Source organism: Thalia democratica, chromosome 4 (assembly GCF_965202585.1).
Source record: "Thalia democratica chromosome 4, ktThaDemo2.hap1.1, whole genome shotgun sequence".
In the NCBI taxonomy this organism is placed as follows: Eukaryota; Metazoa; Chordata; class Thaliacea; order Salpida; family Salpidae; genus Thalia; species Thalia democratica.
Window position 1 is genome coordinate 27,711,712 of NC_139168.1, and position 72,089 is coordinate 27,783,800.

Below are 72,089 nucleotides of genomic sequence, written 5' to 3' on the forward strand. Positions count from 1 at the left end.
TAAAAGTTTGTTGTTGTCTGAAAATTGAGCAAAATTTATTAAGTAAATCTTTAGAAATACTAGGGTAAAATTCTACCACTCAAATTTCATAAAAATAAATCAGTACTTTTTTTTGATATTCTTAAACCATCCAAGGACTTCAAAAGAATTTTTCCACTGTAGTACTTCTGTTTTAGATCTTGTTACAGGCAGAATATTATCCAGTATTTTCTTAAAGATTGTTCTTAAACTAGACTTGCATGTATTTATTAATCTACATGATTTTTTGTATGTTTTTTATGATTCTTAAATGTAATAAGAGCATTGGTTTTACCTTTTTCTTAATCAGAAAGATTATAAGTTCTGCCTCAGCATTGACATTATTGAATTTTGGTTGTAGCCTTTTATATTTTGAAGTAGCTACTTCAAATAATAATTTTTGTAGTTATCCACATCTATTGTATACAAATTGTCCGTTTTATCTGCTTTTACTTTAACTTTTCCTTTTTGTTTAAAACGTTATATAGAATGTTTTGGCTTATTTTGAAAAGCTGTATTTCTCTTTTTAAATTTTATGTCTTTACTTAACTGAAACAAACCATTTTCAAAGTGGGAAAAGTTATTACATAGTGGTCCAGATCTTTTTGTGGGAAAAATGTTTTTATATTGATCTGTATCTATAATACTGTTTTCATTATCTCCATTAATCTTCATTTAAAATTATGACCTATCTAAAGTTAGTTTTTAAATCGGTTAAAAGTTTGCACCTCTGTAACTTTCTAACTCTTGACATTTTTTCATTTATATTGTTACATCTCAATTCAATTTATTATACTGTTATTGAATTTAATAAAAACAAAATGGTTTGCTCATTTTTAATTCCATGATTTCTTTAAAAAAATATTAAAACTCCTTGAACAGTGAAATTTAATTTGAAAATGAGCAATGAAGAAAGCAGTAGCACAGCCAAAGGCACACAAGCTTCTAAGCCTTCAAATGACAACAAAAATTTTCTTGTCAAAGGTTATAATAAGGCCAAAAAATTTATTATGAAAACGCCATTAAAGGGGTTTCAATTGACCAAAAATGAAAAAGGGCAATCTGGAGTGATCTCGCCAGAAGTGCTAGATGAGTTTACTGGTAATGAAACCACAAAGGATTTTGGTCCAAATCAAGTAAGTAAAAAAACAAAAACTTAAAATGTTATATTGTATTTTACCTTCAAAAAGAAGTATAAAATCTAGACAAACATCTCAAGAAATAGATGTTAATAATAATTTCAATATTAAGTTAATTGTTGTTAGAATTTTCTGTTACCTGCCATAAAATAGTTTATTTAGCTTAGTTTAAGTGGTTTAAAAGTGCTATGTTGTTCTATTTTATTTTTGTGTCTTTGTAAATTTATTTAATATTAGTCTCATAATATATACATAGTTTAAAATACTAAAAATTAAGATGAAATTTATTAACTGGAGTTATGTTTTGTTGGACTTAAGTTAATCAATGTTTATAAAATAAAACTTGAGAAATAATGTTTCAAATTTGTGTTTTACTTACCAATAAACATAAAACTCTGTACTAAAATTAAACAATATGCTTTGATATTTCTCATTATTGCCTACTTCTTGCTTAATTACAGTTAGTCTGGGCAGGACATGATGAGAATAAAATGTGGCCAGCCCAAGTACTGAGTTCTGACGAAGTGAAAAGCAAAAATATTTGTGAACCTGAAACAAAAGGAGAGTGTGTGAGATATTATGGTTGCAAATTTATAGCTGTTGATTTTGTTAGTTTTTAATATTTTATTGTATTATTTGATATTATCACATAAACAAGGACATCTTTTCTTTTTGACTCTCAAATTATCTTGAATATTATAATTAAATTACTTATAAACATAAATCTGACTTAAGTTAACTTGAATCTTCATTGTTATATATTTGTATATGTATAAGCCAGGGTTTCCCAAAGTGGGCCAAGTGGCCCCCTAGGAGGCCATGATAGATACTCAGGGGGCCATGAGCAGTAAAGGAACCACAGGGGGGACCATGAGGCCATAACTTGAAACTTACACTAGATATGCTTGAGTTGCAGATGAAGAGCAAAAAAAAAGAAAAAAGTCTTATGTGTTTTTTATCGTAGTTTATGAGTAACCTATATGTTGAAGGGGGCCATTGCTTTTTCAAACTCTTTAAAGGGGGCCATTTGCAAAAAAGTTTGGGAAACCCTGGTATAAGCCAATAAAGGTATATTACAAAAAAGTATTACAATACAAGTTGTTAAGGTCAAAAGAAGTCAAATGTCCGATATTCATTTCTGGAGTAAATTTTTTAGACCAGAAATGTACAACTATCAAGGTGAAGTAAACTCATTGTACAAGAAATCTATTGATAAACTTCTTAAAGAACATGCAGGTTTGCAGAACTGAAAGTAATAAATGTATTTTTTAAGTAAATTATTTAGCAATCAACACTTGAATTAATAGCTTCTCTAGTTTTGTTGGCTTGTGGTCTGATGATCTAAGTGGCATGATAAAACTTTAATGTTAACTTAAGCTTGTCTCAGGGACTAGTCATAGCTGAGGCTGTGTAGACTTTCGCCAATGTTTTCTTTGAATTTTATTTTCATTAGTATAGGCAGTAGTAAATATAGCATAAACTAAAAATAAATAAAATTTTTAATATTCAATTTTCAAAACTTAATAACTTCATACTTTAATAAAAGTTAACATTTTTATGATGCTGTGATTTACTAAAAATATTAGTTTGTCTACCATAATACATAATTACACAATAAGATATACAAGACACACAATTTCAATAAAACTAAATATATTTCCAGCAATTCTCATCAGTAGAGTACAAAGCTATAAGTAGTAAGATTTTACAAACTTAAACAGTAACCAAGTAATCACAAAGTAATCAAAAGATTGATAAAAGACAAAAGCAATAAGTAACAGTTAAAACTATTTAAGTTTGCTTATGTTATACTTGATCTACACTACAGTAAAAATAAATATAAATAAAATAAAAACACTACTATAAAGTGTTACGACAATAAAGAAACAGTATAGTCAAAATATTTTTGCTTACATAAAACAGGTTTCCTTGATAAAATACAAATAGTTTCTAATTTAATCCAATCGAAAACATAACTAAAAGTTTTAATAATTTTAAAATCTATTTAGATTATAACTGTTTCCACTTGTTTAAATACTAATCAAATTTTTGCAATGGATGAGCGTTTAGATGCATTTGAAACTTTGACCGGTATATCATGTTCTGAAAAGAAAAAGTTCTCTATACTCTTTGGTACATGCTCTTTTATCCTTTTCCTTAGATGTCTTGTTTTTAATCTAATATAGCTTGCTTTACAACAGCAGCTGTATTGGTAAATTACCATACTTTTATTTAAGTTTGATATTGGATCCTTGCCATCTGGTGTTAATAGTGGCTTAGACGTGAAGACAATTCTAGGGTTTGCTGCATAATAAGTAATTATTATTAATTGTCTTAATTTCTATTCTAACATTTCTGAGCTTTTATTAGTATATGAAATTTTTTTTAAATAACTAGACATTTTTCATGTCCTATTGTCTTTATACTATCCAAATTTTTAAAATTTAAATGAATTGTGTTGTTAATTAAATCTTGTGGGTTATCATTTTTGTTAAATAGTAACTTGATCTGTTTGATTCCACTTAGTAGCAACTCTGGGGTACAAATTTTGTGTGCACGATGACACAAAGTTCTGATTAGATTTACTTTTCTCTTTAGAGTTTGATTGATAATTCAAATAACAGCCTGTAAAAGTTTTCTTTTTGCAAACCTAAGTTAAGAATCTATTTTTTTCTCGTTTAACTTGTACATCTAAAAATAGAAGTGTATTAATGTTTTCTTTTTCCATTGTGAAACTGATGGAGTTATGAGCATTATCCGTAATATTCTCGCTTCTAACTAATAAATACAATCATCAACATAACTTAAGTACCATAAACTATTTTTAAAAGCAGGAACAACTTTTAATTCAATATAACCCATAAATATATTAGCTAATGTTCGTCCCAAGGGGGATCCCATGGCTATCCTGTCTTGTTGCAAGTTTTAAAAGTTTCTTAAAATTAGTTCTGTTGATTGTAGGTTTATTTATCTTATACAATGTATCAACACAAACTTCAATGACCTTTTCCAAAGGTAAGTAACTAAAAAGACTTATAACATCAAACGACCAATAAACGTATTATTTGCTTCTATTTCTTTAAATTTGTCAACGAACGTAAAGGAATCCTTTAAACAATATGTCGAAAAGTGTTTCAAAACTGGTTCAAGACTCAAGTTTAAAAACTTGGCCAATTTATGCTGTGCTGAATTTACCATAGATAAAATGGGCCTCAAAGGAGTGTTTCCTTTATGAATTTTTGTTAACTCATACAAACGTAGGGTAACTGACCCAACTAGTTTAACTAAATTAAATATAAATTCACTAATTTCATTCTTGAATAATAACTGTTTCAGAAAGTTTACGATTTAACTTTCAGCTTTATTAATATTGTTTAGTTTTTTGCTGAGCCTAAAAGTTTAAATTTTATTGATTCAGCAATAATACTATTCATTTTTTCCAAATAGTCAGATTTATTCATTAATACACACCTATTTCTCTTGTCGGGTTTAGAAATTATCGAATTGTTGTCATTTTTCAACTCTTTTTAACTTTTCAGAGAAATCCAACAAACTACTTATTTCAGGTTTTGATTTACTATAATTTTATGCCAAGGATGATAAATTAATTTTCGTAGCAGCTTTCTCATCAATAGATCTAGGTTTCAACATACTAAGTTGTTTTTAAAAACACTCAAACCCTAACAAACCCAATTCCTTATCTACATGTTTTGAAGAGAGCGAAAAACTATTTCCAAGACATAATGCGAAGCTTTCTTGTTCCGCCAACTAACGTTCAGAATATTTAAAGACGTTATATCAAGCTAAAATTCAAAATTTAAACAGCATCAATTTGTTCAATTTCTTACTATTGTATTTCACAATTTTACTCTTTTTTAGTTAAAACTTCTTCCACATAATTATTAAATTTAACTAAGTCTTCTGAAAACAGAACTGCCTTTAAATTACTTGAGTAATTTAAGCTTGCACATTCAAGATATTTATAGTTAAGTTCAACTTTCAGAATTTCAGAATTCAAAAATATTTTTTCTACTTTACTAGATAACTTATTTTGAATTATTTATTCTAAACAAAATCCATTTTGGTATAACCATTTTAATCATACGCTGTTTTAAGAATTATAAGAGCAATTATTTCTTAATACCTTTTACAATGTGTGAAGATCAGCTTATTATAAAGCTTAATAACATTTTTGTTATACTTCTTTTTCAAGTATTGGAACATAAGTGACCAGTATTTGTACAATAAGCTATACAAGACTCACAATTTCAATAAAAATAAATATATTTCGAGAAATTCTCATCAGTAGAGTACAAAGCTAACAAGTAATAAGATTTAAAAACTTATATAGTAACCAAGTAATATAAATAATAAGTAAACCTAAAACTAAATAATTAATTGAATAAAGTAGAATTAGTCTCAAAAAATATATGTTATTGTAAAAATTTGTTGAGTTTATATTTTGCTCTACCAGACTATTTATAAAAACAACTAAGTGATGTTAACAAACTAGATGGTTTACAGTGAAGTATTAAATTAGTTAGATTTGTCTTATTGAGATTGGTAATTAATAACTCTTCAAACTGGTTTTGAAAAATAAATTTTAAAGGAAGAGAAGATTTGGAATCGTTTTATTGGACAAAAAAAGATTACAAGCCACAATCTAATGCTGATGCTGCACTGAGAGATACTTATCTAGAATGTTTGTTTTGTTATTTTAGAATATCATGGTTGTGAATTATTTAAGAAAATCTGGAACATTAACTTGACTACAAATGGTTTAGAAACAATTTATCTAACGTAAAAAAAATAATTTTTTTTTTTAATTTTACACATAGATTTAAAAAAACTTAATACTCAATATAAAATTTGTGAGTGCTTTTAAATAATTGATTAAATGAGATTATTTAGTATAATTTGATAATATTAATAAAAATGCAGTCCATGGCTGCTTTGAGCATAAGGCTGTTTTCTTGTAAAACTATATTTAGAAAATCAAATTATATTCCATTTATAAAAGTAAATAATTAAGTTGTGTTACTTTTAAAAACTTTTCTTAAAAGTTAAAAATATTTCAACAATAATATACTAGCTAAACTTTCTTAAATATCCATTACAGTTGACTTTTAAGTTTTTAATAAACTTATAATGTTTTATACTAGATGTCCTATTATACGTTTGAAAGATTTTTATTCAATATATTAAAACTGTTTGTTGACACCAGTCTCTGTAATTTTTTTTATCTCTTTCATTTTTAGTTGTAAAAGCAAAATGTATTAAAAATATTATTTTTTTTTTCTCTGCAAATCATCTACACTTAAAAAAGTTCAAAATATTTGAGTTAATATATTAAAATAAACTTTTTTTGAATATTAAATGTTTTTTTTTCTTGTTTCAATCTGTTATTAATTTAAAAAGCATCGATCTTGGATTAATTTATGTAAACTTAATTCTAAACAATGTTTTTTCTTGTTTCCATTATTATGCTTACTTAAAGCTTTTTACAATGGAAAAAAATTGCTTTCAATATATATTAAGCTAATTTTAAATCCCGATTCACAAATACAGATATTAATGAAAAAAATCCAAATGTAAATACTGAACATTTTTGGAGTGAAAAAAGTGAAAGTGTTTCGAGTGAAAATTCAAATGAAAATGCTGAAAAAGTCGATCTGAATAAAACAGTTGAATCAATTCCTTCAGTGAATTTTTCAGAAGAGGATAATGAAATTGATGATAAAGAATTAGTTGTTAAACTGTTCGGAAAAAGATTCAACTCTGACGTTGTGAACCAATCCAATGAGTATGTGGCTTCATATAGAAATCCCGGTGACCCATTACCTGATTATATTAAGGCTGATTCACAAATCATTACTGATAATAAGTTACCTGATTGTACGGAAGATGATTCAAAAAATAAGATGGATGTCATTGTGGATGACTTCAGTACTATGTAAGCATACCAGTGGTTGTACTTGAAAGTTGAAATGTTTAAACTTAATTAACTTGAGCTGAAAATTTCAACTACTAAAACTTTATTTTGTATTACAACTATGAAATAACTTATACTAAGCTTAACGATATTTATTAATTAATAAATGAATTGTCTATTACTTAAAGCCTGAATTGGATGTTAGGGTATGTTTTACAAAAATATAAAAATAAACATTACAATTAATATACAAAATATATGAAACACATAATTTTTTGCAGGTCTCTAAACAACGGTGACGCCAACTCGTTTCATACTCCTAAAAATGAAGTTCCCGAAGAGAAAAATGAACTCAAAGTTTGGGAGCCGGTGGAAGAGCAAGTGAAGTATTTCAACCGCGATGAAAGTTTGAATTTCGACGAACAAATGTTCAACTTTCTCTCGGTGGCACCTGATGGGGAGCCCCACGATGAATTGACTTCAGATGAAGAATCATCTGAATATGACTTTGAAGATATTGCACATGACGATAACGTGGCACAGATGTTTTTCTGAACAACTGTATAAAATTCTTAGTTAATAAACTTAGTTAGTTTTTAAATTGCCAATATGACCTCAACATGACCTGGTGCATTTTTTTTGCCTACGCAAATTTGCCAACGCAAATACTATTCCTTAATAATTTATAAAATATTTTTATCATATAAAGGAAATTCATTAAACTCCTTTATATTTATTGAAGTGCACATATTTTTAGTACAAAGTCATTAAGTAATAAATGTAAAGTTTTTTCTTTCCTTAGTAATTATTAATAAATTTTGTATGTTGCAAATTTGTTATGTTAATATAGAAAATTGTTCTAGAAAAAATAAGTTTGTGTATTATGAAATTACTACATTATTTTTCATGTGCTTATTTGACATTTAAGTAGATATGTACTTGATTTTTCTACAAGCATTTTTATAACTATTTCACTTAATTTTTTGTTGTTTCATCTTAAAATTTTTATTTAAGATAATATGAAGAATTTTTAAAGTTAAAAGTTAATAAAAGGTTATGACACGTAATCAATGATTTTTTTATAAGCAAGTTAACATATCAAATTTTAAAGTATCTACTATGTAATTTGAATAGGGAACGGCTCAGAATGGCACGGCATCACTTTAGCACAGAGTGACACTTAAGCACAGAATTTATTTTGCAATGTTTTTTAGTGCTTTAATAATATCTTTACTTGAATGTTATGTTTAAAAATATAAAAACAAACTATTCAACATTTAAACTAAAAGTTATAAAGCTTTGAATGTGTTACCAGTGTTATTTACTTATTTTAGTTTATAACTTTAACATTTTGGTACTTTTACTTTCATATGTTCAACAAAAGAATACAATTTAAATTGTTCAATATTTTTCAAAACTTAGAAAAATTAAACTTTAAGCGTAAATTTTAAATAAAACAGGATATATTTTAAAATTGATTGTTTTTTATAAACAATTAACCTAAGTTTTGACAAGCTCTGATAACTGTATAGCCTACTAGAAATTTACTTGGTTTGTTTAAAAGAATGCTTATAGCTTTAAATATTATAACTCCTAAAGATGTTAAATTCCTCTTATATCTTAATGCACCCGTCTCGCTACTTTTATTTATAGTTATCCATTTATTTATTTTTATTTTTTTGATACTTTAAGAAGCAGCTTAGTTTTAAGATCTATTAATATAAGACTATAATTTTTAAGTGTTAAAAAGAATAATTTAATTGATTTGTTTGTTAATTTAAACTATTTTCAATTACTTAAAGATTATTAAAGCATTTTTTTAAATATCCAAAATTTTGCCGTGCTTAAGTGACGCCGTTCCTAAATGTCCTTCCGTGCTAAAGTGTCACTCTGTGCTTAAGTGACGCCGTGCTAAAGAATCACTTCGTGTCAAAGTGACGCTGTGCTTTTCTGACACCTACCCTTGTAATTAAAAAACTAATGATAATGTATTTAAAAAAAATTGTTTAACTATTTAAAAGATATTCTAAAATTTTCTTAGCGTCAGAAATTTAACGCCGATTATCGTTTTGCATCGATTGAGCCATCTGCTAGCTTGATTTGTATTTTTTACAGAAGCTGTATAAGGAACTAATTTAAAACGTTAATGCCTCAAAGCCCTGTTAAAACATACAAATTTATTACCTTAGCGAAAACACTATTGCGTCAACATTTCAACCTGAATATGAATTTTGATAAAAGTACTTTTCATGATCAGATAGATCCAAATGTATAGAGAAGTATAAAATAGTTAAGTTTTATGTGTGTCGCTCAAAAGATAACTGAGTTGATCATTACAGTTGGTTGAATTATTGAAGTTAATTTCAACAGTTAAAGTTAACTATTCAGTTAATGTCTTACTCCAGAAAAATAGTTAAAATATAAAAAATAAGTAAATATTATTAAGTTTGTAAAGAAACAACAAATTTGCATAGTACATTAGACAACTAGTATAAATTCTTAAAGTTGAAGCTTAATACCTCTACTTTTACTCATTGTCCAACACAAAAAGTCAGAAATTGACTTTTTAAGTTGTAACAGAACATTATTTTCAACAGAACTAGCAAGAGTTTTTGTATGGTCTTAAAGAAAAATAAACTAAAAATGTTTTTACTTAAAACTACAACATAAAGCCAAATAATTCTCATTTTTTGCAAATAGTTTTCTTAAAGTAATTAGTTATGTAATTACTGTTACTAAACATATGGTCGAAACAAAAATCTGTATTCGTAACTAATGTAGTAATAAATTTTATTAAATTTTTTTAATTTAAAGCAATGTATTTTTTTATCATTTTAATGTTAAAAAGAAATATTTTATATAAAACAGTACTTAATACATGAGTTGGTGGCCTTCCTCTTTTTAGATAAGATACTCAAAATATTTATAGTAACTAGTTTGGTTGTACGACTAAAGGCTACAATTGTAGACAATAAAAAAAATGTTTATGTTAGTTAAAGAATTTAAAAATAGCATTTTTCTTTTCTGTTAAAAGTAATTAAACTACATACAACAAGGAGTTATAAAAACTAATCAAAGTTTTTGGATTAAAAGAAAGTTTTGATAAAAGAATAAATTCATTATGAAGGTTTCCTGAAAATTTCTATGATTTTGTCTCAAAATGTTTAGTATTTTATACCAGTGTGACCGCTTTCTACTAGCCATAACTGTTTTTTGCTATCAAGTAGTTCTTAAAAACTAATTTACTTATTTTAATATAATCAATCATAGTTAGTTTGGATAACTTGTCATAGGTAAATTGACTACTGGCAGTTGTAATTGAATTTCTTTTAGGTTTTTTATATAAAATTTATTTAACATTAACGCAGATGAAAAATAAAAACTGGTTTAGAATTATTAATTTTCATTTTCACTAGGTAAACTAATTTAAATTCATTAACTGAAAATAAACTATTGATTTGGTAAACTATTGATTTGGTAAAAGGTTTATTTTTAAAAATCCAATTTTATATGATAACAGTTTTGCTTGTAAAAAACGATACATGAAAAGCTTTTTTTGTTTTAAAAACTTTTTGAATGACACTAGATTGTGCGTATTTTTAACAACTACTTGATCGTTTACCTGATTATATAGTGTTAATTAAATTAATAACTTAATTTTGAAAAATTAAATTACTAAAGCTTTACTTGGTATTTCAAATTTTAAATGCTAGCAATAAATAAACTTCATAAATTTTCTTGTTTATGATTTTTTTAAGTATAAAATAACCTAACTTATATTGAATAAAAATCCACTGTTGTAAAAAAAAATATGTTTTGCTTAAACACGATAGCTAAATTTTTTTACCTTCATGTAAGTATTTTTTAGTTTAAAATTTAATTTTAACTCATTTTGCTATCTATTTTACTTCATGAAAGTATTATACGTTGTTGTATAACTTGATGTCTTTTGTTCCTTTTACCGCTTATAATATTTTTTTATTTGTTTTTATGAATTGAAATAGGAATTGATTACACTTTACCAAATGTTTATGAATATAACTGAGAGGTTGTTTTAACTATACCAATTAGCACATACTATAAGCTTAAATACAGTTAATTAAATGTTTATGTATTTTACACGGGTAAAGCATAAATGTTTGTTTGAAAAGTATTAGTTGTTTTTTTAATCTCAAAATATTTAAGAACAAACCTTGTTTTAAGTTCTGTACTTGGTTTTTTATTAACCTTTTTTTTTGTTAAATTTACTTGGTATAGTAAAACTCAAACAGTAAAAGACTCAATATACGATACTTTTTAGTTCATACTTAGTTTTAAAATTGAAAACAGTAAATTTACAAAGTTAAAATAAAACTTCACTAAAATTATTTGTATATGTAAAAACTTTCTAATTTAGACTTAATTAATGAATATTACTTTATTTAAATATCTTAGTACTTTTATACACATAACTTAAAAGTTTATTCAAATACTATACAACTTAGTTATATTAAAAGCTACCAAAGAAAAATCATAGCTTAATCAAACAGTTTAAAAACTCAAAAAAAGTATTTGTTTTACATTGCTTTTTAAATACTTTTCTTAGTCGATTTACAAAGCCTAGAAATAATTCATTAATCTTCAAGCTCAACAAATTAAGTTTTTACTGCTTAAATTATTTAAACAAAACGTATCGATAAAATGTTTACAAAGTAATTTTTCATAGTATTTGAATATTAAAAAAGAAGACAAATTTTACAGTAACAAAATACCGTTTTAAAAACTTTAAGAATATGACAAATTGTAATATACAAGTTGTTTATATCTTTCCTAAAAGCAGTGGTCAACAAACTGAGACTCACGGGCCAAATTTGGTCAGATAGGTACAAAGTTTTGGTTCGCGTCGTACTTTTTAGCTAATAATATTTAGTGAAGTAAAAAAAATTTTTTTTTCAATGAAAATTTATAAAAATACTCTCTTTTGTTGCTCTTTAACGAACTGTGATAACTTTATTTTTTCGTTGCACATTTGCTCTTTATCGCTATTTTGAGTTGTTTCTGCAGTTTATTTCGTTGAAAAGGGAACAAGACAAAAGCCAGTCTTGTTCATGTATAAATATCTTTGTTTAAAAACTTTTATTATCTAACAACTAAGCTTAGTACATACTTAAATACTGTATAACTGGACACAGTTTGAATACTTTGATAATTAAGTTTTTCTGAACAGAAAGTAAAATATTTTTTCAATTAGTTAATATTCATTGGTTGAATGGTTACAAAATACTATGATCGTATTAACAAAAATATTGTTAAAACAAAGTTTATCAAGTACTGCAATGCAATCAAAATAAAGAAAGCATTTGTGGTAAATAGGTTGAAGTTATTTGAAATACAAAAGAATAAGTATCATAAAACTAAAAAAAAAACGAGTGCATAGTTGGTATTTAAAGTTTACAACTAGAAAATAAATTACTGTTTTTTATTTTATAAGTTAATAATCAAGAAAATATTATTTTAGTAGGTTCATTCAAAACTTAAATATAAATTGAACCTTATGCTTGTAAATAGTTACCTTATTTTCAACAGTAAATAAAAGTCCTTTGTATATACTATATTTTTTCATCACATTAATTTCTTTGATAAACTAATAAAAAAAAACATTTAACTTAATAACTTGACTCATAAAAACCACTTTAGACATTAAAAAAAATTATAAATGTATTCAACCGCACATATAAAAAAAATTTTGACTTCAAACTGTACTTAGTTAAGGTGGTGAAATATAAAGTTGGTCGTCAATCTAACAAGTTGGAGCCAACCAAGTGCATTTATAAACATTCAAAACTATTAATGTAAATGAAATATAGATCACCCAAAGCTGGCGATTTTAGTAAGTCGGGGGCAATAACTAGTCAAGGGCATAAAATTTTGAAACTTACACTATATATTTTTGAGTTGCAGATGAAGAGCAAAAAAAAAAGTCTTAGGTGTTTTTAAATGGTAGTTTTTTGAGTAGTCTTATCGGAGGTGGCCATAGCCTTTTCAACTTCTTTAAAGGGGGCTATTTGAAATAAAGTACGGGAAACCCTTATTAAGATAAAAAACATTTTTATGTTATATAACTTGTTGTTCTTAATAGGTGTAAAAATTTGTTTTTGAAAATTCCTAATACTTTACCAAAATTAACGAGTTTGCCAAAATTAATTGCGACTGTTTAAGTTTTTTACGTTAAACAAATAAAATAGTTAAATTTTTATCTGATACACAAATTTTTAGTTTTACTCTTTTAACAATTTTAAAATTTAACATTTGCAGTTTCTATAAACAAAAGTTTTTATGATGATCAATTTTAATAAAAAAAATTAAATTGTGAAATATATGCAGAAAATGTGCTTTTTGTATAACTAGATATATAAAGCCATTTATTTAATACAATCATTGTTTCTACTATTTCTACTATTGTTTTTTCGTTGAACATCATAAATTTTCTATGAATATAATTTTAGAACTATTAGTTTGGACTTTTAGTTTGTTTTAATTTAAAACCTTTATCTAATTAAACATAAAATCAAGGTATAATAACTATTTAGAAATTTTACCTTAAACCTCTTAAAAACTTTAAGGTTTAGATCTTAAACTTTTAAAGCAAATGCTTCTAATTATAGAATTTAAATGTTTGTATGAACTTCTACTTTTTCAAAAATTAGTTATATAATACACTGTTTTTTAAATGTGCAATCTAAAAAAGAATCTAAAAAATTTATGTCATTAAAAATCAAGTTTTTACAAAATACACACAAGTTCAATGTTTAAAGTCAGAGAAGTAATCAAAAAAGTATAAATACTAAAAAGTATTAAAAACAGAGTTGAACCTTTTCATTAGTTACTGTTTGAACTTGTTACAAATTAAGAGGTTTGAAAACTAACTTTAAATTTAAACAAGAAAAACTAAACGATTTTAATAGATTTTGAAAGTTTTTTGATGTTATAAAACATATTTAACTGAAAACAATACACATAAATTGTTTTATTTAAAACGTGTAACTGTACAATACATGATTTATAACAAATAAAACACATGTGTAATTAAGGCAATAAAATGATTGAAAAAAGTCTAGAAAATTCGAGAAATAAGTACTACAAACTCTTAAAAAAAACAAACACCTTACACATTTATAATAACCGTAACTCAAAAGTTTAAATTTGAATTGTTGTTAAACTGGTTCTAACTGCCAAGAACAACTCTAACAAGTATTAGGTGTCATTAAAAGGCCTCAACGAAATAAAATATCAAATCCAAAACATGCTGTTACTGCAGTAATTGTTCACAATGCTGTTACTGCAGTAATTGTTCACAATGTAGTTAATTCAGGGTTGCCAAAGGTTTTTGAGATATTTCTACCAGGTTTTTAAAAGTATACGTTTTAGGTCTACTTTTAGTTTAAAATTAACTTTAAGGTTGAAATCTGTGTTAAAAAGTATAAAAGCATTGCAAAGATAATTTAATGCGTGACTTTAAATGTTTTTTGATAAAACAAAATTTTGATAATGAAAACAAATTTTTATCTATATGATATATTTTTCGTATCAAATCAAAATTTTACTACTTCAACATGTAAAAATTGTTTAAAGTTCCAGGTTTTTTAGTGATTTTTGTTCAAAATTCTAGGTTTTTTTTTTTCAAAGTTTATCAAACTCCAGTATTCCAGGTTTGGTGGCAACCCTGTTAATTTGTGAAAAATATTGTCACAGCCAAACAAGTTCATGCGACTCGAAACGATAGAGGACGATTTCTTGAAGTCTGCAAAAAATTAACATATATAAGAAAATTGAAAGTTAAACAAAACTTATATTGCTTTAAACCAGGGTTTCCCGAATTGTAATATATTGAAAAACAATCACCGCCCTTTTTACCAAACTTCGCTCCTTTACTAGTAATTTACCTCTTACTAGTTATTGCGCCCAAGGGAACGACATTGCTCACCTTGTGAAACCCTGCTTTGAACAGGAAATATAGAAGAAACTTGCAAGCAAAGACAACTCACTTGTGATGAAACTTGAAGTTGTGTATCTTCCTGCCCAGCTTCTGGTAGTAGTTCTTCATGTTTTTCGAGGCGACGGCGCCGTGAAACTGCTGCAGACTGCACTTGAGCTGCGCTTCGTCGTCGCTCGCTATGATGCTGCACGCAAACTGCTTCATCAACTCGTAACTCAAGTCTACCTGCGTATTGATAATAATAACTGTAAATAACTTGTAAATCAACTTTAAAATATTTTTTTTTAGTTAAGCAAGAAATAAGTTTGTTACTTAAAATTAGCCGTAAATGTAATCTCATTGCTATCCAATAAAAAGTTTTACAAGATTTTATGGTTTTGGATTCTTATAGATGGTAAAAGTTATTAGTTAAACAAGAAATATCGTAATACAAAGTCAGTTAGTAAAAGTAATAATAAAACAGTTTAGACATTGATATAATCAAATACAAAACTATATATACATTAAGAAATTACAATAAATCATTTTCTAAAACTAATGCTTAAACAACTTTAGTATTATATACTTTTTTTTGGTTTATCAAGTACTTTATAATATCAGTCAAAAAGTTTAAAGACTTGTAAAAATGTTTTTAAAAAGTTAAGTTTCAATTACTTCAATATTTGTTATGAAGTTAGCAAAAATCACTGTAGCTACTTAAAATTTTTGGAAATTTGTTAAAACGATCTGCAAATTAATTTTTTTTTTAATATGTTAAAACTCTTATTTACCTACTTTTTACGTCTATGTAGTTAGCAATTTTACAATTTTTACTAAAGACAAGTAGCGATTACAAAATTTTACCCATTGCATGCTTATATTTTATATTATTTTATTAATATTCAAGTAGTTAAACATAACGTTTTTTTATAAATGAAAAACAAGTGATTTCTTAACATTTTGGCTTATATGGAAGTAAATCATTAAAAATTTAACTAAGGAAATTTTAGTTTACGTTTAAATAAATATATGATTGTTTAAAAAAAAATACAACATGAACTTATTTTACTCTAAAGCGAATTTCAGAAAAAAAAACAAAGCAATTTCAAAATGTAAAAGCCGCGTGTTTAACTATCAAAACTCGAAAACACTTACCACAATAGCAGTAACCAAATAATCAACTTTGTATGAAGTTCTATATTTAAGTAAAATTCAACTGTTTCAGCTCACCACAATGACGGCGAAGGTGGCCTTCCCGTCGAACTTGTTTATTTTCAACCTGCCCATCAGCTTCGAAGTGATGGCGTTCTTGATCATTCTTCTCTTGGTGGAGGACACTGTGCCTTGCTTGTACAAAACTTCTATTGAAATGTCCGCGCTTCGCTGCTTGCTGAACTCCGACTGCTTCGCTGCGCTTTTTTCCTTGCTGAAAACATTGTTGTTCGTTATGAAGTTATTAACAAACTGAAGGATATTAGCGATGCGTTAACAATTGTGCATAAATTATTGTAAAGCAGTATATGTTTCAACACATGTAAAAAGTTTCAGATTTATGACCACACCTATTTAAGTTTAATAGTAGTAAGCAACTTTGAAAGTAGTTATCTGTATAAACAAATAAATTATTTTTAAAACCAACTACTGAAACTTGCATTTTAAGTTTTTAAAGCACAAAATATTAGGCTTTTTCTGAAGTTTGAAAAAAAATCACTAAAATTTTTAAACAAAGTTATCCAACTTGCACAAAGTTCTGTGAACTTTCGGAAAGTGAGTTTTCATATCCTGGCAAACTGTTTGTACGGTGCTCCTATGACAAGTTTCGAAGTTCGGAAAAATCCTAATGCAAAACTCGCTGGGATCAGAACTGGCTCCTTTGCTTATAACGATTGCTATCTGCTCCTTTTCTGCCTTTTTCTATTTAATTTTGTTTTAAATTCTATTCCTTAACGATATAAAATATCATTTGAAATAAAAAATACAAGTAAAACAAACTTTCGACCACAGTTTTTATTAAATTAGAAAAAAAATATCCAATTGATTTTATTTAGAAATGTTAATTTTTTAACTTTCCATTAACACTAAATTCTCACCATCGCATCGTCTAAACTGCTCGAGCTCGAACACGGGCTCCTGTGGACGGCGACGCTGTAACCGTTGTGACGCAACAACGACATCATCTTCAAGAAGTGCGGGGAAAGTTGCTTTGATCTTTCCGGCATGAGCACGAGAACGTCGACGTTGGATTTCCTCGCCGACTCGCCGCCACTCGCTTCTCTTCTCTTCTCGCTTTTCGCCTGCTTCGGTTTCAAATAGCACAGCTCGTAGATCTTAAAACAAATTGAGCGTTAATAACAAGCGTCATTTTTTTTTTCAACTTACAGTCTTATAAAAAATTGGTCTCAAAATTAAAACTTTACCTACTGCTCTTCTAATTCTACTATTTCTAGTATTAAAACAAAATTTTTAAGATTTTTTAAAAATTGAATTAATTTTATTTTATTGCAATAATTTTATTAACTAAACTTTCCTTTATAGCTCCGATAAATTTTTATCTACTTTCCAAATTACTTATCAAAATTTAAGTTAAAGTAAAAACAAAAAATACCACTACGCTGTATAGAACTAAAGAAAATATTTTTTAAGTAAATAACAGAAAACTCTTGAAATGTAAAAAAATACTTATTGTTATTCAACAAACCTTGTCAACGTTTAGAGAGAATCCAGTTGCGTGGTGCGTTTTAACCTCATTAACATCAATTTTATTATTATAGTTATCATCTTTACTATTGAAATTCTCGTTGAGCGGCAAGTGGTCCAAATCTTTCAGGAGCTGGTCGTACCTGCCCCCGCTGGCCACATCCGTCATTTGCAACGAGGACGAGCTCTTGCTTTTCAACACCTGTACCTGTGCATGATGTTTAGCATCTGGATTTTTTGTTGCTCATGATCACTTTGTTTACTGGATGTTTCAGTGAAAAGTTACAAAATATACAATTCATCGTTCAATTCGTGATTTTGCTGACAAATTCAAAATTTACAATTTGTATGAAAATCAACTCACTTCGAAAATAATCCCGCTAAAATGCCGGTATTTCTTTCCCACGTACGAGAGCTTGTACGCGATTGGCGGAGAGCAGGTCACGTGACAAATGCACGCTTCCAATTGGCTCATCCGATCCAAGCACGCTTTGACTTCAGAGCTCGCCAGTTCTTCCGACTCGATGACGTCACGAACCTGTTTCAACGAACTCGCTGAAACGGAAATGACGTCATAAAGTTTCGTTATTTTTCGTTGGCTCTCGTCGTTTTCGCTCAAGTCGAGGTTCGCAATCATGTCATCAACAAACTGGAAAATAAAAATTGTGTTCAAAAGAACATGATTTGGTTGTTTGAAGTCGTCATTTATTTAAGTTGAACTAACTGTTTGTGTATAATCACATATCTTAATTACTTTTTTTTTTCCTTAATGTAAAAATTAAACTAAACAATGAAAAAGAACCTATATTTATAACAGCTTATGCTAAATAAATCAAAAGTTTATTTGTTAACTATTTTTCCCTCAAAAATGCTGTAAAAAATCATTTTTGACGTGCATATTCTAAAAGGCTCTATCAAACACTACAAAAACGGAACTAACGCTTCTTTTTTTCAAAACATGTACTTCGCTGAGGTACTGCAGAACGTAGTTTATTTGAACGTTGTTGAAACCGCAACCTTGCGCCAGATAGCACAGCAGCTTGACGCTGTTGATGCAAATTTCAACGTGGAAATCTGAAGTGAAACTCGTCACGACTTCGTACGCGGTGCAAATAACATCTGCGTCAGCAACAATGCTGCAAAATATGAAGGAAATTATTAGAAAGAAATATAAGTGTTTTCATTGGGTTTGAAAATTCCCAAGTACTGTTTGTCTGAAATAAGTTTGATATGTCAATATGGTGGATTGCGACTTTTGAGTTTTCAGTACCATGACCAAGAAAGATTAACAGGCTTTTATACGAAGTTAGTGCTTTATTATTTTTATTACATACTTTGTTTTTGTCTATCTTTTAATCTGAATAAGCTAAATAAAAGAATCAATAAACAATTTAATAAAGTTACAAAATAGTAATACTGAAAACTTCAAGGATAAATTAGTTGATTTATAGCTAAATTACCAGTATAAACTATTTCTCATTACCAGCAGTTGATACAAAAAGATTTCAGATAAAAAAAGAACAAATTTATAGGTCTAAATAAATATTAATCAATTTTTTTTTTCCTTTTAAGTGATAAATTTGAATTCAAAATGTATTTGCGGTTTAATAATAAATAAACAAAATATTAAACAAACAAACGATTTGTCATTAGTTACAACATCGTAGCTTGCTTGCAGCTCAGTTACGAACTCTTCAGTTGAATGGTCACTAGCGGGAATAAAAACTTTGTTCATGTAAAACCTTTTCAGCCCCACTATGTTGTTCATCTTTACATTGCGGCAAAATCCGACCTGAAATATTGTTTAGGTATTTTGAAAAAAAAAACAGAAAAAGTAGTTAACCTTCAAACAACGTGTTGCAAAATTTAATAAAAAAAAGAAAAAGAGTTCAAGTTCTTTAAATTCTAAAGCGCGGATCGTACAAAAAAAAAACTGAAGTTATATTTTTAGCTATAGAAAAATTAATGCAATACAACCTGAGAAAACTACAAACCCTCAAATCGTTGTTCAACGCCACGAGCATGCCGCCACTGTCCATTAAAAGCTGGTGGCTTTTGACGTGCTTGACGTCGTGTACGGGCTGGGTCGCGCCGCACTTGTGGCTGGTAGCTCCTCTCAGCTCGAACATGCGCGTTATGTGTGACGTAACTTGCTGCATTGTGACGTAGTCTGACGTCGGTGCCTTTTAAGAAGTTTAATTTCAGAAGAAACAAAAATGGGTTATTTTTGAATGAGATAAGCTTACATGGTGGTTGAAAAAAATTATTAGTGTTTCGTGTACTAATTAAACTTCTTAATTATAACAGTCTGAATAAAAACTTACATTCGGTTTAGTCAGCTGGTTTAAAACGCACAATTGATCGTCTTTTTTGAAGGCCAGGTCAACTAGTTCTTTGTATGACTTGAAATCGGGTTCTTTCAGTATTCGTTTCATTCCCTTCAGTATTTGATCGTGCTTCATGTTGAGCGAAGGAACCAAACTGTGCTGCAAGTTGAAGCGACATGTCATGTTTGTCTCATCAAAACCAAAATCAAAACAATTAAAATTACTTTCAACAAGTCGTGTGCGTAAGGCCTTTTGGAAGGATTGTGGTTCAGGCACCACTCAACAATTCGAAACTCGGCAGACGAAGTTTCTACGTCTGATGGAAACTCTATTTCTGGCTGGAATTTTAGAGTAGTTATAAAATTACAAAAAGTAACAGAACTAATTCTTTTTAAGTTTTGTTAACAAAATGTTACCCCTTAAACACAAGAATCTAGCTTCTACAAACACTTACCAGACGAAGTTTTTCAATAACGTTTTTCCTTTCCATTTTAGTAGACATAAAATAAACCATTTCAAAAAATATAATTCCCACACTGTACATGTCAGACTTGATTCCATAATTTCTGTTAGAAAGAAGTAATATGATAAGTAATACAAATAATTAATATATTAAGTTCGCAACTCACTGAAAGCAATAATAAAATTGAAAAAACGTGTACTGTTATACTCCTAGAAAAAAAATTTAAAATACTTTCCAAAAACTTTAGTTTGCTTTAACTAGATACAAAAAACATGGTTCAAATATACACTTAAATATCTTACTAAAATCATGGTTAATTTTCATATGAAGTCATAATAAACCTTTGTTCAGCATTATCAGTTTGGTCGTCGAGTTCTGGCGCAACGTACGCCCACGTTCCAATTCTCTCCTGTGAAAGAACATTACCCGCTCGTCGTATTGTGCGCCTGCCGTTTACGTCACAATGCTTTGAATTCACGTATTGCACCTGGAAGCAATTAAAAAATGATAAATGGAGTTCAATAACGTGTAATTGTTTTACCCTTTTGCATGCACCTGGAGTTAAAAAAAAAAGTAAACTCTTTAAATAAAACACAGTACAGCGTAACAACGTAATTTCTTCTAAATATTTTTTTGTTGGAACAAGTAAAAATAATACATTTACTTTTACTTTATTGACTTTCGGACGATCACAAAATACTAATAACAATACTACTTAGTCAATAACTTACACTTTCTCTTTAACAAAACCAGCTCATTTTTCAGCACTCCAACCTTACTTTCTACTAAAAACTTAAATATTTAAACAAACATGGTGTTTTTTCGACTCGGCAGCAAGTCCAAAGTCACCAATTTTCACTCTTCCATCCTTATCAATGAATATATTTTGCGGCTTCAAATCTCTGTGGATTATCTTTCTTCGGTGCAAGTAACACAATCCGTCGAGAAACTCCCTATCATTGTTATATATCTTATGTTATTGTTTATTTATTTTAGCTAAATAACAGTGGTGCCGAATTTGTGAAAAACTATCTTAAATAGCACAAAAACACATGAAATATACTGTAATGATATTTAAATGTGTTCTATAATAAAAAAAAATTAAAAGATACAATAAAAAAACTATCGTATACAAGAATTTTTGTACATAATAAAAATGTTTTCAAATAACATATAAAATTGTTTAAAACTTTTCATTTTCCAGCTTTTTCAATGACTTTTGTTCAAAATTCTAGGTTTTTTCTGTTATTTTCGTCTTAGTAGTTTATATTTAAGTGTTTCGATGGCTCAAGATTTTTGTCAAACTTAAATCATCATCAAAGCTGGCTTTTATAACGTTGAAATAAAATAAGCAAACTTTACTTTTCCATTAAAAGCTCAAAAACATATTAAGCTCTAAAAATATGTTGTTAAAAAACGTTAATAAACATGATAATATTTAAAAATTAACATTCATAGTCCAAGGATTGGCACACTCTAAGCAAGGGCATCATTTTAATTAGAAAAAGTTTTTGGTGGGCAGCCTCTATGTTTAAAAACTATTTTGAACAACATACTAAATAAGACTCTTTAAAGCAACTTTCTGGATAAATAATTATTAAACAGTAATATTTGCTAATAATCAAAGGGTACATTTGCAAACATTTATTATAAAAAGATTAACTCTGCTAGTTTTGAACAAGTTGTTTCTAAGCTGAAAAATTTAACGAACTGAGATTTCTGCTTGGTAGGCCGTACTAAAGTGACCCCTGATACAACCTAAGAAAACTTTTTACGTGGAAAAAAAGCATGTGCTGAAAATAATTTAAGTTATTTTCATATTGTATAAAAGTTATATATACTTTAGTAAAAACCTGAACAATTTCCACATTCTGTCTTTGTCTTCCTTGAACACATTTTCCTCAATCAGCTCATACAACGTCTTTTTCTCACAAAACTCCATCTGAAACAAGAAAGTGAAGTGTTACTTTCAAATCGTCAAACAAACTTGATGTATTAAACTTTTTGTTGTGCTCATACTTAGAAACTTAATTACACTCTAACAGTTTATAATACACAAATAAAACCTGTATGAACAAAAACCGACGGCTCTCTTTGTTATTTTTGTCGTCTTGCTCTATTTTACTTTTCAGTGCACCTTTAAGACAAAATTTAGTTATAAATCATACAAGCGATGAAAACTATAAAACATTTTCAACTACTGTATAAATTGGGTAATCATTTTCTCGTTCGTATAAATAACTTTTATGTTATCTTTGTAAAACTATATAATACATTTTTTTCCAAAATGCATGTTTCTTAGAAATCAGTATGATTATCTATAGTAGTCATGTAGTTGAAAGTTAAATAATTGTTCAACTATATTAAAAACATTTAATGCTGAAATATACAGAAATGCAAACTTTATAAACTATACAACGAGATAAAAAAAAAAGGGTTAATGTCAAAGATTTTTTGATACTTTTATTCTACAACGCCTAAAACTTTTGGAATGGAAGTATATTAAAATAAGTAGCTTAGATTTTGTTTAAATTCCTCAGTCATGAAGTTATTAGTGTTAAAAGCAGCAGAAACGAGATATCATACCCAATGCGGACTTTAAAACTGATGATATGTATAAACTTGATCGCTTATTTTATTCAGATTTCCCTGATTAAAAAAATCTAAAAAGTTGTGATTCATCTTTATGAAACAACGTAATAAAAACAACATACCAGTAACAGGTTGTGGGATGGTTTGTGGTTCACCAAAAACAATAAAATCATCATCATCATCTGAAAAGGCGGTAGTGCTGTGGAAATAAAAATTATTGCAATAAACATCAATCTTTTCATGGGTTACCAACTGTGCTGCTTTTTTCATTGTAAAAAATACGAAAACTAACTTCAAACTGGATTGACCATGACTTGCTTCACTGGTGTCGTATGAGCCTTGTGAACGGTCATCGCTAGAATACTGATCGCTGAATACAATGTCGTTATCACTTTACATTGAACTGATAAAAATATTATAATAACAATACATATTTACATGTACAAATTTTCGTAATAAGTTTGGCAAAAGAAGTAAATTAAAAAGGTCCAATAAAATTTTGTTGGAAAGTCTTACTTTTAACTAACTTTTTTATGAACTAATGTCGTATCTAATCTATAAAACAATATGTTAAAAACTACATATATCATAATTAGAGTCTCCTCCTAAAGTCATAAAAATTATATGATAAAATTATTTATATCATATTTGGAATCAAACAAACTCTTCACAATCCGATTCAAAATCTTCCTCTTCACTCGAAGATTCTTCACCTTCTATTTTGAATGGATCGTGGTATCCATGTTGGTCACTCCAGACCGAACATTTACCACTTTCGTTGTACTTCCACGACTCTACCCACGAACTGTAATATCTGGTAAAAATAATAATAGTTTTGAATGTTTTATATTTGATATACTTGACGTATTATCTTTGTGACCGATAAAAAATTGGAACCAGCTATTCAGCTGTGATCATTGTTCATATTTATTTGTCAATTTTATTTTTAAACAGTTTTTTTTAATATATATATTTTTATAATGAGAGTTTTGAAAGTGCAATTATCAAACAACGGCACAAACTTTACTATATATTTATGGTAATGTCACCTCACTATGTGCCGATGATCGAGAGTGGAGAGAAGCTTAACTTCGCGTTGAATTTTTTTGTTAAAGAAGCTGTTTGTCGGAACGTCTATTCGCTTCAACGCGTATATGTTGTGATCTACAGTGTTCTTTGCCTGTGCATTTTTATTAAGCTAAAACTAAAAAAAAAGAATTATCAAACTTTAAAATAAACAATAAGCAAACTAATCAAAAATAAACTTTTTTCATCTGATATGCTAAGCTTTCTACTTTCCAATTAACTTGTGCGGCAAACAAAAAAAACTTACCTTGACGACTTGGCCGAAAGCGCCTTTGCCCAGCGTGGCGAGAACCTGGTACTCTGTGGCGCACCTGCTGGCGGTAATGTTGGCGAAACTGTTGCGGGAAGGCATCACATCGGAACTTGAACTGCTCAAAGAGCCAATAGAATCTGACCTGCGCAAGTTTTCCTCGCTACTGACATCTCCCGCATCCTCGTCTAAAGGTTCCTGGTGATATTTTATTTCTTAAAATGTGTGCTTTCTTTAAAAACCTTAAAATCTTGTTACAGTGAAAAGGCATAAGTTTTATAAATGCTTCAAAATAATTTTAGATAATAATTTAAAAATTTTAAGTCCAACTTGATTATTTTCATAACTAACATACTATTAGAAACATCGAAGCAACTTTCAATTTTATACATTTTACAAAAAATCCTTTATAAAACTTATTATAGGAAATAAATAAGCTAACAATTTTTTTACACTAACATTTAAGTATCTGTGTGAGAGAAGTCGGCCAGAATCAACATAGCTTTCATAAAAACACAGTTTCAAAAACGATCTTAAACTTAAGTTTTTAATTGATAGTCTGTTGAACTCTCCTTTGGACGGTACTTTTGTAATTATTTTTCCTTGTTCGATAGATAGTAACGTTTTTCCCTGTCAAGAAATAAATCAGTTTGAAACAGAAAAAATAGTAATTGTAACTAAACAGTATAGTATGTACCAGCAAAAAGTCGTATAAATTTTAAAGTACAGACTTAATGCAAATGTTTAAGATTTTTATTGAAATTATACATTATGAAGCAAGAAACAGTTTAATTCATAATGAGGCTAAGAAAAAAGAACATTTGCTTTTTAAAATTTCAAGTTTTAAAACTATTTTAAGTAAATTGAAAACCATACCAAGCACTTTAAATCGTGCCTTACTGCATCTTCAAAGGGTAAAAGCTGTGATTTGGTTTCTGAAAATTCCTTGTCTGCTTCTTTTTCTAATATGCTTAATCTGTGAAAAAAAAAACTTTTTTCTCAATCTATTTTTAATCCAATTTTTTGTTACAAAGCTTAACAGACAAAAGTAGTTTAAATTTATTACTCGATATTACACACACTAAACTTTATTTGAATACATTTAGCAGTATAATGCAGTTAAAATCCGATATAAAATTTGATTTTCACAAACATACCTCTTTTGTCGTAAATAAATGAATTCAATTAAAATTAATATTTTTCAGTTGAAAGATGTTAAGTAATAGGTGTAACTATAAAATTTCATGCTACAATAAATATTTTAATGTAAGCATTTATTTACAGTAATTGCTCCATAACCTCTAATACATATCCTTACTTTGGATGTAAAGAAAGATGTTTACATAAATTAATGTACCACTCACTATATTGGTAATAACCTTACTTTTTCCATTAACCTATTTATTTTAATTTTGAGCAGTGCTTTCAATTTATTAGCAGTAGCGGCAATTATGGTTAAAGAATTAAACCAAAACTAAATTATCAACTAGGTCCTGATAAAGAATTTAGAACTACACTTAACGTTTTTATGTAGTCCATTTTTGTTCAAATTATCTTTTTTAGTTTTCTGATTAATTTGATTAGTTTTATACTAATTATTTTTTAAGTTTACTCGTATTATGTTTGATTAATTAGTTTTGTGAGTACATATTTATTACCATAACTAAATATTATCTTTTTTAGTTTTTTATTATCACTGTAACCCCTAACCCTCGGTCGGTTAGTACCATTATTTTTACCCCGTGCAGAATTGTCACTCGTGCAAAACTTGACGTCTTGTGCATAAGTGACACTTCGTGCATACTGACCCGTCTTGTACAAAAGATCACTAAGAACTTTTTAAACAGATACTAGTTAAATTTTGTTTTTAATAACCTGAAATATAAAATACACATAATTGAAAATATTTAGTTTTTGCTCTCAGAACACCTTTGCTTAAAACCATTTGTTAGTAGCTTGAATGTACGAATGAGAAATTTATTTTATGTATAACTACTTTGTACAACAAGGTCTGTTCTTTGTGAGTCATTGAAATATTTTGTTTGTATTTAAAAAAAACAGTTATTATGTTGTAATATTAAATTAGCAAACAAATAAAAGTGTGGCCCTTGTTTTAAATAATGAAGGGAGGTATATTTCAGTACTAGAAAACAGTTTGTCAATAAGTTTCATTAGCATTTAATTTTTATTTTTTCTTTGTTATCCTTTGCGAATAAATACAAAAAAAATCGCTTACCTTTTAACCAGTTCATGATTACTTATTTTGGTTGTATCCCTGTAAATAGTGACGCTTGAAGGCTGCAAAAAAAAAAAGTTTATAATATACAGTTTGACAAAATGATCATAATAAAAATTACAAACTACCTCTAAAGACCTGTGTGCTAACTTCTTATTATGCAAGTAATGCAATGCAGTTAATAACTTCTTTGCTAGATTCATTTTAAATTGCGGAGAAAACTCGGTCTTTTTCCGAATTTTTCTATCTAAACTTTCACCTAGAAAGTTACTTTTTAAAAGCGACTACACCAACTTTAAAGACTAATACATGACCTTTACTTTTTTAAATGATTTTAAATTTTTCTGATAAGGATACACTTAGTTGTGCAAAAATTGAAGCTAAACAATTAGTTAATTGGTTAAATCTTTAGGTTAAGTTTATCTCGTTTTAGACACAGTCTATAGTTTTTAATTAGACTTATTTACATAAATATTTTATACTCTAAACATACTTAATTTTAACTACTTTTTGACCTATTATTATGTATTTTTTGTTTTGTTACAAAACATAATCTTACACTTTAGTAAATTTTATCGTTTATTTTTTATTGCATAACTTCTTTGTACATTCACATTGAAACAAAACAAAAAAGGTATTTAAAATTAAAGAAAAAAAGTAACAAAAATACCTTTGATATGATCTTTCAACAAGTATATTTTAACAGAATTATCTCCATTCAGCACTTCCATTGAAATATATTTTGCAAGTAAACTGTTATGAGCAGTTGTCATTTGCGCAAAATACTGCAAGTTATTACTTTTATTAGTTTATTTTAGTATATTTTTTATTATTCGATATTAATTATGCATGTTTAAAAAAAAGTATGTCACTATTCAAAGTTTAAATATCTTCCTGTTTTCAAAATGGATTAATAAATGTATTTTGTACTAATATGTATTGGATTTTTATATTAAAAAAATATTTTTTTAAAGTAAGCTTAGAATATTACATTTCTAAATTATTTTATGTGTTATATTGTAGGGTGATTATTTTATCGGCCACTTTTGATTTTCCAGCTTACAATTTTTATGTTTCAGAAATATCAAAAAAAACACTCTATGTAATCTTTTAGATGATTTATAAAAATTTTCACCTTGACTCCAACCAATACTCTAAAAATCACCCCAATGCAAAATGTATGGGATCCAAAAAATTCGACCTTAGAGTTTTAAACAGATTTTTTTTTACATATGGCTTATTATCACACAAACACATCGTGAACAATTTAAACGATTCAAAAACATTTTAAGGGTTGCATTTCTTGTTTTTTGAAAAAAAACTGAAAATTTAAGAAAACTTACAAAAAGTTATAAAATTTACATAAAATTAAGAAATTCCACAATTAAACTTCCTTTGAATCGTTTTAAATTGTTCACAATGTGTTTGTGTGATAATAAGCCACATGTGAAAAAATCTGTTTAAAACTCTAAGGTCGCATTGTTTTGATCCCATACATTTTGCATTGGGGTGGTTTTTAGAATATCAGTTAGAGTCAAGGTGAAAGTTTCTTCAAATCATTTAAAATTTGCACAGATGGTTTTTCTTGATATTTCTGAAACATAAAAATTTTTAAGCTCGAAAATCAAAAGTGGCCGAAAAAAATAAGCACCTTAATATTGGTGTATTTTCTCAAAGAAACTAAGTTAAACTAACTTAAACATACCTTGGTTTTTTAGATTAAAATATTTAAAACGAATTTTAATCGATCAAACCGAGGTATTCATTTCTAAAATAACTTATAATTTCAAATAAAACTTAATTCGTCTCGTCTTGGTTAAATTCAACAATAGTTTTTTCAAAATTATGTAAAATAAAACAAAGTTTGTAAACATTTAACCTAATATAATTACTATAGAAATAAGTAAGTATTTAAGTTTGGCTAGTTCCTAAATCAATTAAACTAAAAAAATATTAGTAATGAAACTAAAATATTTCAGTAACTTAAATATTTTATTTGAAATATTAACTTGTTTAAATTAAGTTCAAATTATAAAACAAATATATACAGCAAAATTCTAAAGTATTGCAAAATCCGATACTTCTGTGGTATACTTTATTTAAGACCAGTGGCGACACGTTGCATTTTTGTAAAGAAAAATTTAAATAAACCATTAATTTCATACTTTTTAAAACTAATCTATTAAGATAAAAATACTACAATTGAAGGGTATCGTTTATAAACAAAAGTTTATGTTAAGGGCATAGGAGGGTCCCTTGATTTTTACAAGTAGATCTTATTTTATAGCGTTTTTTCTAAGCTATCAGACATTTGTAACCGCACGAAAAAGTTCAAAGTAATTTTTGAGATATGAATGATCAAAGTCGGTAACCTCAATAGGTTCCTAATAGAAGGCGCAAACTAAAAACGCGAAAAAAACCATTTCACTAAAAACCTATCTCCTCCTTCATTTTTTAAGCAGTTTTCTTCAAATTTTCACAGAAAGTGTATTATTATATTTCGAAATGATTAAATGCAAATTTTAATTAAATTTTTTAAATCAAATTTCTTTATAAAAAAAACCTTTTTTTGTTTTTTTAATATATTTTTTTATTTTTTAACAACTTTAAAATTCCAACATTCGAAGTCTTTTAAACTACAAAAGAAACGTTTTCTGAAAGTTAGAGGTCTCTAGCTCAAAAAATAAAGGAGAATATAGATTTTTATTGATTTTTTAAATTTCTAAGAAAATTGACGCCAAAAAATCTGCGGTTCGTATGTTTGTTTTGGAAACTTTTTATAAAAACTACAATATCTCAAAAGTTAAATAAGATTTTTTAGTTCTATAAAAACTGGCTAGTAGTTTGTACATCAAGCTTTCATATAAGATCCAATGTTATTTTTAGTAAAAAAAACTGATGGACCCCCTCCTATGCCCTTACAAACAATAATTTCAACAGTTTTATACTACTAAAATAAATTTTCTTAATTTTTTATGAGGACTATTGCTTTAATGCTCCACCCCACGCAGGGATTTTGCTAACGACATTATCTACAAACTCTGCGAAAGAGATAAAATGTGTAAGTTTTACGCTAGAATATTAAAATAACTTTAATGTGAAACAAAAGTCAATTAAAATATTTTGCTGATACAACAACTATAAATTTTTTAACTTGTTTTATAGTATTTATAGAGTTATGACATCGATCGAATAGTCTTCTTTCTTCATATGAAACAGATTCTTTGTTTATCCCGGGACATTTCACATTCCACTTCAGGACTTCAACCATGTTCGTGTTGTCATCTAAAACCATCCCATTCAATGATAAACCACTATCACCAGTTGTTTTTTGATACTTGTTACCTAAAAAACAGTTTGATTTTTATGTAATTTAATACTAATTTAAGCTTTAATAAGATATGGCTAATTACATTTTACAATGTTTTCAAATATTTTTGCGTTTTTAGCCTTTGAAAAAACAAAAACTACATTAAATTTTGTTTTTACGTAATTTGTTTATTTTTGTACTATACATCTGAGCGCTTATTATCAATTATTTATTGTTTATTTATTATTATTTTGATGATTGTAGCAACAAGCTGCATGTAACAGTTTGTAGGTGCTCATTTTTTCAGAATTTTTCACTTTAACTAAAGTTTTGCAAAGCCATTTCAAGCTCACTAAAGACTGGTTTAGTTGAATAAAACCTATTTTATAACTATATTTTATGGGTACAATAACCTCTCGCTTATTTACGCACATTGTGTCCACAGAAAAAATGCGTAAAAATACGAGAGATCGTAAAGATACGAGAGGTACCAATTTTCTTACTATAATAGCTGTTTTTTGATATTGTTTCTAGTTAAAAGCAGACTGGGGACCTTACCACTTTTAACAACTTGTTTACTTTATTTACAAATATAAAACAAAAAATAAAACTATACATGTATTTAAAAAAAAGGATTTAAACTTATATAAAATAATAACACTTGTAGAAAATTTTTAATAACTTTAACAATAAATAGATTTATCTTTATCTTTTCTTTAAATGTGACTTATTTGATACTTAACATTTATATTCTATTCTACTTAGCGAATACAATTTATAATTAAGTATTTGTTTATAATTAAGAAATGGTGTGGTGTCTATATTAAAATTTGTTTCTAAAGCCTTTTACAAAAATATGCATTTGGTGCTGTAATGGATTTCTTCTTTTGAACAAAATATATAAAATATATGAAAAATGTTTAGAATAAGATATAGAGAGTTTAAGAAAAAGATATAGATAGGTGAATTAGCATTTAAAAACATATTTTGAATTAAAAAAAAATATATTTTCTGAACTCTTAAATGCGTAACTAAACGAGAGTGCGTAACGTCACAAGTGCGTAAAAATGCGAAAGGTTACTGTAGCTGACAAAATTTCACGAAGATACTTTTGCACAAAGACACGTTTGCACGAGGGGGGATATAATTGCACGAGCAGACAATTTTGCATGGATACATTTTTACACGGGTTGAATATTTTTTAATTTTTTTATTAATTTAAGTTATTTTAACTTTTTTTTTAACTTTAACTGTTACCCCTAACCCTTACCCTCGGCCGGTAGCTTTTTTTCTTTTTATCTAATTAACCTATCTATTTTTTATTTTTCGTTTGTATGATTTTTTTTTCTAATTTAACAATTTTCTACTTTAACTATCACTGTTACCCCTAACCCTTACCCTCAGTCGGAAGCTTTTGTTTTAATTAATTAATTTATTTTCTTTTTTGTTATTAATTACAATTTTTATTAGTTTTTTTTTACTTTTTATTGTGTCTATAGTCAATCTATCTTTTTTTTTTACTCTTGTGCAAAAAATTATTCGTGTAATTTTGTTCCCTCGTGCAACTTGGTGCCCTCGTACAAATTTGTCTTCGTGCAAAAGTATTTTCGTGCAATTTTGTGCACTCGTGTAATTTAGTAACCTTGTGAAATTTTTTCTTTGTGCAATTTTGACCCGTTCCCATAAGTTATACATACAAATAGTAGATGGCAGTAGCAAATCAATTTGAGGTGTGTTAAAACTGCAGTAAAACTAGTGTAAAATAGATAAAGAGTGATAATTGAGTCTCTACAACGCCTTGCCACTGGTGGATAGTTGTTAAGCTACCTAACTTAAGCCAGATAAGAAAACGCCTATGTTAACATATAAAAAAAAACTCATGTCAACAAGGATTAACTCTAACATGATTTCAACTGGGTATAGCTTATAAAAACTTTTGTTAGTTGATCGAACCATATAACTTGTTTTTACTTATTACACTTTAGTGCTAACAGCAACATAGAAGGACTTGATGCACTAGTAAGCTTCTTTCAGCCTAAACTAACAGTACTTTCATTTTAAAAAAACCACTATATCAAAAAAAACTATGTTATATCTAAAACTGAGACAAAAACATACCTAGTTTTTATTTTTATAAAGTTTAAATCGACTAGCATTAGTATCTTGAATGTGTAGCAATCAACTTGTTATTGTTAACTTAGTTTTTTTTTAAGTAAAAATATATACACTGCATTTTCTTTTTCGCTAGTCACAGCCTGTAAGATGACATTTAAAAATAGGTATCAAAAACATATAATTAAAACCTAAATAACCTTCTATATCAGCAATATTAACAGAGTGTTCAATATGGTTATTGGTGAAGGTGAGGTTTTTTATTTTCTCCTCTTTGCTATCTGTTGCTTTATTCTCCTCCTTTTTATTCCAATTTTCGTCCTCCTCTTCGTCCGACAAATAATCATCATCTACGTTTAATAATTTGTTTAATTCTTTAAAGTAAATTTAAATAATCTTGCAGTGTAGCACATACAATATTACCATACTCAAAAAAGAAACTTAAAACCTTAAAACATACATTTTAGTGTAACCTTTTGAAACTATTTTACTTTTACGAGACTATTGCATTAATAACATTATGGAAAACTACAAACTAAGACGTATGTACGCGTTGTAATCAGGCATAAACTTGAGCCCTTGCCTTCTACACAAGTCTACATCGGCGTTCATCTTTTCTCTCATTTTCCTATTCAATGTGTGTTTCTGTGTTTGAATAATTAAGTATAGTTTAAGCTGTTATGCAAACTTAAACTTTGATTGTAATTAGTACAAAAAAAAATTTGTCAAAAAATCCTTCAACTTTAGACAAATTTGTGTTTATGCTAATTAATATTCAGAATTGATAGAAAACAATAAATAATAAAAGATTACTATATAAAGTTAACATACACATACATATATATATATATATATGTAACAGGGTTGACAGTGGTTTTTTATAACTTTTTCAAGAAGTTCAGATTTTTTTCAGATTTATGGGTTTTTTTTAAAGTACAAGTTTTGTTGTTTATTTTTAGTATAAAAAAAAAAACTCGTTTAAATAGTGTATAAATAGTGAAATGATATTGTAAAGCTATTTTAAATGTGTTGTATAAAAAATAAAACAACATATATATATAAAAAAAAATCATAAACATACAATAAATTTGTCTAATATAAAATTCTTTATTTTATATGACATTTTAAGGTTTAAAAAATAAAATTTCAGGTTTTTACAGGATTCCAGGTTAAATGGACACCCTGATATAAGCTTATTAACAACAAGTACTGTATACTGCTAGATATTTTGTTTTCAAAAGCTTTCTAAGATAGGACAATTAAAAACAGCATATTTCTAAATTCTATCTCAATCAGTGTGAAAAGTTTTATCTGAAAAAAATATTTTAAAAGCTGTGTTATAAAAAAATTATCAATTAGAAACAAAAAAATATTAGCATTTTTTTATCAAGATAAACATAAGTTATCTACAGTTACATCGAATTCTTAAACAAGGTAATAAAAGTTTTGAGAAATTTCTTTCCAGGATTTCAAAAATACAAGTTTTTGGTTCTTTTTTAGTATAAAAATAAGTTGAAGGTAAAAAACTGTCTCAAATAGTATAACAAAATTGCAAAGATACTGTTAACCTAAATTAAATGTGTTTTTGATTAAAAAAATTGATGATAACAAAAAAAAATTATACTAGTGATATTTTTCTTGTGTCAAATCAAAATTTAATTTTTATATATGTAAAAATTGTTTAAAATTCAAGGTTTTTTGAATATTTTAAGTGATTTATGTTCATAATTCCAGGTTTTTTTTTTAATTTTCTCAAATACTAAAGGTATTTTTATAAATAGATATTTTTAGCCTAAACTGTCAAGTTCTACGTTTTTTTAAACCCTGATTTCTTCTTCAAAATAATAACTTCAAATAAAAAATATTATTTAAAATATATACAAAAATACTAAAATTAATTATTCTTTTTATATAAATCCAATCAGTTGTTTATATTTAGTAAAAAGTAGTCAAAAGAATAATTAAACAAAGCATTAATATGTAAGTAAATATAGAATATAGTCTTGTAAACTACTACCAGTTGTTTGTTCTAAGTTCGAGCTTTCCTATTAAAACAGACAAATTTTAATACCTTAAATCAACTTGAAATATTTCAGCTTTTAAAGTTTATAGTTTACAAGCAACATGAAGATATAAACAAGTTTTGTAAATTTACAATTATTTTTTTTTAATATGATATTTGCCCATACAAGTTAAATAATAATTAAGAGAAATAAAAACTCATAGATATAAACAAAACTTTATATATAAAAATATTAAGTAATATTGATAAATATTACAAGTGTTTAACATCTTTAGAAAATCAAAGATTAATCCTAACTTAACAAATTATTACTTTTTAAGGTGTGATAACACTTACCAGGTCTTTAAGCTTCTTTATTTTGTCCTTGTTTTCTTTTGCTTCAGTTTCCCTGATATTGTTTACCCAGTCGAAGTGCAGCCCTTTGTCATTTATTCTGGGTGCATTGCTGAAAAGCTTCAAGTACTCCTTCAAAACACAACTTATTTGTTTGCATGGGTATTTAAAAACAATTTAAGATATGAAAAATTTCAATAATTTATTTTTTTTTCGTTTGATTTGTTTTTAATTATAAAAATAGTAGATAAATACAGCCACAACTGAATAATAACAAGCAGTCAGTTAAAATAAATTAAATTTGTATAGGCATATTAAGAAAGTAATGAAAACATTTCAACCATTATAGATCATGTTTCAGATGAGCTCACGATCACAATTTATGACACTATTTCTTAAATCACCGTAGTAGTTATTTTACAAAATAAATAATTTATTTCAACATTTTTTTTAATTACTGAGATATGAAAGCATATTAAATATATACTACATAAATGTTATAAAAAATATTAGAACATTCATTCAGGAAGTGGGTATAAAAGTTGTATCACAAAAGACACTTAATGAAACCTATACAATTTTTATATCAAACGTTGTCAAACTTTTCTAATCTCATAATATATTTAAATAGTTGAATGACTAATAAATTTCGAGTTATTAAAAATTAAAAAATAAGATCAAAAATAAATTCAGCATGACTTTTTTTACTTACCTCAATCATAGTGAAAACTTCAAAATTATTATAACTTTCATCAACACTACTTGTTTTTCTATTACAAATATTTTTTATTTGTTGATAGATTTCTTTTATATTTTCCTCAGTTAAACCTTTGTAATCTTTTATTAAAAAGTTTGGAGGGCTGCAAGCAAAGTTTTTAATTATTTTATATAAATAAACTTTTTTGTTGATACTAAAGTCTATTTAAACAAACATGTACAACATTTAAAAACTTTATTGAAGTGTTAAGTTTATGATCACTTTAATATTGAACAATTTCCAAATATGTACATTGATTTGTACTGTTTTTAAAGAAAAGGCTGAGTTCTTGATCACATTTGTAATCTAACATTATACTTTATCAGAAATGTGGTTTGCTACATTGCTGCAAATATGCAGCTTTTATTATTGCAAAAAAAAATATTTTATTTAGATCTTTAGGTTAAAAAGACTCTACTTTCTAGGTTTGCATGTATTTTTGTTTTAGCAGTGCTAACAGTAATTTTTAAATATATAGGCAATTATTTTATTCTATAGAATTTTCAACTATTCAAATTTTTTCAAGTAAAATCTATTGCGTCTTTAGGATTTTCTTCTTACAAAAGCACTTCATAAATAAAATTATGACAAAATATTTGAATCTCAAAAAATTAGAGAATAAAAAGTTAAAAGATACACAGAGAGAGGTTGTACTTATAATATTTAAGGCAAATTTTAAAGCGCAAAGTAAAATTGGTAACAAATTAATCCTACAGATGTTATTAATTCATGTAAGGTAATAAATTTTATAAATATATGGAATTATATACAAAAAATTTTTGAATTAATATTTTACATATAAAAATATAACAAGATACTACTTTATGTTTTTTATTAAAATATTTTAGTTTTAATCAAAACTTAAAACATTTAATTTCATTTAATCAAACTTTTTAAGTTTTATCAAGAAATTGTTGTACGTATATCAATTAGCTGTTTAAGTTTCATTTTAAACGCGTTTGTGAAATTGGGATATTCTCAAAGTCATCAGTGGTCTTATTTTATTTTACAAGGTAAGTTTGTCCTATTTTTGAAGATTTAAGTCAGATACATGCAGCTGAACAAAATAACTCGTTTATCATAGTTTAGCTTAGTTTGTGTTTGTTTCTCATAAACTTTTCACAATTATATGGCTTAAAACAAAACTTTTATTGATAAGAGACGGTTATAAATTATATTTTTTAATCTTTTCTACTTTTATTTGAGCATAAAAGGAATGGTCATACATTTTTTTGCAAAAATTGAAAATGACTCTTGTTAGAAAGCTTAAAGTTTATACTAATATTTTAAATTTTTAACTTACTTTTGAGGGTAATTTTCAGGAATTTTATAAACAAGTGTAAGCCAACATTTGCAGTCTTCTTTTAAATTGGTGTCTGGATATAATTTAAGAACATATTTTACTGTTTTCCCGTTTGCCTGTAAAAATAATTGAAAAAATCTTCAAAATATAAGAATATATGATTAATATTGAAAACATTGCATTTTTAGATCGAAAAAATTCAAATTTTCTATAACAACTACTAAAAAAAATAAATACAGTGCTGCTACTTATTGAAGCAAGAAAACAGCTGAGTTTGTGATCAAAAAGTAGTGAGACTTAAAAACCGGAGAAAAACATGGTTATTAAGCTTTGATATCTAAAAAGAGTCATAATAACAACAAAAGTCTTAATTTCAAATTAACAAAAAAATATTTTAATGAAAAATATATTAAATTATAAAATTTTGCTAATAAATAAAAACTGCAAACGTCTTAACACATTTTAAACCAACCTTAATTTTTTCAAAACCCTGTAATTACACACTTTAATAAATTCAAATAAAACCCACTAACATCTCTTGTTCGCTTAAGTTTTGGATAACAAGATTTGCACAAAGCATATGCGGCATCTTCAGGAGACATCCCCTCATTGTATCCAAAATCATCATCCATTGCTTTAGTTAATTATTCATACAAATACTACAACTTCAATAATTAATGTTAATAACAATTAAGGGCATAGGGGGGTAAACACCCTTTTTTGGTTTTTGATCTTATTTTATATAGTTTTAACTAAGCTACAAGATACTTTTTACAGATTTTAAAATTTCAAAATAAATTTTGAGATATAGCCGGTCAAAGTTGGAGCCAACAATAGGTTCCTTATGGGAAGCGCAAACTAAAACGGAAAAAATAGTCTATTTCACTAAAATTCTATCTTCTCCTACGTTTTTTGAGATAACTACCTCAAATTTTCAGGAAATGTTCCTTGATATATTAAGAAAATTCTGTCAGAAGGAATTTCTATAAAAATTTTAAAAAAAAATTTATATAAAAAATAAACAAAAAAAACAGTTTTTTCTTGTTTTTTTGTTATAAAATTTTTATTTTTAAATTTTTTTAAATTCTGTTCCGACGGAATTTTCTAAATACTGCAAGGAACATTTCCTGAAAATTTGAGGTAGTTATCTAGAAAAACGTAGGAGAAGATAGACTTTTAGTTATTTCTAGTTATTTGCCGCTTTAGTTTTCGCCTCACATAAGGATCCTATTGTTGCCTCCAACTTTGACCGGCTGTATCTCAAAAATTATTTTGAATTTTTAAAATCTGTAAAAAGCATCTTGTAGCTTAGTAAAAACTATTTAAAATAGGATCAAAAACCAAAAAAGGGTGTTTACCCCCCTATGCCCTTAAAAATTAAAGGTTTTAAAATAAAATGAATTCAACTTATCAAAATTTAGGAAATATAAATATTTGCAGGCCACAGCTGTAGTTTTTACTCATCAATACAGACTAAAATATGTAGTGTATGTTTTTAATTTTCAATTAACTGTATTTAAGACTGTTTTTATTCATTTCAAACCTTAGAATATCTAGCGTGAGTTTAAACTTTCTTTTACAACCAACATTGAGAAGTAAACCCCCCCCCCCCCCCTATGCCCTTAAATCTGTCCTGATATTTTAAAAAACATCTTGAGTTTTATAAAGAAAAAAAAGTATCCTGAGTCATCTTGAATTAAATAAATAAGTTTTTAGTATTCTGTGCTATCCTGAGATTTTCAAGAATTTCAAAATATCTAGAGTCATCCGAGTGTCCTGAAAACGTTGCAACCCTGCATGTTCTAGTTATTTTTGGCTGTACACACATTGCCAAAATGATTAAACAAAGTGGTTATTTTTCAGCTTAATCATTAAAAAGTATTAAACAAACTTTTATGAATTTTATATTTTTTATGCAATATCAATTTACTTTAAGAATTATTTTTTATTAACATTAACTTTTATAAAAAAAATTATTCTTAGTTTTTCCATAGTAATGTACAATATTATGTTAAAATTTTTAATTTTAAAATTAAATTATTAAAAACTAAGGCACTTAGCTTATAAATCCTAAAAAACAACAGATTTTTAGTAAAAGTCAAATTTTAATCATAAAAAGTCCCGCATACATTTGTATTAACACCTGTTACAAAATCTACTTTACAACAAAAACTAAATATGTTTTTTATTATATAAAAGTTATCTATAGTTAACTTCAAACATTTATTAAGGTTTAATAATTTTAATAAATAATACAAATATTTGTTAAAAACATCTCCCTTAGCTTAAAGATTAACTTAAACATCTCATCAAGTTAAGGTTGTTTATTTTTAATGGACACTTTTTTCATATTGTATTTAAATAAAGGCCAAACAAATAATTTTTAAATGTACCTTTGGAAAACAGAATTTCATTTTAACTATTTAAAACAATTTATTTGAAAAAAAAAAAGTACATAGATAGAAACAAAACAACACTGAACAGAAGATAACTAAAAATATTTTAAAAAAGAAAGAAAACTACAATTTGATACTAGTAAATTTAATTTTGTAGTATTTCAATACTTTAAGTTTACTGAAGTTCTACTCTAATTTAATTTTATTAAAGATGCTAGATGGTAAGTCACTTTTTTTAAAGTCTTATCCATTAGATAAATAACTAAACTACGAGTCAAAGTTTACCATTATTAAAACAACTAAGTAACTTTTAAGATTTAAGTGCTTGTAATAATAGTTAAAATTTCAGTAAGTTCCTTATTGAAGGCTACAAACAAAAAGAACAAAAAAAAAGATTAATTAATAAATATCAATCTTCTCCTTGAACAGAGTTTCAACAACTCTTCCTTAAACTTTCAAGTATTATATATTTAGTAACAATTCTTATGAATAAACATTTTTAATTAAAAAACTTTTTTTTAAATAAACTAAAACGTAGATCTAGTTTTAGATTTATACCACGAAATATTTTTTTATCAACTTCCTACAAATTGTTTGTAGTACTGTAAAGATTTTTTCATCATAAATTGGAGTAAATTGCTTTAAAAGCATAGGTGGTATTAAAATTTCCAAGAAAAACAATTATTCAAACTTCAACATTTCAAAAAAATTAAGCAATGAAAAAGATTTCATCAATGCATTTGTATCTAAAACTTTCTACTCAACTGATTTAATCTCAAAATCAATATAAGTTTTTTGTTGCATAAAAATCATCCTATAGTAGAATGCTTTTATGGGAACAGGTCTAAATTGCACAAAGATAAAATTGTATGAGGTTACTAAATTGCACGAGAACAAAATTGCAAAAAAGCACAAAATTGCACAAAGATAAAATTGCATGAGGGAAAAAATTTGTATGAAGAGGATTTTGCGCCAAGGGTCAATTTTGCATGAGTTTCATTTTTGCACCAGAGTAAAAACAAACAGTAAAAATAAAAATAATTAGACAGAATACTAAATGATAAACTAAAAAAACGAAAAGAAATAAAAAGTTACTGACCAAGAGTAAGGGTTGGGGGTAACAGTGATAGTAAAAAAAAAATTAAAAATTTAAATAAAAAAAAAACATCAATAAAAAATTTTTAAAAAAGCTACCGACCAAGGGTAAGGATTAGGGGTAACAGTGATATTAAAAAAAAAATATAAAAAAAAAATCTAAAATATTAAATAAATAAAAAACTAAAAATAAAATGACTTACCAACCTAGGGTAAGGGTTAGGGGTAATAGTGATATAAAAAAATATAAAATAATAATAATATAATTAATAAAACATTTAAAAAATAAAAATTAACTCGTGTAAAATTGTCTGCTCGTGCAAAAGTATCTTTGTGCAATTTTATCCCCTCGTGCAAAAGTATCTTTGCGCAATTTAGACAGCTACCCTGCTTTTATATATGGACCAATGTCAAATTTAACTTATTTTATACCCCATGGATTTAAGTTTTAAAATTAAGTACCACAAATAAATCAAAAAATTATAATTTCATTATTTGTTTGAAAAAAAACATCAGTAGCTCATATTTAACTCAGCAACAACAAACCTTTTAAAAGGTTAAGCAACTAAAACAGACTACATTTGACTTTAAGTAACCTATAAGTAACTAATATTTTCTAAAACTTCAGTATATCAAATGTAGTCTTTACTATAAAGAATTATAAGATTAAGTGTGCTTAAACCTCATCATTAGGTAATTTCAGATAAGTTGAGTGTTTAGCAATGCTACAATTAAAGATAACAATAACACCTACAGCCAGTTGCTGTAGTTAGTTTGGAATTTTATGAAATTGTTTTATCTATTAATGTATCTATACAACAGTATGTATTGCTACAGTGATATTTCAACTGATTCTTGAAAATTGACATTTTTCAGGGTTGCGACTCATTTTTTCAAAAATTTTTCCAGGTTTTCTAAATTTCTTCCAGGTTTTTAAAAGTACACTTTTTTGGATCTATTTTTAGTTTTAAGCTAATTTCTATATAAGAAACTGTGTTAAATAGTATAAAAACATTGAAAAGATACTGTAAAGTTACTTTAAATGTGTTTAATTTTAAGAAATTTTTAGATGATGACAAAAAAATTTTATTTATATGATAGATTTTTTGTGTCAAATTGAAATTTTACTGCTGAAAATGTTAAAATGATTAAAGTTCCAGGTTTTTTAAATTTTCCTAAATTCCAGGTTTTTTCAGGTTATTTTTGCCTAAATTGTCGAATTCCAGGTTTTACAAGGTTTCCATGTAAAGTGGCAACCCTGATTTTTACTGTAAATCACTATTGTTTTATTGTTTGAAGTTAAATATGGTAGTACTAAAGTATGGTAGTACTAGTTCCTGAAAGTTTGAGGTATTTAAGCAACCTATTGTTGCCTCTGACTTAGACCTACTATATCACAAAATATTTTTGAATTTTTGGAAAACTGTAAAAAGCATTTTGTAGCTTAGTAAAAACTCTATAAAATAAGATCAAATTGTGAAAAAAGTGATTCACTCCCATATGTCATTTATATGTATATTAAAGAAAATATTTAAGATTATAGTTTTATTAATAAAACAAATTTGATAGTACAGAATTTCTAAAACCAATAATCTTTTATAATTTTATAGAAGATTTTGAGATATATTTCATAAGATAAGTTAGCTAGTTTCAACTTTAAATAATTTAAGAAAGTGTGCAACTAAAGGAATCTCTTTGCATAAATAAAATTTAAAATTGTATTTAATTTAGTTGTTTAATGTTACAATATACTTATAGTAATTACTTATACAATTGAAGACTAACTTTTTAGATTTCCACTCATCCTTACTTGTTTCTTAGTTTATGCCTAATATAACAAAATAATGTATATAACATTTTTTCTGCTGTGTATAGAAAATAGTTGAATAACAAAACATAAGTGAATTGTTTTATTGGTTTTTTATCAAAGATATAAACATGCTTAAAATGGTTTTAATTTACTTACATTAAAATTCATTTCTTAACATAATAACAATATTAATAATGGAAAAATTTTAGAAAACATTATCAAAGTTTAGTGTTTTAGTTATATTTAGTTTTTATTTTTAATCTACTTTGTATTAGACGTTGTGCCAATGATTTTGGGAAACCATAATTTGAATGAAAACTTTGAGACAAAAATTATGTGACAGTAAGCTTTAATAATAGGGTTGCCATTCTTCAAGTCAAAAAACTGTTCAAACAACCTAAAACTCTTCTGAGTCATCCTGAGTTTTTTCAAATTAAAGAAATAGAAATAACTTTTTAAAATTACTAAAAATCTAGTCCTTCAAAAAGTTGATTATAAAACTATAAATATTGCAACTAAATGACATAAATCTCTTTCAAATATAGAAAAATATTTTTAAAATTTCTAAATTTGAGTTTTTGTTTATAGAGTAAAAATATTTTAAGTTATTCTGAGCTGTTCTGAGTCACCCTGAGATTTTCAGAAAATTCAAAATAAGCTGTATATATATATATACAACTCTCATATGACCCCATATTAAATCTAGTTATTTTTTATTTTATTTTTGTTTTATTTATTGTTCAGGGATTTGTGCACAAAATTTTTTTCATTTAGCCTGACTGAGACCAATTTAGCCTGACATTTTTCAAAGTAAGGAAAATCCTCTTTAGAAGTCATTTTAGGTATTAAGCGGTCTTAATTAGTACTGTTGTAGATCCAACTTCAACCAGTTAAGTTAAGGCTCAAAAGTATTTTGAGCTATAAAAATCTGCAAAAAGGAACTCATAGTTTAGTTACAACTCAATAAAATAAGACTAAATTGTGAAAAAGGCGATTGAGTTGACAATCGTTGAATAAAAAATATTTTAATATATTCATCCTCAAGTTTATATAACAAATCTTTAAAATTATATTTAATTTGTTTATTTATATTTTAATTGCCACTTTAAGTTTTATGGGGCCCCTAGCAAAAACTAAACCCAAAATTCCTGAATGAGATACTACTTAGGTAATTTTTTTAAGTATTAAAAAAAAGATAAATAATGTAAAGCTAAGGTCATAGGGGGGTCTAACACATTTTTTTACAAAAAATAAATTTGGTTTCAGTTTGAAGCTTGAAGTACAAACCACAAGCAAGTTTTATAGAATTCAAAAGTATCAACTAACTTTTGAGTTATTTAATTTTTTTGTAAAAAGTTTCCGATACAAATGTATAGACAGGAAATTTTTTGGGGTCAATTTTCTTGGAAATTTAAAAAATCATTAAAAATCTATCTCCGTCTTAATTTATAAGCAATATACTTTAAATTTTGAGGAAATGTTTCTTAAATCATAGGAATAAAATGTTACTTATGAATGAAAAAAATTAAAACTTTATTTTAAAAATTTTAAAAAAAAAGTCTTTTTAATCAAAATTTTTCAAAGTTTAAAGTTTTTTTTTTCATTATTTTCTAAAGATTAGATTGTGAAAGTTTAAAGAATATTGCTTGAAAAATGTAGGAGGAGATAGATTTTAAACAAAATAGTCTTTTTTAGCTGTTTTGTTTTCCCTCCCCATAAAGAACCTTTTATGCAGCCCAACTTTCATTGTTCATATCTCAAAAACTGATTTGAATTTTTCTAAATAGTAAAAAGCAGATTGAAGCTTTGTAAAAATTCTATAAAGTAAGATCAAGTTGTAAAAAACATGGCATAAAGCACCAAGTTTTACATTTCAGTAATAGATACCTGATATTTTAAACCAAACTACTATGAGCATAGTTTATAAAATCGGGGAGTTCCCTACTACACTAAAACATAATCACAAGCTTACACAAATTTAATTAAGAAACAAAGTTTGACAAAGTTTTAAAGACTTACAAATAAAGTACATTTATCAATACTTTAATTAAAATTATGTATTTTAAATCACTTTTTTAAAACAGACTTTTTTTTAAAAAGAAAGAAAACGAATTTTACTTGTCTGAACTTTTATTTAACTCTAAAGCTAAATAGTTTTCATGTAAGTGGAATTGTATTATGATTTCTAATTTTATTTTGTGTTTTACTTTATCTAATATATATTTTATAATTACAAATATCATAAATTTATTTACAGTAGGATTTAACATTATAAATTGTATCTATTATATACTATTAATCAACAATAACCTATATTATTTACTTTAATTTTTAGTATACACAGTACACATACATATACCTACTTTAGCTGTTATTATTTCCTTATAGTATTTGTTTTTACAGAGATCCATTGAAGTGTTTTAATCCGTTAACACACAGAAACATGTGTTAGTATAATAAAGAAAGTATAATTTTTAATTTGTTACTATTATATATTCCAGTATCTTGTTTCGCTCGATTTTTTGTTAACAAACGCTAAATTTATATTTTTAAATAGTTAGTGAATATTATATTGATACAAACATCATATTAAGTTTACATTAACTATTGTTTGACATAACTTTTTACAGACATAAAGTATTTACATACAAAAACATTTAACCAAAAAAGCAATAATGTTCTTAATACTATGAAACAAGTAAAATATGTTTTAAAACTGTATTTACAAGTACATGTTTTTTTAACAACAAACTTTTTAGAAAATTAAACCAATATGTAAAGATAAAGTCGAGAATTTGGTTTAGATTTTTTTTTTGAATCATAAAGTATTATAAATTTAAAAAATTACTTTTTGGTCGGTGGTTTTTTAATATAACTAATTAACGTTAGTAACTCTTATAAAGTTTTTAACACTTTACATCTAACAAAAAAATTAAATTTAGTTGAATAAAAAGATTTTATTTATTTTTGATAGTTAAATTTTAATTTTAAAGGGGGAGGTAGAACTACAGGTGATGACAAATTGCTTGCTTGAGCTTCAAAAAGCTTTTATCGTTGTAGAATAAAGAGTAAGACTAAGTCTGATTTTTTTCTACCGTAAAAAATACTTAAGTAAAACATTTCGTTAAAGTTCAAAAATTCAGTTCTTATTTAAAACGCTACAACTTTTATATTGACATGTTTTATCATATATTTAAAAAATTATGGAACTGTAATGTTGAATGCAAAACTAATTAAAAATTGTTTCAAATTCAAAATTTTTCTAGGTTAATGGCATAGGGAGGTCAAACATTTATTTTCAAATTAAGTCTTATTTTGAACAGAATTAGTTAAGTTACTTGTTACTTTTTACCAATTGTTAAAATTCAAAGTAATACAAACAATCAAAATAGACTATTTCACTAAAAATTTATCTCCTGCTTAAGTTTTTGAGCAATTGCTTTTTCAGAGTAATCTTTAATAAATTCTAAAATGATAACGACTTCAGAACAAACGTTTATTTTTTTTACTGCAAAGCAGTTTTTAGGTAGAATAATAAAACAACAATATAAAAAACTTGCTTTTATAATAAAAAACAACTAATATTCGTATTGTTTACTCAGTTTCAACGTTTAATACGTATCTTCAGAACAATATAAAGCACATAGCAAAATTTTAAAAGAATCACACAAAAAGACACATTATGATGCTTCAAATAAAGTTAAATAATTTTAGTTAGCTCATCTTAAAACAACTTGTGTACAAGTTGACTTATTTTTTCCTTTGTTTGTTCTTGTTTTATTTTATTGCTTTTTTTTGTTATTGATTAGTGTTTTTTGTTCTTTTAAAATATATTTTTTGATTATGGAAGCAGGGTTGCCGCCTTTTCTTTTATTTAATGACAATTCTTTTTTAATTTTTTTGATTTGGTACTTTTCTAGGCAACATAAATGGCATGTTTTGTTGTTTTGTTTCAGTTCTGCAGAGAATTTCCCATTTTAAATTATAGTCTTTGTTTGCGTCTTTCAACAACCATATATTGAATAAGGTTGTTGTAAGAAATAAAGTAAATGTCTTTAGAAGCTGAAATCAAAGCTTTGATTGAAAGTTCCAAAATAGGAAAACTGTTGAAAGAAAAATTGATTGCATTTGGATTTAAAAAAGACAATGAATTCAGTTCACTCCAGGCTGATATTTGTAGATTGAAAACTGAGTATAATGAAAAAAGTAAGATCATTGAAAAGAGTATTGTTGAAATTCAGAATGATGACAAATATGTGATGTTTAGTAACATAGTTATTTCCTTAGAAGAAAAAGTCACAGAGTTACAAAGAAATTTTCTAGAATTCAAAACAGAGTTTTCTTCTAAATTTGAAAAATTTGAATCAAAGTTTTTTACATATGTTGATGCAACGGAAACGATGAAATCAAAAGACTTGTTTTCCAAAATCAATACTAAAATTAACAGTTTTGAAGCAACTTATGCTGATATTGTCAAAAACCAGCCAGTTAAAGTTCTTAACGACATAAACAGTAAACTTGATGTTGTGAAAGGTAAAATAGAAGCTGATAACGAACAAAAACAGATTGAAAAGAAAAAACTCAATATAATCGTATGTATTATTCCTGAAAATAAAGGTGTTCCTCAACTTGATAGCTGCAAGAAAGATTTAAAAATCCTACAAGAAGTTTTAGGTTAAAATAAAATCGAGAAAAACGAACTAAAATCTTTATACCGTATAGGTAAATTTGAAGATGGAAAAGTCAGACCTATAGTTGTAAAACTCAGTGACACAAAAGCTAAAGAAAAACTGATAAAACTAAGAAATCTTAAGTATGTGACACATGAATTTGAAGTTAAAATCTACATAAATCAAGATCGAACCATTGAACAACTGAAAATGTTTAAGAAGCTACGAGAAAAATTTAAAAGAAAACAAGCTTTAGCAGAACAAAATAATCTCAACATAAAATATTTGATAAAGAACAATAAGATAGTGGAAGCTACAAATCATCTTTTTCGATTTGACACCCAGAAGCTCTGGGATTAATAGGACAGACTGTAAGTCAGACTTTTTAAACTTTTATAAAAAACTTAATCTATCTGCTAGATTTGGTAAGATTAATCAGTTTTCTATAAATATTTATTAATAGTAATTTAAAGATTTTTTATACTAATATAGGATCTGTTTTAAATAAGATTTATATTTTAGAAAATTATTTATATATGAAAGATATTGACTCATTTTTTTTTACTGAAACATGGTCAACTCCTAAAGTCAACGATGCCGTTATTTGTCCTCGTAATTATAATATTGTCCGAAACGATAGGATAGGTAGGGGTGGAGGTGTTGCAGTTATCTACAAAAATTCCTTTAAAGTTTTTAGTTTTTTAAAATGATTTAAACTCGATTGATTAATACCCTTGGTTTTGAATATTTATGTATAGATGTGATTTTTTAAAAGACTAAAGTAAGATTTTTGTGTATCTACCTTTCTCCACTGGCAGCGAAATGTGCCCCAACTGTTAAAAATTAAAAAGAATTAAAAGATTAAACTGATTAAGTTGTTTTTGCCAGAAAGCTATTCTTTTTTTATTCTTGGGGATTTCAATCTGCCAAACATAAACTGGAGAATTCCTTATACAAGCTTTAATGAATCCCATGAATTTTTTCTTGATTTCTGTACAAATAATTTTTTAACTCAAGTAATTGAAAAACCAACTCATAAAAGTGGAAACATACTCGATTAATTAATTTGCAACCATTTGGGTTTAGATAAAATAAAATCTCTTTTAACTAAGTCCCATTAACAACCACGTGTGACCACAACTTGATCTTATTTAACATTAAAACAGAAAGTCAAAAAATACCTGATTCTAAAGAAGTTTCATATAATTTTTAAAATGCTGATTTTAAAAATATCAACAAATACTTGTCAAACATTGATTGGACTTCATTATTTAAAAAATAAAAAAATCTCCAAGACTTTTATGACCAATTTATCGACTTAATTCAAACTTCAATTAAACTCTTTATTCCACCTTATCCTAAAAATAACAAAAGCAAAAAATATCGATCTAACATTAAAAGATTATTAAAAGAAAAACTTATTATTTACAAAAAAAGTAAGAAAAATTAATCATTCTCCAAAGACTATATAATTAAATCAAAAGAATATGAATTGAATTACAACAAATTTAATTAAATTATTTTAGTTTAATAAAATTTGTTGTAATTCGCATTCATAATAATTTTTTTTTCTATTTATCAATTTTTTATCTAGGAAATGACCAAGGCAAATGATAGTGTAATATACATCATTTTGCTTTGGGGCCAAATCGTAAAAGATATTAACATTATTTATAAAATAAACATTTAAGAGTTTAAATAACATGCAAAATCAGGGGAAAAAAATTAAAAAAATGTTTATTTTTGATTCTAAGGCAGTAATAATGAAAAAAAAAAAAAACTTTTACTTTTGGAGGGACCCCATGAAATAATTCCAACCCCAAACCAATTTTTATTTTTTAAATTAAAGACAAAGGTGTGTTCTCTAAAATAAAATAAAAAATTTAGATAGCTTTTAAGATAAGGAAAATAATTGAAATTAAAGTTTTATGTTTTTTGAAAAATTAATAAATTTGCCTATAAAATTAACTTTATGCTTGTGTATTGTTTAAGCGGCTCAGGTTTTAATGCCCGAGTCCATCTTCGCACAATAAACTCCAATAATAATAATATAATATATAATAGTTCAATAAATTGGTATTGTGTCTTTTCAATTTGTTACTAAAGCTTGACTTATGGTTGCTATATCTGTTTTTAATTGTTGTACTACTTGAACCCATGTAAAATTTTGTTACATTGTTTGTTTATAGACTTTATATTTGTTAGTTTTTTATATTTGTTCAAGAACTTTTTAAATATAGAAAAGAAAAGTAGTTAGGGTTTATTTGTAATACTTTAAAAAGTATTTCTAATTATTATATAGTATTTGTAGTTTTAGGACAAAATTAAATTTAAAAAAATTAGGACTAAATTATGCATTTAAAACAAAATTTAAATTTAGATGAAATAAATAAGTTAAATCAAAACAGTGATGTTTAAAAACATAAACTATCAATAAATAAAATAAGGTTAAACTAAAAATAGCACAATTTAAAGTGGGGGCACATGGCAGCAAGCTCTGTTCGCTGATTCAACAATCTTTTTTGATTGAAATTCTTTTCGAAGAAATAGTACATGCTTTTGATTTATAGGGGGGTTTTTGAATAAATTTGGTATACATAAGTTGTTTTATTTTATATATGCCAGACAGCGTTTTTTGTGCAGATTTGTTTGGCTTCAGACTGATTTACTTCCTAAAACATTCCTGAAAAATAGTCAAAAATATTTTAAATAGGTGTTTTAAATGATTAAAAAAAATCATTTTTATTTAGAAGTGATGCATCTTTGAGAGACTATTTTTTGAATTAAACTTGAATAAAACTAAAAATCCAATTTATCTAGAAGGAAAACATAAGCTTAAGACTCTATAAATATATATTGTTATATATTTATTTCCAAAGTACAGTCAAAGTTATTTGTCATATTAATTTTGAACATAAAAAACATAAGCAAAAGAATTTCTGCAGTTTCTTATCATTTATCCTGGTGAAGCTCCCTTAAGATGAGAAATTACTGCAAATGTAAATTATATACTTTTGTTGGTTTACTAAGGATAATTATATAGTATGTTTTTAAAGTTTAAAAAAAGCTTTAGTTTAATCAACAGCAAACATTAATAATGGGAGAAACTTTTGCGCAAAGACACTTTAGCACGAATAGTTACTTTTCAACTAAATGATTTTTTTTTGCGCGAGCTGTCATTTTTGCAAGAATCAGCATCACTTTTGCACGAAGGGTCTTATTTTGCACCTATTGTAACTTTTGCACGGCGTTAGTTTAGCACAGTTTGAAATTCAGTTTCAGCTAATTGGTTAGCGTTTCCTCCTGATGACTCGTAGAGCGGGGCTATAAACAAATGTAGCGATGTCAGTAACTATAGTCAGGCGTGAATATATTAACTTACAAAAGTTTATACGCTTCAGTGTTCAATTGGCATAAGAACTACTAGAATTTTGATAACTCTGGTCAAAACTTAGATTTATGTTAACTTTCAAGGTAAATAAACAGCTTTAAAATCAGTACTGATAAGTGGGAGAAGATTGCTACTGAGTACTGACCGCAAAAAATGGCAATCATCAATATACAAAAGAATGCATGAAAGGGAAAACAAACAACTTATTAATGCGAAGCGAAAAAAAAGAAAATTAAATTCAATTGTATTTATTTTTGTCTATTTCTTATTTTGTTGCATCGCTGTGTTTGTAATTGACTTTTTCAAGTCTGTATTTTGTAAACAATTAATCTTTTCACAGCACAATACGCATAACCGATTTCAGGTTATAGCGAACCTTATATTGTAATGTTTATTAAATAGTTATTTTAACTCAATATATTACATAATGTTTCAATTTACTTCTATAACCTAAGTTTTATTGAAATAAAAGTGAATAAGTTGAAAAGTATCACATGGTTTAATAACTTTTTGTTATGCTCTAACTAATTTCAATATGATTTTATTAGTGTTAAGTACAAAAGTTGAAATATATATGGATAAGAATAAAATAGAGAAAAAAATTGAAATTTTATCTTAGACAAAATTTAAAAATAAGTAATAAGTTTAAATTTATTCTTTTTTGAAATACAAAAAAAAAAAAAGTTTTAGTTAACAATCAATAAAATTTGTATTACTTGTATTATCAAAGTTTTATTACTTGTATCATGTATAAATTATTACTTTCTAAATAATTTTACACTTTTGCTCTGGTTTCCAAAGAGATATTAGGTCCAAAATAGTACCAAAGCCACAAAGGTTCAAGGAGTTACTAAACTTATTTATTAACTACTAATCAATACTTGACTATAACCTGAATTAAACTTTAATGTATAAAATTTTACTGAAGAAAATGAGCTTGTTTATTTGTGTTATAAATTCTTGTTGTTAGAACTTTTTGTTATTTTCAGCTAAGTATTTATGTTTATTGTGTAAACTTTTGTTATCTTTTTTATCAGTTTAGTTTGGGAAATTTCGTCTTTAAAAAAGTTTTTTTTAATTCACTTAGTAATCCTCATTTTGTTTGTATAAAACATTTTTTTAAATTTTAAGTTGTAATTTAGAACTTTTAGTGCTTTTATAACAATGTAATAACTTAAAAATACCAAACATAGCTAGTAATTTATACTCATGCGTTAAATATAAGCTTAATAAGTTTAAGCTATCTTAAAAGGGTATCTATCAAATTCGCACGAGCATACAAAACTGCAAGAGGAGAAAAAATTCCACGAGTGCAGTCAACTTGCACGGAGACATTTTGCACGGTTGAATTTTTTTTTTTTTAAGTTTTTTTATTAATATCTTTTTTTTTTCTATCACTGTTACCCTTATAAGTTTTTTTTTTTTTTTTTTGTTTTGTTATTCTACATTTGTTAAATTTTTTTAAATTTATTTGAAGTTTTTTTATTACTATCACTCTTACCCATAGCCCAGGGTTCGGCAAACTGCGGCCCGCGAAGGGTAAATCTGAGGCCCGCGAGCACGTTAATATTTTGAATGGAATACGGCCCGCGAAAGAAAGTTTTGCGGCCCGCGAGAATGTAAATGTAGCACGCTAAGCAAAAATATTTTTTAAGTTAAATTTGTTTAATAAATTTAGTTTTAAGTTCCTGTATAACATTTTAAACAAATAAACGACTTTATTAAATTAGCTTAAAAATGAGAAAAAGACAGATTAGCATTCTACAAGGTTTTTTTTTCTCAATTTCATAATAACTTTCTTCTTACAACAGCAAATTATTTTATTAAAAAAAGAGTGTATAAAGTGCTTTGAATTAGTAAAATAGTTATATAATCCCTATTTGGTAAAAACTAAATGCAAATATTTTCCGTTTTGTACAAAAGTAATGCACAGTAACTAACTAAAATGTCATTTCTTTACAGTTTAGTTTTTTTACCGTTTTTTTATACCTAAGTTTCTATTACAGATACTTTATTTCTAAATGTTATATTCTAGTTCACACAAAAACATGAAAAAAAACATAGTAATAATAGTGTTATAAAAATGATTGTATAACAATAATAAAAATAACAATAAGAATAAAAATAATATTAATAATATAAATAATAATAAGAAGAATAAAGAAAGTTAATTTTATTTTAGTTTTGACACCTTTGATATTTAGAATTTTTCTTTGCATTTTAATTTAATTCCTATGCATACCAATAAACAAAGATAGTCATATTTTAAACCACTTTTTATTTAATACTTAACGAGATAAAATTTAGTTTATGCATAATTTTCAAATACTATTGTTTCTACATGTAATAACTAAGAGTGTATAGACAAATTTAAAACAATATATATGACATAAATTAAAAAAGTTTTTGTTAAGTATACTTTTTGATTTTTCAAACCATGTTTTTTGGCAAAATAAGTTAATTTTTATGCGTTGCATACTAATATAAACAGTTGTTGTTTTTTTGAACTACCTATTTAATACAAACTAGATTGAGAAATGGCAACTTATTAAGCTTGTACATTTGTAATCAAAATAGTTCAAAATCAATCAAATAAACAAATAAAAATTGCCTTACACTCAGACTATGACTGTTAGAAGATTTCAAATCTCAGGCAAACCTAGTCATTTTTTGGCTTGAATTGCTTTTTGTATGCTAAAATATCAGGCTAGTTTTGGTCACTTGGACTGACTTTTTCCTTTAAAAGTGGTAAATTAAATTTATGATGTATGTTTTGTTCAATGCACAGTGTAGGTTTGAATTGAAATATACTTTAAGTTTTAAGTCTTTCAGCTGATATAATTTGAATTATTATTTATACTAATTGTCTACATATAAGTGTGAACAATTAGTGTTGCCAAAAAATCCCGGAAAAGCTTGGAATTTGACAATTGATACTTGAAAAATCTGAAAAAGCCTTGAATTTGAGAATTATCAAAAAAACCTATAATTCAAAAAATTTTTACATGTAAAGTAATGAAATTTTGATTTGACACAAAACATCTATTATATAAATATATTTTATTAAAAAACACATTTAAAGTATCTTAACAGCATCTTTTAAATTTTTTATATTATTTAAGACAGTTTTTTTTACCTTTAACTTAATTATATAATATACTAAATTATATACATTTATATACTAAAAAAAGAAGCAAAAAAGTGTACTTTTATAAACTTTATACTGGTGCATTGCACCTTTGCTTTTAAAATGTCTTTACGTATTGTTGTGCTTTGTATTGAAACTAAACCTAGAAATTTTTCTAAAATGTCAAAATTAGTAAAACCATCTCTAATAAAAATTCTAAAACTATTAATATCTGTTGTATCAGTTCTCGCATCTTAACGGATTGAATTAAGTCCTAATATGGTTTATACGTCTTTATAATCTTCAGACATTTCCTAAGCACGAATTCTTGTTGATATTGAAGAAATAAACAAAAATATTATACTAACGCAAACACAAATTGTTTAAATAAGTTTCAAATCTCGACGGCATCTTTTTTTAGTAATTACTTTTGCTACTTGATAACTTGCCTGAACAGTTTTTTCTGATCAGTCTGTAGTTACTGAAAATAATTATGTGCGTTGTTGAAACTGACTTAAGCAATTTGTTTTTGTTTTTTTTTATTCTCGGAATAACTCCAAATTAACGTATTATAGTTCTTATAGCTCTTCTTATAATTCACATTTGCTCTTTTTAAATGAAATATTTTTATTGCAGATAAAGAATTGTTATAATGCTTAATAAAAAAAAGGTTTTTCTAATTCATTAATAGCTTAATACATTTTTATATATTTGTTAAAAGTGTTTAAAAACTTAATTGTCCATTCAAGCTGAATTACAATAATTTTTTTAGTTATATAATTAATTCACAGTTAATAAACTTCGGTATTTCTTTATTTTGTGAACTTTATTTTAAACAGGGTTGCCAAACAAACAGGGTTGTTTAAAAAAAAAATTCAATTCAGACTAGGTTAGAGCTGTTTAAGAAATTTTATAAAACTCGGTGTATCTGAAACTTTTATTTCAAACACTTTGAATAAATCTTCGAATTCTCAGAATAGTTTTTATGACTGTAGTGTAGTTTACTAATTGTATTTTTTTGTCTATTTACATATTGTGCTTTTTTATAATAATGATCTTTTAGTTATGTATTTAAGCTTGATTAACATAGATTTTTTAGCTGCTTTAACTTTTAGTAAACTTTTAATATAATTCAGACATTTTTGCTTTTAAAGTGGCAAGCGTGTAAAAGACTAATTAATTACTATTAAGGTATTTTATTAAAATTTTCAAGCATTAATTATGCTAAAAAAATTGATTTAAATTTTTGATATTAATTTTATGTAAATAACTAATTACTGAATTTTCTAAAGAGTGCAAACTATTTAAGACGCAAAAACTATTTTCTAAACTTAATATTTTTTTAAATATAAAAGGTGGTTCATAATATAAAAAATGTATAAAAGTGACCCATAAATGTATTTCAAGCTCGGTTTTTATAGAGAGTTAGGTTGTAAGTAAAATAATAAAAGTACTTTAGTAAGTTTAACTTATTAAGTATTCATGAAAGTACATATTTTATTAAGACTTAAGTATATTAAACATTATAAATTCTATTACAATAGATATTTATATATCGAATAGGCATTCATGTGTAGCTAAAAGTCATTTAAAGTTATATAATGAATAAAAGTAAAACTATCTCTGGTGTGACCAAAACTAAAGTCAAAAGATTCAAATATCACTAAAACTAAAACTGTGGCCCGCGAAGATTTTGAACATTTGAAGTTTGGCCCACGAGCACCAACTGCCTGCCGACCCCTGCCCTAGCCCTTACCCTCGGTCGGTAGCTTTTTTTTTTAGTTTTTTTTTTCTAAATTTTTATTTTTACTATAACTGCTACCCCTAAACCTAACTATCGGTTAGTAACTTTTTTTTTTAATTATCTTTTAGTTTTTTTTCTTTTTTTTCTTTTTTTTTTTTCTGAAATTTCAAAATTGAACCATGTTGAAAAATTGTTTTGGTGCAATTTTCTCTTCGTCCAATTTTATCCCCTAGTGCAAAAGTGTCTTCGTGCAAAAGTATCTACGTGCAATTTTGTTATAGATTAAAAATTTTGTACGCTCGTGAAAATTTGACAGCTACCCAGCATAAAAACTTTTAAAAAAATTAAAAATTAAAAATAAATTGAAAAAATACTACATGAATAATAAATTGAGAAAAATACCATTTGATCGATAATTAAAAAAAAAAACATCAAGAATGAAAAATTAAAAAGCTGTACAATATGAACCATAAATTATAGAAACATTATTTTAATGTGTTGACCACTGGTTTTGACCTTGCAGTGTTAAACTCAGAGAGTTTTTATGTCATCAAAAAATGGCCTATGCCATAAGGCAAGGCTTTTTACAAGTTCTTAAACAATTTTTAAATATAAGTTGAGTGTAAAAAATTTAAAATATATATTTTTTATTTATTTTTTTTCAGAATTTTATTTGATATGTTCTATTAGTTTTCATAAGACCTTTAATTATTTTTACTTTTATAGTCTTCCTCATTGGTTACAGGAAACAAATAGCTAAATATTTAACAAAAATGACAACAGTTATTTTTATAACTTCTAATTGATGTTGTAATGAGAGTAGTTGTAGTTTATTTATAAAGCTTAGGTTAAAGGTTGGGTATAATTTTTTTTAAAGTTTGCATTTATTTTATTTAACTTTAGTTTGGATAAAATAGTTCTTTAGCTTTTTTTTCAGCTTTTAAATATAATTTCTATTGATTAAAACAAAATGGTTAGTAGTTTTAGCAAATGTTTAGCTTTGATTAAGAATGAATTGTTGCTAAATGTTTTAATTTTTATTTTAGTTTTTTGTTTGAAATTCTTCTAAAATATTAATTAATTTTATCTCTAGTTTTCTACAGAGTGCTAAGAAAGAGATTAAGGTAGTTTTCAAAAGAGTTGACAATCAAGATAAGGTATATATTTTAGATAAAACAGTTAAAAATATGTTTAAAGTTAATAAATTTATAGAATTTTGTAAATGTAGCAAAAACTCATCACTCATAAAGTTTAAAACTCCCCATGAAAAGTTTAAAACACTACAAAAACCTCTTGCACTTGATAATTTTTCTGATCCGTTATTTGTTCCACTTCTACAACTAACTTCTACATCCATAACTATTCCCACTAGTTTTAACTCACCTATTTCTTTACCTATAAAAATTCCAAAAACCGCAAACTCTTTCGATAAATTTTAAAAGGCAAAGAAATTGTAAAACAAAATATGGCAGTAAAGTTGTTTTTATTAGTAATAGATATTATATAAAGTCCTCAAATGAAAAAATAAACTATATCCCATAAGGTAAACAGCAACAGCACATAAGCCTTATAATGGATCAAAAAGGCCAGATCGTTTCCAAAAGTTTCAAATTAAAAATTCCAAATAGTTATGATTCTTGTGATTTATTTGTTTTCTAACGTGTACACTTTAAAAGATATTTAATATCTGATAGTTACTGCATTGTTTTAGATGTTTTTTAAAAGTTGTTTTGTTTTATGTTAGTTATTTAAGCTGGAGCACTTAGTTTTTGTTTCTTTTTTTTTTTGGTTAAGTTCTAAATAGTTATCAAGTTTATGCAAATTATTTGTTTAACAATTATTTAAACTAGCTATCATTAATTTGTATTTATTTCTAAGTTCAATTTCTTGTCTATGTTAGGTTATACTGGAGTCAACTGTGTTTAAGTAAACTTTATTTTTGTAACTTTCCATACTTCACCTTTTTGTAAATATTTTATAAAAACTTATACCCAGTAGTAGGTTAAAGCTTACTTAAGTTTATCTTTTATGGTATTAAACTTTTTTAGAGTATTTTTTTTGTGCTTTGTGTCTTTTTTCAGTTAGTATAGAATTCTTATTACAATAAATTGATTTGTTATTTCTATAATGGTTTAACATTAAAATTTAACAAAAATATTAAACACTGGAAAATATGAACTTCACTTTTTTAATAAAATATTGTATTTGTTTACGTTTTATACAAAATGATTAATATTTTAAATATCAGTTCAATAAGGTGCTAAATTATAATGCAATTAGTGTTTTAATTATTAAATAGAATAAACTATAAACCAAACTACTATTATTTTTTGTTCTGTTTCAATGAACTTTAATTAACAATTACAGACTAATATTAAACTATATTGAAAGCTAAAATGAAGAAAATTATTACAAGAATTCTTCAGAAGCTAGGCTTCAAAGGAAAAACTGTTTTGGTTTGTAAAAGATTTTAGTTTGATATTTTTGTTATGTATCTCAGTTTAGACAAACATAGAACTTATTAAACTTACCTTCAAACCGCAAAATTTACTTAATATTCGTCTTAAAACTTATGCAATTGCAATAAAATTTACTAAGAAAGTGACAACTATCCTTGCTAATTTATAAAACTTCTTGTAGATATAAGTAGAGCTTAGCAAATATTAAAGGTTATTACAACTTGAAGCACAATTTTTTTGTTCAAAGGAAAAGCAGGACACAAGCTCGAAAGCACAAGCCAACACAGTTGAAGATGATGCGCGACAAAACTCGAGCGTGCAAGAAGAAGCACCGGTCGGAAGTTCTTACAAGAAGGTGGAAGAAGGTATTGTGGGTAGAAAGGGGGCGACCCCGTGTCACGAATATTGTCCGGCCGAGGGAGAGGGGACTGAGTGGGACTGGGTGGAAACAATTGTTTACACGGAAAAAGGACCAAGGCTGAAACTGATACCTGGTTAATAATGATTTTTTTTCTTTAATTTCAAACTACCAGTAGCAATTGTATTGGTGTTTGACGTATGCTAAGCTTAGAATTGACTAATAAAACTGTAAGGTTCTTAGATTTAAAAAGTTGCAATTTTGAAACTCGATAATTTTATTTATAATAAAACGTATTTTATTTTAAGGACCACCAAAGTCTCCACACACTCCTGTTGGGCTAACTGTGGGAAGGTTCTCGGTTTACAACGTTGATGAAAGGTCTAATTGGGAGAAGATAGACGAAATGATTGCAATGCACAAAGAAGAACAGAAAAAAGGAAAGCGTGTGAAATGATTTCGTATTAATTTTTTGTATTTAGTAAGTGATTTTAGGATGAAATTATTTTGTTGTATTAGATAATTTTTAATTATATGAAAACTCTTTCTATGCATACACACCTTTTTAGTTTTGATTGTTATTCTTAAAAAAAAATAAAGAAACTTTTATTTTAAGACTGCAATATAATATTTAATAAAGCAAGTATTCGTAATAAAGTATAATTTGAAAACTATTTTAGTTTAATTAAAAAGTTTAATTAATTTAAAGTATTATTAAAAGCCCAATGTACAATGTTACACATACTTTGTTTAAAACTATTAACGCAAGCTTTTCAAGTTAAGACTGACTGACGAGTTTCGATAAAAACAAAGCCCGGGTCTCAGGCTATTGAAGGCTTGTGGTGTGATGATCGAAGTTGTATGATCAAACCTATGTGCTAGAGCTATTTAAGTTATAGTTTGTATGCATCTTTTAATTTGGTGCGGTTTGGAATGAAAAAATATTAAACAATTTTTTCAATGATAAATGCTTTTATTTACTTTAAAGCAACGAAATTTCACAAATTAAACTGTTTGTCAATAAAAAGAACACAAGTACTGAGCAATATTTTTCAAAAAAAATTGTGTTATCAAAAAAGCCTCTTAACTTTTGTTGTAAGATGCAAGATGTCAAGCAATTAAGATGCCTTAAAATGAAAATTGTTTTTAATAGTTGTCTGCTTTACGAGAAAATGTTTAGTATAACAACCCATTTCGTTAGATGTTTAACTTGAAACTGTTTGTATATCATAAATAAACTAAAAACAGCGAAAGCAAATAAATGTTTAGATACGAGTTGAAATTATCCAGACTTGGAAATAAGTAAAAAATTAAACAGCAGATGTATCTGAAAAACCGTGTTTAGTTCCAATACGAAAAGCAACTTGTACACGATATATTAACGAAAACATTAAAACAGCATTGTAATTTAGCTAATAATTCTTTAAAAAATAATTGGTAACAATTTAGTTGTGAAATACTAAAAAGATAAATGTTATTTTGGTGGACTTATGTTCTGTCTTTTACATAAAAACAATACATTAATTACAATTAATTACATAAATTTATTTTTGATAGCAGTTTAGATCTTTAAAGTTTTATCACCTTATTTTATTCTGAGCTGAATTTTGGTAGTAAAAAGGTCAAGTTAGTTATTACATTTTGTAACACAACAGTAAACAACAGCAGTATAAAAAGTAGTTAGAAGTAGAACGCATTAAAAGCTAGCTATAACTCTCCAAGCATTTAAAACAATCTTAACTTTGAGTAAACTTGACCAATAAGTACAATATTAAATTAAAAATGGTGTCTAAGCATGTTTAAAATTTCCTATTATTTTTAAATCTTTTCTAAGATAATGCAAGGTTATCCGAATATTTTGCATTTAGTTTGAACGTAAACACATATAGAAGTAAGTTCAAATAACAAAATATATGCTACACATGTTACAAATATTTTAGTTTATATGTAAACAAAGGTTTCTCGAGTAAGTAAAGTTGTTTTTAGAAAATAAAACTTTATAGACATCTTTTAGTGATGGCGTATCAACCTAACCATTGTTCAAAGTAAAACTTGATACTTTACTTTTTTCCTAACTCATATTGTTGATTTATCTATAAGTTTTTGATAAAACCAAACTTTATGTAATATTTAATTCAAAAACCCTGGTTTATGTGTTTTGATAAGTTAATATTTTTTAATTGATCATTTAAAGAAAACTAAAAATTCTTTATAATATAAGTAAACACTTATTTTTGTATCAACATGATTCTACACATCGTTACTTTTGTATATTTTATAAATAAATTACTTGTTTTTATAGTATTTTAGACTATTTATTCGTAATTGAACAATTACTTATAGAAAAAAACAAAATTTATAATCATAACAATACTTTTATTCACATCTTCTTAGAAATTTAAAACAAATTACAGTAAAAACTTAGAGTGTAAATATAAAATGCATATTTAGTTGTTTTCATTCAAAATAATAATGTTAAAATTGTTTGATTTAAACAACAAAAGTTTGAAGTAAATAAAGTCAATATCAAAGTTCTAGCTTTGAATTTACGTATACAAAAGAAGATATTCCAACGTTTACATAGCAAACTTTAAGAAAACTTTATTACTACACTCTTAAGTGTGGAAAAAATCTCCTCTGTCTCTGCGAACACTTCAGAGGAAATTGTACCTTTTCTACAACTAAGGTAATCCCTTGCACTTTGTGGAAATCTGAATCCCCTTACCCTTTCCAAGCTTTCTAATACTGGACCAATGTCTTTTTCAGTTGCCTCTATTTTAAGATAAGTTTGTTAAGTTTTTTTCAAAGTTTTTTTTATGTAGCCAAATCTTAGCTTTTTACCACAAGCTTTATACGTCGCTTATGTAAAAACTAAACAATTTGAGTTTTACCTACGATGAACGATATAACGATTTTGAACGATTAAAATTTTTAATATCAGTTTGGTTAGCTAAGTATAAACAGTATTTCAAAATTTAAACACATATCAAAAAATAATCTATGTTATATTGCCTTGATACTTAATAGTTTTATAAAAATTTAAAATAGGAGGATTCTGTAAAAAGTGTTTTTTATAGTAATCTTAATTAGCGAGTTGAAATAACTTGGATTTTTTTAAATAATAACTTTGAGAACAACTATTTAGCTAATCAGTCCCATCGTGGTCACCATATCTTTCGCACGTTGCTTGTGGTTGGTCTGATGGACCAGGTTGGCTACGGCGCGAAGAGTGTGGGTCAACACCCCTTTTATTGATTCCTCTGTCAATGTTTCGCTGGCTACAGCGAGTTTCGGGGTTGTTGACCTTGTCTAAGGTATGATGTATGTTCTCTTTAGAGAACATACTATCCTTTTTGGTGGGCTTGGCTCTATTACTCATTATGCTATACCCACTATATACTATATAATATTTAGGTATGGCCCACTAGTTATTTAATTAAATTTAGATATTTTAGATATTTAGATATTTAGATATTTTAGATATTTAGATATTTAGATATTTCAAATTTGGTTTGTAAATTTCAGAGATTATTAAGAGCACCAAAAAGCAGCTTGCTTCTTAACTAATTATCCACAACAAAGCTTATTTAACAATTTTATATAACCAATTTACAGATAATTTCAATATAATGATCTATTAACACCAAAGTTTAGTTATTTAAATTTATGCAAAATCAAAAGTACAATTAACTACAATTTTATTTTATCAACAGCAGAGTTTATTCAAATTTATGCAAACCACAGTAAAATTAACTTCAATTTAACTAATTTAGAAATTTCAATTTAAGAGACAGGATTAGAACATAATAGATTAATGACAATACTCACAATTTAGCACCAGGAAGTTCAGCTTGAGCTTTTTCAAATCTAATTATTTAAAACTAAAGGCGGCAAAGTTAACAAATTAATAAAAAACCCCTAATTAGAGAAAAAACTTTTTTGCTAAATTTAATTTTTAGCCAGAGGCGTTACAGCTGTTTTGTTTTTACAATCTTACAACAATTAGTTTGTTTTATGTATTACTAGTATACATCTTTTGTAACAGAAAAGATTGTTTAATTTTTTTTATTTACCCATTTAGTAGTAATAAATAACTATAGTAGTAATTTAGAAACAAACCAATTTTGATTATTTCACTTATTCTGTCATCTCTAAACGTCAATCTTCCAATGCAACAAACAAGAACAAGCAATGCAATCTTTATACTGTGAATATCAAGCTGAAACTGTCGGTATCAAGCCAAAACAGTGAACACCTAGCTCAAACCGCTAATATCAAGCTAAAATTGTCTTATAAGTCAAACTAGCTGTTGACCTGTCAACAACAAAATTCAATTGTGTATGGGTGTCGTGTTTTGAGCATAAAATAAACTCATTTGCACAGGAAATGAATGTGTCATGAGCAGTTTGGAGTAAGTGTGGCATATTCATGGTATGAGCGTGGTTAAAAAAGAGTTATTTAGTTTTTAGATTTTTAAATGTTTTATTAACAGCATGAGTATAAACTTGATGAAAATTCCAACCAGCTGCTTTAACTCTCCGTATCAAGTTAGTTTTGTTATATTGATGAAAATTGTTTGTATTGGAGTATATATTTTTTTGTTTTTTACTTGTGTGTCCTGTTCAAGTGGCCAAGGTTTTTATGCCTGAGTCTAACATTGCACAATAAATAGTATAATGATAAAATTATATTAAAGTCTCAGAAATAAATTGAACTCTCCTAAGCAACATTTACTGTAAAATTCTTAAATATCACATAACTGCAATGTTTGCTACTTAGAAAGCATTAATTTTGCTGAAGCTAATAAAAAAATCATCAAGTAGAAAAAAAATTAAGCAAAACCTGAACGTCAACATTTTAGAACAATATATTGTTGCTTACTTGTTATTTGAGTCTTAAGTTGTTTTATATAAAAACTGTTGCAAAAACAAATACATTTATTTCTATTAGTTAAATTGAAGTACCTAAACTAGTTATATATAAAGTAAATAGTTATAATAAAACTCAAAGATGACATGTAAATAAGCCAATCTTGCATTAATAAAGAAAATAAAATAATTTGCGGAAGTTATGTAAAATTAATTGTTTCAATTTTTTTTTTGTATTTGAGATCAGTTATAAATAATTTAAAGAGAAAGTTGACTTACAATAATACAACAATTTATATTATAATACATCGAAATACAAATCACTCGTAAATGAAATTCAATAGATTATACATAGCTAGCAATTCTAAAAAACGTTTTGTTTTGATTTTTTAGTATCTAAAATATACATACATTTTCTAAAAGTATGATATCTATAAGTTAGTGTAAAATTAAGCCAAGTCTAAAAAGTATTCAAAAAATCACACTCCTAAATTAAATTTGTTAACAGTGAAAAGTTTGCTGTTGTAAGAACTTATTTATACTAATCTTTAAAACTTTACAATCATAGGTTAAAAAATACTGTTTTTTGATAAATTTAAGAAAGTAAGAGTTTACTTTTAATAAAACTGTTTTTAACAACTAAAAGTTGAAAATGTTTTAGTAAAAATCCTACTCATTATTAAATAAATATATCTTTCTTTGTTGAGTTTATTTACAAACTAGTTAAAAGAATGATAAAGTCTGTAATATAAAACATAACTAAAACTAGGTAAATACTTTTACATCTCCCCCAGATTTTATCTACTAAGGAGATAAAACGATAAATTTACCTAGTAAAACAAAAAAAATTTTAAAACAATTTGTTACAACTTAAAAACATTTTTCAGGTCTAAAATTCAACGAAATCAAACTCAGAAAGACAAAAATCATTTCAAAATTTACGATTAACTTAGTTCACTAATAAATGATTTGTTAAAACATACTACAACTTAAACAAAAAAACTTTAACAAAAAATTTGAAGCTTAATCTTTACTTTTCTTCACTCAGTTGCTGAATACAAGCATTCAAAAACTTAATTGCTTCACCGATTTGAACTTTTCAGCTTTAAAGAACGAAACCACACGTCATTCATCTAACCATCTTGAAACTTCACTTAATTTGCTGATAAACATGTTTATCATATTTTCGACTTTAAACAAAGTAGAAGGTGCATTACTGATAGCATTAAACACTGACGAGATACTGCTACACTTAATTTCCAAATACTCGATACCAATCAACAGTTCGAATTTTTTAAAGTCAATCTCTACGTCCTCATCCAAGATCACTTTGAATAGATGGCTGTTAGACTAGTCTGCTGCAAAGTCAACTACAAACTTTAGGTAGTCACCATTGGACTGAAACTCATTCATTAGACCATAAAACATTAATTTTCAGTGAACATTCCAACTTTACAATAAATGAATATTAGCATCATCGGTGTCACGAAACTTTTGAAAAGCATCGTAAAGTCTTACAAGGAAACGCTGCAAATGATCCGATAATTTCACACACTCATCCCGGACACATTGTTGTTCGCAGTAAACTTTGGCGGTCTGTTTGCTTTTCTGTAGAAAATATAAGTCAAGAAATTATAGATTAAAGCAAATCCGAGCAATTCCAGTTCAACATCAATTTTGAAGAAAACCATTAGTACAGAGGGAAATTACACAATGCTTATTCAAAAAGAATCTTTCTTCTATAAAAACACAGAACATTAAAACTTTTCTTGAAATCTTTTTCTCAACCTAACAGAAAAGACAAACTTTTACAGTGGTATGTTTGCTTTTCGCAGATAAGGGATATTACTTAGAGATTTGCAAACAGGAGGGTAAATCTTCTTAGAAACTTACGATTGTGAACAGTTAAGCGACCTGATCCATCAACCTTGACAACACACTGATGGCTGTCCTTCACTTCCACCACCACTCCACTATTCCCCCACTTGCTAGGAAAGTTACCTGTTTGATTTAGTATCACGACATGATCACCGCAATTCAGTGGTGGCAACGGTTTTGTGTTCTCACTTATATTTTCAATAGACTTAACAAAACAAATACTGAGAGATTCTTCCTTTTTATTCCAAACGTCACGCCACATTTTTGATATCTGCGGGTTTTTGTAAGTCATAACACTTTTTCTGACGTGAGGTAATGACTTCTTTAAATTTCGTCGCGATCCAGTGTGTAAAAGTACGTTTTTCTGTCCCTGTACCTCCTTTTTCTTCTTTGCGTTTTTCCGCTCGAACATATTTTTTTTAAGACCTCGGCTACAAAAGCCATCAAAGTTTTGTGTACACAATCCACCAACTAGAAGTGAATTTGACTCATCAGCATAATTTTGATGACTTTGATAAGCTTCTTTACGGGACTTTATCCAGCATTGTTTACAGGCAAAACACTCAATGTACCTCAAATTTTTACTGCTCCAAACAAATTTATCAGTTGATTTATTACATATGCTACAAGTTGTTTTACTACTTGGTTTTTGTGTGGTTTTCTTTAAGGATTTGTATACATTTGGTGTATACAATCCACCAACTAGAAGTGCATTTGACTCGTCAGCATAATTTTGGTGACTTTGATAAACTTTTTTACAGGACTTTAACCAGCATTTTTTACAGGCAGAACACTCAATATACCTCATATTTTTACTGCTCCAAACAAATTTATCAGTTGATTTATTACATATGCCACAAGTTATTTTACCACTTGGTTTTTGTGTGGTTTTCTTTGAGGATTCGTATGAGAAAACTGATGCTGTAACAGCGGGTTTTGACATTGCATCACGTGCCATCTCTTTTCCTTCAATAAAACCAATTGTCTCATTGACATTTTTCTCATCTAGATTTTCCCATCCTAGCACCTCTTTACGGATATTCTCATCGGCTAAACCTGTTACCATGACATCTTTTAGAATTATGTCTGTAAAATCTATCATTTGATTACAGCCATCCTTTGGGCATTTACATGTGTACGAGCATGTACTGGCTTTTCCCTTTGAACGGGCAGCAAATGATCTAGTGTTTTCAGTCAAATCCTGTCTTGCTCTAAGAAAGTCTGATTGTCGTACAACAACTGAAACAGGAATAACTGCAAGCTGCTTGATCATCCTTAAAAGCTCTTGCTCATTTAAATTTACTACATCTTTATGTCCTTTCAGAATAGCATCGCCTAAATCTTCCTCACAGCACTGGTACAGTTGACGGCGTTTTTCTACATCTGTCATCTGCATGCTATCTTTAAACATAGTCCACTTTTGTACAAATATGTTCCAACCCTCTTCACTGCAGTCTGTCCCTATTCGAGGACGGTCCATCTTTGGAAGCTTTGGTTTTGAAGAATTTGCATTAATGTGTACGTTGTTGTGAATGATAAGCAAAGAAGCAACTACAGAAGCATCGACGTCTGATGTTTCATATGTGCAACTCTCAAGAGGGCATTTAATCACAGGCATTATTGATTCAAATATATTGAATAAGACTTTATCATAAATAAATATATCTTTCTTTGTTGAGTTTATTCACAAACTAGTTAAAAGAATGATAAAGTCTGTAATATAAAACATAACTAAAACTAGGTAAATACTTCTACAATTATACAGGAAGTGAAATAAAAAACAAATGTGTGGTGTCATGTCAGCGTGAATTTAATAAAAAAACGTTTTAATAAATAATTTTTATATATAAACAAACTTTGCAGAGTTCAAAGATAAGACTTCATATGATTTTTGTTATTTGTAAGAATGTTTACAGATAAAGTAAACAATTTTTATATATTGTTTATTGAATGATAAAAAAAGCGCTCAAAAAGTTTGGTCTAAGGACCTGGTGTACAAAGGAGCCTTTCGGTTATCGAGTCGTACACCAAAAGCTTATCAAGTTATTTTTATGATGTATAAAAAAGTTGTTTCAATTGTTTAATAACTGACTTTATTTTTTACACATACTAAAATGAAAATAGCATATATTGAAGTTGACTACTTTCAAAACCGATGTTACAGATACAAAAACTTATTTAGATTATACGATTTACATGCTTGCGCGCCGGACTCCAATTGAACCACTATAAAGATCAGCGGGCAGGTAACTTTTTTTTATCTGCGGATAGAACCCAGATCGCAGGCCGTACGTTTCCCAAATTTTTTAGTAAATAAGTACGACTTTTATTTTGTATTAAGAAACTTACATTTAAACGCTAAAAGTTTGAGATTTGTTATTGTTTTCAAAGAGTGCTCTTAAAGAACTAATGTAATTAAACATTTCTTTAAAAAGTTTTAAATGTTATAAAAAGTCGAAAACTTAAGACTTTTTTAGCATCTTTACTTGAGGAAAAATAAATAGTTAATAAAATTATTATTAATTAGATTTTTGATTAAAATACTACAATACAAAAGATTTTTATGAAGAAAATATCTATGAACCCGAATTTCTTAAATATTTAGCACTTAAGAAAAAATTCTTACATGAGATTTGCTTTGGATAAGTCTTATTAAAAAGACAATCTCGAAACAAAATAAGATTTAAATTACATAAAAAAATATTGTTTACCTAAAAAATTTTTTTTTAAGTTACATTAGCTTACAATAAAACAATTAACACTTAAAAGCATTATTTACTACACGAGCTACTTCATGCAGTTTAAATAAACAAAACAAGTTTTAATGAAAGTAACTGAAAAACAATCAGTTTCGAAATAAACAGCTCAAAAAAGTTTCCATCAAAATGCTTTCACATCTCTGTTTCTTCACCTACGAAAACCCCGGCCCATCTACGCTTGTCTTTAGTCCTCAAACCGGGCAGCACGTTCTTCGTATGCCACAACAAGAACTTCTGCGAACCTCTCAGCCTCCAACAAGCTTCTCCTGAGCCAGCCTTGTCAGGTCTGCTTTTTGAGTCAAACGCTGGTACGTTGGAGTTATTGCATACACAACTGGTGTTGTTGATTTAGGTTTTTCAAATCTAGCATCTTTCATATCATAGAACAACCATTTCAATAAAAATATAAGTAGTGCAAAAAACAATATAGCATTTAAAATTAATCCAAATTTGCGCAAAGCATGCCTGCCAAAAACTAAGCACATAGTTCTAACTTATTGTGCCTAGACTTTTACAAAATGTTACTTTATAAATTTTGATTTGATACATGGCATATTAATTGTGACGTAACTTCACATAATTTTTATTATAAAACTGCCTACAGTGTTTCAGATTTTTATCAGCTATACAACTTACTTATAAATTTCTTTAATAAATCAAAAAAAATTTTGTGCTTCCTATGCTTTAAAACCAATGGATACTTGAATAAAACTTTTAATAAGAATACAAAAATATTTTGTTAAATTAGAAAATAATTTCTTATAGAAAGTGTAAAGTATAGAAAAAAAAGTTTTATAAAACATGAATATTTTGTCCTTTTCTGTCGGAAAAGCAAATTATTACAAAAGTTTTAATTTATTAACACGTTATTTAAAGAAAAGACTTGAAATGCCTCACGCTCATAGATGCTGGGTTACCAATAAGAAGATAAAAAGTACAAGTTTATATTATGATCCGAACAGTAAGGGTTTAATAAAAACTCAAAAAAGTCTAGTGTTATGGGTACATATTAAATAGCAGATGGCTAAGATTTACCAACACGTTTACAAATCTAGAATTAAATGCTATAACTTAGATGTGAAGGGTGACAACTCATGCAAAAGTGTCAACAGTGCAAAAGAACAGCTAATACAAAAATGTTTATATAGTCATCTCTCTTAAATTTACACACTCGTTTGGTCTTGCACTCTCGTTTAGTTAGGTTTTTTAGAATTCTAATTTTTTTTGCATTTAAAGAACTAAACATATAATTTGAAAATTGTTTAATGTTATATCAAATTTCAGGTATTTCCAGAGTTTCATAGGGTTCCCGGTTTTTTGGTAACTATAACATAATGATTAGAACAATTCAAGAAATTAAAAGTAAGTACTTTTAAAAATGTAGGATTAGATACATTTTTATTAAAGTTTGTATTTTTGCATTTTAGTTTTGTGCCTTCTATAAAACATCTTTTGAACTCTATAGCTTTGCTCTTTAAATTTTAGAAGTCTCTTTTTCTATTTTTAAATCAAACAAGGTACAATGTTTAATTCCTCACAATATTTATGGCATAAAGTTTTGTTTCAACTCAATAAATCACTTACTTTTATCTAACTAATCTTTGCCAACCTAAGATTAAACTTGTCTTGTATGAATCTGGACAAGACATTAAAAGGTATCCGTGGTGTACGACTCAATAACCGAAAGGTTCTTCGTGCACAAGGTCTTAGGACCAAATATTTTGAGCGTTTTTTTTATCTTTCAATAAACTATAGTGTTGTTATATAAATGTCTTTCTTTTATGCCATGCAAGACAAGTTTATTCTTAGGTGGGTTTGGAAGTAAGTAGAATAAAATATAGCTTGTATACACATTAAAACTTATCAAAAAACTTTTCATGTATAACTTGAATGAAAACTATTTTTATAAACAAAAAAGTGGGAAGGTCTCCAAACTGTATTTAGTCAAATCCATTAAAAGAAAACAATAGTATAGTAGGTATATTTGCACCCTCTCGTTTAGTTACGTCGCGAGAGGTGACTGTACTTTCTTAACCTGGGGTTAATTTACTCCTAGCAGTAATTTCCCTTGTTTAGGGGTTAAGTTTTCTTTATTACAAGTAATGTTAACTAATTTTTATTAATTTTATTTTCAACTTATAAGTTGGTATTTAACTACAATTATTTTGTCATGAACAAACTTTTACGACTTTTTATATTTCTTGATCTTAAACTTTGATAAATTTAGTGATTTCCCCACAATTAAACAATAATTTGTATATTTGGGTAAATTCGGTAACTACTTTCCAAAAAGTGGTAAATTTGGTTTTAACCTTCCGAAAAGGAGTAAACATAAAAAAAGGTTTAAAACCGCTGTTCTAAAGTGATGCTTCGTGGAAATTTCAAGCCTGCCAAAAAAATTTACCGTGTTTTAACTCCTAGTATTTTACTCGCAGTGCTTATAAACATGTTAATCTACGCTCTTGAGGGACTCACTTAGTAGAAGTACTTCCTATTAATTATTAAAGTTTCAAAATTTGCACACTGCTAATATGGTGTTAAAGGTTAGCAAAGAAAATTTTAACGTTTAAATTATAAAATATAAATATTTATTATTGCCTTTGTTGACATATACAATTTGGTATAAAAGCAAAACTTATTTTGTTACAGGCAGAATATAAGCATGACTAGATAATATAAAAAATTTAGTGTATAGGTTTAGGTAAAATAATAGTTTTCAACTATACTTTAACTAGTAAGACTAAAACTTTTATTGTTTATTTAGCTTTTACTTTGAGCCAAAATTCATTTTGAATTTGTTTATAGCTTAGGTTTATACACTGGTAACCATACTAGTAACAAAAAAGTCAGTAAATACAATAAAGTGACCCATAGTTTTTATTTTGAATCAAGTCAGATGTGTTAGAGCTATCAATGCTTGATCATACAAGAATGTACAAAACTTTGTTCATTTCGCTGATTAAAAGCTCCTCAGACACAAAGCAAAATTGTAAGAAAAATCTTTGTATACAAACAATGATGATATATATATTTTTTTTTGTTTGTTTTGTGTCGGAGGAGCTATTACGTAATTTAAGTTGAATAAGCGTAACTGCAGTTTTTTACTTAATACTCTTAAAACTGTTTTTATATACACATTAGTAATAACTAGTTTGCTTTCTTGACCAATACCGCTTTGTTCAATCCATCAATGGTAAAAAAATTAGCTGGTAATAAACACAACAAGTTTAAGTTAATTTTAGTTGATTATGCCTGCTTGTGTTAGTAAATAAAGTACATATAATTTTAATGGCCTTTTCAAGTTTTTCGGTAAATACAGAAAAAAACACTTTAGAACGTACTTTCAATAACAACGCCTTTATCGTAAAATATATTTATATAGTAAATATATCTTACACCTTAATTTAATTAGTTTTATTTGGTTTTCACAAAAGAATAAAGTCATATATAACTTCTAAGTTTTCATAAACAATAGATTTACAAAACAAAAACAAGCAAAAAGTTTTATTTGTTTTAAATGATTCTATACACATCTCAAAAATGTTAAATCAGAAACAGTTTTTTGCATATAAACTATTCAAAAAGAAATAGTATTCAACTACTTTCACTTAATATCCATTAAATATTTTTTACAACTGATAATATAAAAATGAAAAAGAAAGGTTTTAAATAAAAGCATAAGTTAAGAATTGCTTGTAAATAATAAGAACAATATTTTTTTTTAAAGACTTGTAACGTTTGTTGTCTCAGTTGATTCTTGTGAAAGTTCTTGTGCATAGAATATCGTCTATCGAAAGTTGCTGTGTACAAATTTAGAAATAAAATTATTTTTTTATATATACGAAATATAGTGAGTTTAAGAATTAATAAGTTTTAGGTTTTTTGAAAAAAAGTCTTATAAACATAAAACAATATAAGCTGTGATATAATCTCTGTATGAAAATTAATTAAAGCTTATATTAGTTAAGTTCATTCATAAAAAATTTTTAAAACTATTAATAAAAAGACAATGCTTACTTGATTTTTAAGCCATAAGTATTAAGTTTTGATATTTTTTTCTTAATATTTAAATTTCATAAGATATTTCAAAAGTTTTAGTTAAAACGTTAGCAAATTATTAGCTAAGTTGTTAAATGTTATCGATAAAATCAAAATAAACTTTCACTTTTGGTCTTTAGCTAAATGTTTTGTTAGTTGATATATAGTTATTGAAACTTTTTAGATATAATAAAGTTTTAGTTGAGTATGTACCATTAGTAACCATTAATTTTCTAAAAGTTTTGTTAAATTCTAGAGTATATTTTTTTAAACCGTTTTACACAAAAAACAAGTTTAATGCAACGGTGTTCTATTATTTTGTATTTTAAATAAAATAGTAAATGACATTGTAGATTAGTTTAATTAAACATACTGTTATCATTTCATCCTTGTCATTTACAAATCTGCAAATTTTGGTTTCTTTTCCCGCCCATTTGTGGGAGTGAACTAATTTTTCGTCTTCTTCGTAAAAAATACCCTATAAATAAAATTAAAATCTTATAAAAATTAAGTAAAAATATGATGTTGACTTAAAACTGTTATATATTATCATAAAATGTGATAGTCAAGAAGTTTTTTTTCGTTTTAGGATATACACATAATCAAATTTTTTCATATACATTATACTGAAAACACTTTATTGTAAATCTGAAATTAAAAATATATTAGTAATGGAGCATAACACTAATTCAAGTTCAAACAATATTAAAAACACATCATTAACTTAAAAAGCTTAATTGACACAGTTTAAATTTACGTTTTACAAAAACAACACTTTCACATACTTATGATTATACAGTTGTATTCAAAATATCTCATCGGTTAAACTTAGTTTGATTTACAAAAGTTTGTTTTACAAAGTTTTAATGCAATATTTACTCATGATACTTCCTATATGAATTTTAGTATTCATAAAACTGATATATTTTATGTTACTTAAAGTGTCTCTTACATATAAGTTAAA

General features: G+C 26.6%; 1 protein-coding gene across 1 annotated transcript; it reads right to left on the reverse strand.

Moving 5' to 3' along the window:
* Nucleotides 1–14,085: 14,085 nt before the first annotated feature.
* On the reverse strand, nucleotides 14,086–37,200 carry LOC145834018 (eIF-2-alpha kinase GCN2-like). Its single transcript, XM_082941326.1, has 34 exons — nucleotides 37,066–37,200; nucleotides 36,533–36,648; nucleotides 35,185–35,332; nucleotides 34,476–34,604; nucleotides 32,653–32,761; nucleotides 32,317–32,466; nucleotides 29,849–30,039; nucleotides 27,365–27,479; nucleotides 26,823–26,953; nucleotides 26,695–26,756; nucleotides 25,335–25,434; nucleotides 24,918–25,088; nucleotides 24,456–24,656; nucleotides 24,172–24,302; nucleotides 23,787–23,936; nucleotides 23,415–23,492; nucleotides 23,245–23,321; nucleotides 22,597–22,667; nucleotides 22,384–22,472; nucleotides 21,342–21,483; nucleotides 20,872–21,017; nucleotides 20,522–20,633; nucleotides 20,292–20,405; nucleotides 20,065–20,226; nucleotides 19,735–19,923; nucleotides 19,381–19,532; nucleotides 18,681–18,876; nucleotides 18,105–18,389; nucleotides 17,742–17,948; nucleotides 17,134–17,370; nucleotides 16,782–16,957; nucleotides 16,274–16,469; nucleotides 15,114–15,289; nucleotides 14,086–14,869 (listed from the first exon to the last, which is right to left on the reverse strand). The coding sequence occupies exons 1-34, from the start codon at nucleotides 37,162–37,164 to the stop codon at nucleotides 14,815–14,817; spliced, it is 4,863 nt and encodes a 1,620-aa protein (XP_082797452.1). The 5' UTR covers nucleotides 37,165–37,200; the 3' UTR covers nucleotides 14,086–14,814.
* Between the last annotated feature and the right edge of the window lie 34,889 nt (nucleotides 37,201–72,089).

Coding starts and splice junctions, on each gene's coding strand:
- LOC145834018 (XM_082941326.1), bottom strand. CDS start 37,164: ATGGATGATGATTTTGGATACAATGAGGGGATGTCTCCTGAAGATGCC. Junction 23,493..23,786: donor TTTGAATCGGATTGTGAAGA/GTTTGTTTGATT, acceptor CATTGTATTCAG/CGATCAGTATTCTAGCGATG. Junction 21,484..22,383: donor AGAATGTGGAAATTGTTCAG/GTTTTTACTAAA, acceptor TAACAATGATAG/GGAGTTTCTCGACGGATTGT.